This window comes from Vombatus ursinus, unplaced genomic scaffold, assembly GCF_900497805.2.
Source record: "Vombatus ursinus unplaced genomic scaffold, bare-nosed wombat genome assembly UNPS02014785.1, whole genome shotgun sequence".
Lineage (NCBI taxonomy): Eukaryota > Metazoa > Chordata > Mammalia > Diprotodontia > Vombatidae > Vombatus > Vombatus ursinus.
In genome coordinates this window covers 15346731-15418592 of record NW_020954563.1, presented here as the reverse complement: position 1 = coordinate 15418592, position 71862 = coordinate 15346731, and the positions used below count along the sequence as shown (strand labels likewise).

At 42.3% G+C, this 71862-nt stretch overlaps 2 protein-coding genes across 2 annotated transcripts; one reads left to right on the top strand and one right to left on the bottom strand.

Annotated features, from left to right (window-relative positions):
• The first annotated feature begins 21601 nt into the window (after positions 1-21601).
• On the top strand, positions 21602-60903 carry CDHR2 (cadherin related family member 2). Its single transcript, XM_027867209.1, has 32 exons — positions 21602-21637; positions 26011-26072; positions 26844-26915; positions 28238-28377; positions 30632-30685; positions 31425-31514; positions 33919-34008; positions 35580-35705; positions 35899-36030; positions 36137-36212; positions 36624-36739; positions 40132-40365; positions 40843-40998; positions 41277-41438; positions 42289-42350; positions 42503-42746; positions 43404-43643; positions 46340-46409; positions 47602-48213; positions 48375-48446; positions 48981-49030; positions 49364-49515; positions 50021-50129; positions 50285-50373; positions 50796-50867; positions 54530-54607; positions 54763-54823; positions 55035-55159; positions 55293-55406; positions 56545-56625; positions 56859-56937; positions 60552-60903. Exons 2-32 carry the CDS (start codon positions 26027-26029, stop codon positions 60684-60686), a joined length of 3939 nt encoding a protein of 1312 aa, XP_027723010.1. The 5' UTR covers positions 21602-21637; positions 26011-26026; the 3' UTR covers positions 60687-60903.
• Positions 60904-63015: 2112 nt separating this feature from the next.
• On the bottom strand, positions 63016-65870 carry GPRIN1 (G protein regulated inducer of neurite outgrowth 1). Its single transcript, XM_027867080.1, is given in 2 exon segments — positions 63016-63095; positions 63098-65870. Coding segments are annotated over 2 exon segments (2853 nt in total).
• Positions 65871-71862: the final 5992 nt, after the last annotated feature.

Sequence of the window (71862 nt, the reverse complement as noted above, 5' to 3'; positions counted from 1 at the left end):
CCTAACAGAGGAGACAACATATAAACAACTATGTACAACCAAGAGACATACAAGATAAATTGTAGTTAATCTTAGAGGGGAAAGAACCAGCATTAAGGAGTACTGAAAGAGGCTTCTTGCAGAGGGTAGGATTTGAGGTGGGACTTGAAGGAAACCAGGGAAGTCAGGAAGCAAAGGTGAGGAGAGACAGAATTACAGGTATGGTGGAGAGCTATGATGGAGTGTCTTGTTCCTGGGACAGCAAGGAGATCAATGTTGCTGGATCATAGAGTATATGGAAGAGAATAAGGCACAAGAAGACTGGAAAAGTAGAAAGGAGCCAGGTTATGCAGGGCTTTAAAAGTCAAACAAAGGATTCTGTTTTTGATCTCAGAAGTCATAGGGACCACTGCAGTTTACTGAATAGGGGAGTGACCTGGCTAGACTTAGGCTATGGGAAGTTCACTTTGATAGTTAAGTGGAGGATGGACTGGAATGAGGAGAGATTTGAGTCAAGGAGATCAGATAGAAGATTATTTCAATAGTCTGTGTATGAGTTTATGAGGGACTGAGCAGGGTAGGGTCAGGGATAAAGGAGAGAAGGAGGCATGTATGAGAAACATTGGGAAAATGGAATAGATAGGACTTGGCACTGGATTGGATATGGGGTGTGAGATAGGGCGAGAAGTAGAGGATGACATCTTGGTTGTCAGTATGGCTTCAGATGTGGTTCTGCTAAGTCCTTTTCTTACAATTTGTTTTCATTATTATCCTTGAGATTCTTGTTCTTTTGACCCCCTAAATAAATTTTGTTATTTTGTTCTATATAAAGTCACCCTTTGGGTTTTGTTTTTTCTCTTAAAATGGGGAGGAGGAGGTGGGAAGGAGACAAAATAGGGGGTTAGTGAACTGAAAAAAATACCCCCAAAAAAAGTAACCCTTGGGTAGTTTGACTGATATGACACTGAGTAAGTGAACTAATTTAGGTAGTATTGTAACTTTTATTATATTGTTATGGTATAGGCATGAGCAATCCTATCTCTCTAATTATTTAGGTTTTATTTCTGTAAAGAGTAGCTTATAGTTGTATTCATATAATTCATTTTGTGTATTATTAGGTGGACTCTCAAATATTTTTTAGTTATTTTGTATGGAATTTCTCTTTCTAGGTCTTCCAGATAGGGTTTTGTTTTTGTTTTTGTTTTTGTTTTTTTTTTGTAATATACAGAAATGCTGATGATTTATGTGGGCTTATTTTATATTCTGCTACTTGCTGAAGTAAACATTTGAATTAATTTTTAGTTGAATTTATAGGGTTCTCTAAATAGATCATCATATCATTTTCAAAAAGTGATAATTTTGTTTCTTCTTTATTCCCTTGATTTCCTTTTTCTTTGCTTTTTAAAATTAATTTATTTTAAACTTAAATACACAATAAGAAAAGAAAAAGAAACATATTATAAACTTAAATACAAAATAAAAAAAGAAAAAAAGCATTGCTATGTGTACAGCAGAATGTAAGAAAGGATTTAAAATATACAGCAATAAATTTCCATTTCAAGAAAGCCTATGTAACAAATACTATACATTGTGTTCCAAGCTGTCCATCTTTCATCTTTTCTTTGCTTCCTTGTGAGTTTTCTTTTGTTATCTGCTGCACACTTTTTACTTTGTTCTTCCCCATTTCTCCCCCCAGGAGGCTACAATTAAGTGTGGATACACACACACATATACACATACATACACACATATATACATACATACATACACATACATATACTTATATATGTATAATCATACTCATATATAGACATATACATTCATTTATGTAGGACCATACTATACTTGTTTCTCCGAGGGTAGATGACATTTTCCTTCATAAGTTCAAGTCTTTCCATATTTTTCTAAGTCCATCAACTCATCATTACATACACCATAGCAATATTCCAACCTTATACTATCTAGTTATTTTGAATAGTCCAAAACAATATTGATTAATATGGCTGACATATAGTATAGTTTCCCTATTTTTCTCTTTTGATTAAATCTATTTTAGCTTTAACTTAGCCTGAGATCACGATTACTGCTCCTGCTTTTTTTCCTAGTAATTTCTACTCCTGATCTTTATTTTATATTTGTGTGTATCTCTTATTTCCTATCCCTCCTCACTTCTCTACTTTACTTCTACCCACTACCTTGCCCTCCTATTAATTAGCCTACACCCCCTCCAAAGATCCCTCTCTTATCCTCTCCCCCCAGCCTTTTCCCTTACCGACTTGTTTCTATCTGAATTTAGAAGACTTTTATAGCCTTCCAAATATATGTTATTCCATCTTTATCCAATTCTCATTAATCTAGACACCCTTCTATACCCCTCCTTATCCTATTCACTCATCCTCTTATTTATATTATTCTCTCTTTAACCCAGATCTGATGTCTGTAGGGTTCCCTTTAAAAATCCTTTCCTTGTCCTCTCCTCCCTCCCTATCCCCTTAGCCTTTTATTTCTTTCTAAATTTACATTTATATACATATGTATATACATAAATATACATATACATATATACACTTATATTAATACATATGTATGTGTGTATATATATGCACACATATGTATGTATGTATGTATGTATCTTTAACCCTTTCCTGATGAGAGTAGGGTTCCAGAACCACCAGCCCTCCTCCCCCATCTAATTCCTTTGTGCCAGTTCTTCCTCTCACACCTCATTTGTGTAAGATAATTACTCTTTTTACCTTTTCCTAAACAGTATTACTTTTTAGAATCACATCATACTCAGGTCCACCCCAATCTTTCTTTCGAACTATCTAATTACTAATAACAATCTTAGACATACATTTTACATTTCCTCATATAAAAAGTAAACAGCCTGTCCTTATTGAATCCCTTGTAATTAGTCTTTGGTGTTTACCTTATATTTCTCTTGGATCTTCTAGGTCAAATTTTCTTTCTTTCTTTTTTTTTTTGGCTAGGCAATGGGGTTAAGTGACTTGCTCAGGGTCACACAGCTAGTAAGTGTTATTGTCTGAGGTCGGATTTGAACTCAGGTCCTCCTGAATCCAGGGTCAGTGCTCTATTCACTGCGTAGGTCAAATTTTCTATTAAGTTCTTGTTTTTTCTTTGATGGTTCTTTTTTAATTATTTAATTATTTATTTATTTTTTCAGCCAAAGACAAGGTTTATTAGAACATCCCTCATATTGGTCATACTCTTAAGGGTCTGAACATTAGTAAGCTATTGGCTAGATTATAAGAATCTGAGCAGTGGCTAGATTATAAGAATCTCAGCATCTTAATGGAGACAAGGTGGACCTTATACACAGAAAGACTGTGGGAGGGACCTAGGAGTGGCCAGTAAACTGGGGTGAACAGAACTCTTGGGACTTGTGCCTTGTGGCCAAGAGAGAATGGAGATTAAGGGTGGGAAATGGCCGGGTCAGTACATGGGGAGGTAAAACAAAGCAAGGGAGATTGGGTGTAGACACAATGAAAGGCCAGTGGATGGGATTATAGCCTCAGGCAAACCGCAGAGTTTTGGCCATGTGGGAAAGTCCAGGGTTTTTCCTTTCTGGGGCCCAGATCCCAACCCCATCATTCCCCCCTCAAACAAATGGGACCCAAATTCTTTTGGAGTAAGGGGCGAAGATCTCAGCTTCTGAAACTGCTTCCTGCTGGCAAGGGGCATAGAGCTGTCCCTGCCTTGAGGGGGTCCCAAAGAGGAGGTTGACTGGAACTGAGCACAGGCTGCATCCAGGGAATGATGTGGGGACATTGGCTGGTACTCACTCTTTGCTACGAACTGTAGGTGAACGGCCCATGGTCTGGAAGACATAAATCTGACAGAAAAAACTGCAGGGCCCAGATATAAAGCAGGGACTAGATTTAGGGCCCAACTTTGAGAGGATAAAACATCCTTAGCTCTGTTAGATTTCAGATAATTCAGTTTTCCAACCATGTGGTATCAAATCCATCTCATAGCCAGACTCAGAAATAGCCAGGTGGGTAACATTCCCTTTCAAAGGAACATAATGGGGAACCTGAGCCAGGAGGATCCCATCTTAGACTGAGGCTAAAATTGTCCTCTCAGTTTTTCCCAATGCTGACTTCCTACCAGTATCACCTTCTCTGAGTAGCTTGTGGCATTTCTCTCATCGATGGATTATGACCCATCAGACAACTCAAAATAAAATCCTATGAGCTTTTACCTCAAACAACAAGTTTTACTAATCACAGCTTAGGAAAAACTTTTCCAGGATTTACATCTCAAACTTTGTCCTGGTGTATAAAAGCCAATTGTTAGAGATTTCTATACACTTGCAAATTCTCAATGAGCAATACATAACCCAAACAAACTTTTTGGCTAATTTACACATTAAAACAATAACCAACAATAGCTAAATTATTTTAGCAGTAACCAAATTTCGAAAAGTTGCTTGACATAACTGATACAGAAAGTTCACCAATTTGAAACTTGGAAACAAACCCATTACCAGTCAGGTGACTTCACTTTTGTTAAATGCACTTCCAAATTAGTTTACACAGAGAATCAACATCTCATCATTAACAGTTAAAACTACAACTTTAAGAAGAGTGTGCTTACCCAAGTTCAGAGGCTGGCTTCATTACCTTGAGCAGGATGTGCTGAACCTGGGTGATGCTTCCAGGCAAAGGTTGTCCTAGGGCCCAAGCCATTGCCAGAGGGGCCCATACCGTAGCTGCTGCCCCTCCCCTTTCCTTCCTTTCCCAGGTGGGGGAGGACAAAATCAAACGTGAGGGGTAAAGGGTGAAACTCTTTTCTCCTATGAGAGGGGTTAACAGATACCCTCTTCACTCAAGGGAAGGGAGTGACCAGGGTTGTACAGGTGTTTCAGAACTCCTTAATGATCAATCACAAAACCTCCAGAATATGCCGATATTTTTAGCTGTTCTAACTTTCCCTGTAACCTCCATGAAGGAGATTTCAGAGGTGCAGAGGGAAGCCTCAACGAACCAAAAAGCAACTGCAGTTTTCCCCAATTCCCTAGCGCCAAGGGAATTAACAGAATTAAGCATACACTTCCAGATAGGGCGTCCATCTTTGTCCTTTATGCTATGGAAGGTGTACCCAGGTCCATGGCCTTGAACCGACCCAGTGGACTGAGAGCCTGAGAGCGTCAGGCCGAGTGTGAGACAGCCTTGTAACTGTCTGCCCAAAAAGCACCTCCAAGCCTTGGTGCTTGGAGAGCGACTCCAACTGCAGAGCAAGAAAGGAGTGGGGGAGGCTTATATACCTTACAGTCTTGGCTGGAGAAGAACTTGAGATTAGGCAGTTTCCCCATACAGGCCACCAAAATGATGCGGTTTATAGGTTCAGGGGTGCTGGGACCCCAAAACCACAACACACAGGTCCTGCCCAAAAGAATTTGACCCAAGCCTTCTTTCAGTCAAAGACAAGGTTTATTAGAACATCCCTCATATTGGGCATAGTCTTAAGGAGTTTGAACATTAGTAAGTTATTGGCTAGATTATAAGAATCTGAGCAATGGCTAGATTATAAGAATTTCAGCTGATGGTTCTTTTTTTAAAAATTTTTTTCTCAATCTCTCTCATTTGATCTTTAAATCCTTTTAAAGTTCTTCTGTGAATTCTTTTTGGGCAGGTGACCATTTGACATTACTCTTTGGGGTAGGAGAGGCTTTTTTTGATTCAGCATCCTCCTCTGAAGATGACCCCCAATCTTCTCTATTCCCATAGCAACTTTTTATAGTTGGGTTCTTTCTCCATTGTCTACTCATTTTTTTTTTATTTGTAGCTACTTATTGTTATAATTACTTTTAGTCCTGGAGTTTGGGAGGATGGTGCTTCTGGCCTCAGATCCTCCTTTAGTGCTCCCCTCTGGCCTGGAAATGAAACCAAGGACTCTGCCCTTTTGTAAGTCCCCATAGCCAGGGCATCCCGCCCCACTGCTTCTGCAGTCACAGGGTGTGTGCTGGTTCATTCTTGCCCAGGGCCAAGTCTTAGCAGTATAACTGGGGCTGGTGTCACTTTTCAGCAGAGATCCCCCCCCCCCCCTCCCCAGATGCCTGACTCCCCACACTGTCTGCAAGGTGAAAATTCCTGTGGCTGGGGCTGAGGCTAGCCCCAGGACTTGTGGCTTGCTGTTTCAGTGTAAGTAGCCTGGAGGACCAAACCTTGGTCCTGGGATTTTTCTTTGCATCTTCTCCAGTTGTCCCAGGAGGACCACTGTTCTGTCCCAATTCTTGTCTATTTTTATTGCTCTATGTTGGCCTTGAGGTACTTTGTCTTCTTTTTTAGAAGAAATCTGGAAAGGTTGGAATTTTCTGACCTACTCCTCCATCTTTTGAGAATCCTCTTGATTTCCTTTTTCTTAATACTATAGCAAGCATTTCTAAAACTCTGTCACATGGTAGTGATAATAATGGGTATTCTTGTTTTACCCCTGATTTCATTTGAAAGTCCTCTAGTGTTTTTTCATTACATATAATGTTGGTACAGTGAATAGAGTGCTGGGCCTGGAACCAGGAAGACTTACCTTCCTGAATTCAAATCTGGCCTTAGACACTCACATACTAATTGTGTGACCCTGGGCACAAGTCACATAACCCAGTTTACCTCAGTTTCCTCCTCTGTAAAATGAACTGGAAAAGAAAATGACAAACCAGTATCTCTGCCAAGTAAACCCCATATAGGGTCATGAAGAGTTGGACATGAATGAAAAATGATTGAACAAGAAAACTGCAAAACAAATTCTATTAAAGAAAGGTCCATATATTCTTGTGTTTTTTAATGTTTTCTTAAAACAGAAATGAATGTTACATTTTGTCAAAAGCTTTTTCTACATCTATTGATATGATTATGATTTATTGCTTTTGCTATTAATATGGTACATTATGATTATAATTTTCTTAATTTTAAGCCACCTCTGCATTTCTGATATAAATACAGCCTAGTAATAATAAATAATATTTTAAATATGTTGCTATAGACTCTTTGCTAATATTTCATTAAATATTTTGGTGTCAATATTTGTTAAGGATATTGTTCTATAATTTTCTTTCTCTGCTTTCTCCCTCTCTTGTGTAGAACATATAGAAAATATGGTCTTTAGACCATATTTGTATCACAGAGGGAAATTGGTAGGATTACTTCTTTTTCTTTGTTAAAAATAATTTGTATAATACAACTAATTATTCATTGAATTTTTAATGACATTTACTTTTTCTTTTCTTTTTTTTCTTTGAGAATTCATTTGTGGTTTGTTCAATTTCTTTTTCTATAGTTAAGTTATTTAAATTATTTTCCTTGTTCTGTTAATTGGGTATTTTATATTTTTCCAAGTATTTATTCATTTGATTTAAGTTATAATTTTTGTTGGCATATGGTTGGGCAAAATAGTTTCTAATAATCACCTTTATTTCCTCTTCATTTGTTGGGAATTATTTTTTATTTTTGATATTGATATGTTTTTTCTTTTTTTTTAATCAGATTATATACTAGCCTATATATTTTATTAGCTTAAAAAGAAATCCTAACTCCTGCTTTTACTTACCAATTCTTTTTTTTTTGCTTTCAATTTTGTTAATTTTTTATTTTTGGAATTTCTATTTTTCTGTTATTTGCTTTTTTTTAGTTGGTTTTTTTTTTCAGTTCCATGACACATTTATCTATTCTTTCTTTTGTTGATCAACGTGTTTAGAAATATGCTGTTTTGGCCAAGGATATTGTCTTATTCATCATTGTTTCCCCCACAAGGCTCAACATAATGCATTTCACACAGTAGTTTGTTAAATGAATGTGTGAATAAAAGAAGTGAATGATTGAATATAAAATAGGACTGTCCATTAGAAAAATTTCTCTGGCAACAAGTTCAAGATGGACTAATGCAGGGACACCAGTTTGTAGGCTGTTCTAATTGTCCAGATGTGGTATGTTGAAGGGCCAGCATAGGATAAAGACACTGAGAGTTTGAGAGGAGGGGACAGATGCAACAAATATTATGAAGGTAAAATCAACAGTACTTAGAAACTAATAGGATATTGGAGAGTGGGAAAGGCAAATCAGCCAATAAGCAGTTATTAAGCACCTACCATGTGCCAGGCACTGTGCTAAATTCTGGGGAAACAAAGAAAAGTAAAAGATAGTCTCTGCCCCCAAGGAGCTTACAATCTAATGGGGGAGATAACATTCAAACAAATTCAAACAAGCTATATATAGGACAAAAAGGAAATTACTAACAGAGGGAAGGCACTGGAATTAAAGGGTCAGGAAAGGCTTTGTGTAGAAGGTACAATTTTATTTTATTTTATTTTTTATAATTAATTTATTTTTAGTTTTCAACATTCACTTCCATAAGATTTTGAGTTTTTAATTTTCTCCCCTTCCCTCTCCTCCTCCCTCCCCACTTCCCAAGTGCAATCTGATATAGGGTCTACATAAACATTCATATTAAACACATTTTCACATTAGTCATGATGTAAAAAAGAATTAGGACTAATGGGAGGAACCACGAAAAAGAAGAAAAAAAACAAAACAGCAAAAGAAAAGGAGAGCAAATAGTATGCTTCAATCTGCATTCGGACTCCTAAGTTCTTTCCCTGGATGTGGATAGCTTTTTCCATCGTGAGTCTTTTGGAGTTGTCTTAGATCCTTGCATTGCTGAGAAGGGCTAAATCTATCAAAGTTGGTCATGGCACAATGTTGCTGTTAATGTGTATAATGTTCTCCTGGTTCTGCTCATTTCACCCTGCATCAGTTTATATAAGTGTTTCCAAGTTTTTCTGAAGTTCACTTGCTCATCATTTCTTATAGCACAATAGTATTCCATTACATTCATATATCACAACTTGTTCAGCCATTCCCCAGTTGATGGGCATCCCCTCAATTTCCAATTTTTGGCCACCACAAAAAGAGCTGCTATAAATATTTTTGTACATATGGGTCCTTTTCCAGTCTCTCTGCGATACAGACCTAGGAGTGGTATTGCTGGGTCAAAGGGTATGCATAGTTTTATAGCCCTTTGGGCATAGTCCCAAATTGCTCTCCAGAATGGCTGTATCAGTTCACAACTCCACCAACAGTGCATTAGTGTTCCAATTTTCCCACATTTTCTTCAACATTTATCATTTTCCTGTTTTGTCATGTTAGCTAATCTGATAGGTGTGAGGTAGTACCTCAGAGTTGTTTTGATTTTCATTTCTCTAATCAATAGTGATTTAGAGCATTTTTTCATATAACTATAGATAGCTTTAATTTCTTCATCTGAAAACTGCCTGTTCATATCCTTTGACCACTTATCAATTGGGGCATAACTTGTATTCTTATAAATTTGACTCAGTTCTCTATATATTTTAGAAATGTGGCCTTTATCAGAGATACTGGTTGTAAAGTTTTCTGCTTCCCTCCTAATCTTGGCTGCATTGGCTTTGTTTGTGCAAAAACTTTTCAATTTAATGTAATCAAAATTATCTATTTTGCATTTTATAATGTTCTCTATCTCTTGCTTGGTCATAAATTCTTCTGTTCTCCATAAATCTGACAGGTAGACTATTCTTTGCTCTCCCAGTTTGCTTATAGTTATCAGCCTTTATTTCTAAATCATGAACCTATTTTGACTTTATTTTGGTATACAGTGAGAGATGTATTCTTAACCAAAGAAGAGATAGAGGCAATTACAAAATATAAAAAAAGATGACTGATTACTTGAAACTGAAAAGCTTTTGCACTAACAACACAAATGCATCTAAGACAAGAAGAAAAGTGATTGAATGGGAAAAAAATCTTTGAATCAAATTTCTCTGATAAGGGTTTGATATCTGAGATATATTAACAATTAATAAATAAATATGACTAATAGCCATTCTCTAATAGATAAATTAGAATATGAAGAATATGAACAAATAGTTCTCAAAAGAACTATTTTCACAACCACATAAAATTGCTCTAAATCACTAATAATAAGAGAATTGCAAATCAAAACAATTCTGTTTTCCACATACCCTGAAAACCGACAAAAATTACAAAAAATAGGGGCAGCTAGGTGGCGCAGTGGATAGAGCACCGGCCCTGAAGTCAGGAGGACCTGAGTTCAAATCCGGTCAAACACTTGACATGTACTACCTGTGTGACCTTGGGCAAGTCACTTAATCCCGATTGCCTCACAAAAACAAAAAACAAAACAAAACAAAACAAAACAAAGCAAAACAAAAAAAATTACAAAAAATGGTAGGAGTCATTGTTGGAGGAGTTGTGGGAAGATAGGTACACTGATACATTGCTGGTGGAGCTGTGCAATGGTACACCATTTTAGAAAAAAAATTGTAATTTTTCAAATGAAGTGATTAAAATGTCCATACCCTTTGAACTTTGAACTTTGACTCCATGACTGGGTTTGTGCCCCCCAAAATCTATCAATAAAAATATACTCCAAAATATTTATAGCTGCACTTCTGTGATAGCTAAAAATTGGAAAAAAAGTAGATGTCCATTGATTGGGGAATGGTTAAACTAATTGTTGTGCGTGAATGTAATGGAGTACTATTGTACTATAAGAAATGAAACATATGATGAATACAGAGAAGCTTGGAAAGATTTATACGAATTGGTGCAGAGTGAAGTAAGCAGAACCAAGAAAAAAAATACACAGTAACTACAACAATGCAAATAGCAAGAATGACATGCCAAAAAATCAAAAGTAAATGTAACAAAATTATAAACATCAAGCAAGACTAAAATAATGATCTGTGAGAAGATACCCCCAACCTATCCTGTGGTGGAGGTGGGAGATCTACAAGTGTTACACATTGCACATGTTTTCAGACTTTCTTAATATATCAATCATTTATGCTGATTTTTTCCCTCTCTATTTGTCATATGAGATGATCCTCAGGGAGGGAGAGAAGGAGGGATACATGGGATGCTATGTTGATGTAAAGAATCAGGAAACATCAGTAAAAATTATTTTTAAAAGTATATTCCCAATTCCTTAAGTTGATTTGTGCATGGCGTTATTGCCAAACTTATCATCTTTGTCACCCTCCTCTCAATGTACTCCAGCTTGTCATCCAATAGGGCAATTAACTGGAAGACTGGATTTGGAAGGAAAGACAATGAGATCATTTTGGGCATGTTAAGTTTGTGTAAGATATTGACAGCAAAATCCATTGGATTTTAGCCCTTAGGCCTTTTAGAGAGATCATTTTCAGTGGAATGGTGGGGACAGAAGCCACATGTCAAAGGGATAAGTATTAGCTGGTTAGGAAATGAAAGCAAGTGCTTTAGACAACTCTTTAGAAAACAAACTTTTTAAAATAATTTAATTCTCTTTTTTTTCTCTTTTGGTTTTATTGATGCTTTTGTGCTTACAACTAAGTCATTTTCATATATATCATCCATTCTCCACTTCCTCCCCTGCCCAGTGACTCTTCCCATATGAAAAAGAAAAACAATTGAGTAAAACCAACTGACATAACAACTAGGAATACAGTCAGTCAACAAGCATGTATTAAGTGCTTACTATGCGCCAGGTGCTGTGCTAAGCACTGGTATTCTGGAATACAAATACAAGCAAAAAGAAAGAGAGTCTCTGCCCTCAAGGAGCTAACTTTCTTTTTTTTAGTGGTAATTTTTATTTATTTTTTTGTTTTCAACATTTACTTCCACAAGATTTTGAGTTCCAGATTTTCACCCCATCTCGCCCCTCCCCAAGATGGCATGCATTCTGAATACCCCTTCCCCTAGTCTGCCTTCCCTTCTATCTCTCCCCCCCTTCTCTTATCCCCTTCCCCTTCAATTTTCCTGTAGGGCAGGATGGATTTCTGTACCCCATTTCCTGTATTTCTTATTTCCCAGTTGCATGTGAAAACATTTTTTTAAACATGTGTTTTTAGGACTTTGGGTTCCAAATTTTCTCCCTTCCTCCCTCCCTACCCACCCTCATTGATAAGGCAAGCACCTCAATATAGGTTATATATGTGCAGTTATGCAAAACACTTCCATAGTAGACATGCTGTGAAAAACTAACTCTATTTCCTGTAATCCTATCCCGCCCCCCCATTTATTCTATTCTTTCTTTTGACCCTGTCCCTCCTCAGAAGTATTTGCTTCTGATTACCCCCTTTCCCAATCTGCCCTCCTCTCTATCATCCCCATACTCTCTTGTCCCCTTCCCCCACCATTTTCCTGTAGGGTAAGACAGATTTCCATACCCAATTGAGTGCGCATGTTATTCCCTCTTCAAGTCAAATCCTATGAGAAGAAGATTCACTCATTCCCTCTCACCTTCCCCCATTTCCCCTCCACTGTTAGAGCCTTTTCTTTTCTGTTTTTTTTTGTGAGATAATTTACCCCATTCTACCTCTCCCTTTCTCCTTCTCCTAGTATAATCCTCTCTCACCCCTTAATATTATTCTCCAGATATGACCCCTTCATTTTCAACTCACCCTGTGCCCTCTATCTATCTATCTATCAATCTATCTATCTATCTATCTATATCTATATGTACATACATATAATTTTTTCCCCTCCAACTACCCTAATACTGACAAAGGTCTCATGAGTTACAAATATCATCTTTCCTTACAGGAATGTAAACAGTTCAACCTTAATAAGTCTCTTATGATTTTCTCTTTCCTGTTTACCTCTTCATGTTCCACTTGAGTCTTGTATTTGACAATCAAATTTTCTATTCAGCTCTGGTCTTTTCATCAAGAATGCTTGAAAGTCCTCTATTTCACTAAATGACCATTTTTTCCCCTGCAGGATTATACTCAGTTTTGCTGGGTAGGTGATTGTTGGTTGTAATCCTATCTCCTTTGCCCTCCAGAATATTACATTCCTTGCCCTGCGGTCCCTTAATGTAGAAGCAGCTAAATCTTGTGTTATCCTGATTGTGTTTCCACAATACTTGAATTGTTTCCTTCTGGCTGCTTGCAATATTTTCTCCTTGACCTGGGGATTCTGGAATTTGGCTACAATATTCCTAGGAGTTTTCCTTTGGGGATCTCTTTCATGAGGTGATGGGTGGATTCTTTCCATTTCTATTTTGCCCTCTGGTTCTAAAATATCAGGGCAGTTTTCCTTGATAATTTCCTGAAAGATGATATCTAGGCTCTTTTTTTAATCATGGCTTTCAGATAGTCCAATAATTTTTAAATCCTCTCTCCTGGATCTATTTTCAAGGTCAGTTGTTTTTCCAGTGAGATATTTCACATTCTCTTCTATTTTTTCATTCCTTTTGATTAGTGTTACAGTGCCTTGATTTCTCAAATTGTCCCTATCTTCCAATTTCTCCATTCTAACATACCTTTCCTATCAACCATCCAGGCTGTCTTGGGCTGGAAATTTGTTTCACTGTCTTTTTGTGGGTTCTGCTGCTTTAGAATTTGTTTAGAGTCATTTTTATAGGTATTTTGAGGGGTTTGGGGGACAGCTCAAGCAAGTCACTGCTTTTACTCTGACATCTTGGCTTGCGACTTGACATTGAGACTTGCGGCTGAGACCTAGCTCTTCTCTCACCGAAGTCACAGACTTTTCCCACTGACCTTCCAAGTTGTCTTTGGCATTCGTGGGTTGAGAAGTCTGGAAACCACCACAGCTGCCCGCAATTCAGTCCCTTGAGGTCTGCTCCAGGGTTGCTGTGGCTTGCGCACCCACGCCAAACTGCACTCCTCTCCCCACCCGGCACGATATACCTTTCTAATCAACCATCCAGGCTGTCTCTGGCTGGAAATTTGTTTCACTCGGTCTTTTTGTGGGTTCTGCTGCTTCAGAATTTGTTTAGAGCCATTTTTTATAGGTATTTGGAGGGGTTTGGGGGGAGAACTCAAGCAAGTCACTGCTTTACCTCCGCCCAAGGAGCTAACTTTCTAATAAGGAAGATAACTCATAAAAGAAAATTGAAAAAAGGATAGGAGGATCAAGATGCCTGGTGTGTGTGGGGAGGAGGACATGGTAGAGAAGTCTGTAGCCTGGTGAGAATGAAGACATGGCTGGTGTGGGTGCTGTCCCTAGATGGAGGTTCTGGGAGGAGCCATGCAATCTGAGGGAGAGACAGAAGGGTCCTTTGAGGTATGAATTCCAGAGCTACAGTGATCTTAATTAATTAAACTAAGAGGTTTCCAGGGGAATACATGTGCAGATCAGGCAATTGATGCCTCCAGTATTGCAGGATCCCAATATCTTTTCCCTTCTTTTGATGTTCTTGTGCCCCCTGAGCACAATGTCTCTTCTGGGCAGGTTGTTCAGCTAGACTCCTGGGCTTTCTCTTTTCTATGGCTTAACTCCCAACTACCAGAGCTAATTCTTCATTGAATCCATACCTGCTTTTTCATTGCTAGGAGTCATTTTCCTTGGAATTGCTTCCCTTGACTGTGAGTCCCTACTGGATGTGTCTTCTCATAGAGGATGAGTAGTTCTGATGCAATATTGGGGGAGGGAAAGAAGAAATTCCCTTCTTCTGCTCATCTGGTAGAAGACCAATATAAAAAGCTAAAAGTGATCTCTCAAGAGTTGGGTTCTTCTTTAGCTGATTCTCCTCTAGACTGGAGAAGGTCGTATTCTTTGAAGGTGGACCAACTCCAAAGATGGCAAGCTAGCTTTTCATAGACTACCCTACCCTTGGCCAGTCCAATTCCATTAAATAGCACTTGACATTCATACCCTATTGTCTCTCTTACTGCTGCCTATCAGAGTATCCTAAAGGAGAGACTGTTTTGTTTCTGTGTTTGTGTTCTTAGGACCTAGCACAGTGCTGGCCACTCAGTAGGCCCTTAATAAATGCTTATTGAATGAATGAATGAAAGAAAAGTCTTCTAATGTTTCTCAGAATTCTTCACATTTGTCATTTCTTGTGTTGCCATGATACTGCATTTCATTCATGTACCACAATTTATTCATTCTGCAATCAATGAATACTCCTTTGTTTCTTGTTCTTTTTTTTTTTTTACCAAAAATATACTACTATGAATATTTCTGTATGCACAGGATCTTTCTTTTTGTTCTTGAACTCCTTGGGGTATGTGCTTGGGAGTGAGATCTTTGGGTCAAAGGTTACAAACAACTTAGTCACTTTTCTCAAAAAGTTCCAGATTGTTTTTCAGAATGATTGAATCAATCTATAGCCCCACCTACTGTGTTTTAACTATCCTGTCTTCGTATAATCCCTCCAATATTAATCTCATCTTTTGTTATCTTTACCAATTTGCCAATTTAAGTTAAAACCTCAGCTATTATAATTTGCATTTTTCTTATTATTAGTAATTTGAAGCATGTTTTTGAATAATCGTGATAATTTAAAATTCTTCTTTTGAAAACTGTTTTTGCATTTTTTGATGGCTTATTTGTTAGCAATGGCTTTGTCTTATATTATTCCAATATCTACATATTTTGGACATCAGACTTTTTTCAGAGATATTTGGTGTGAAGATTTTTCCTGATTGATAATTTCTCTTCTTATCATAGTTGTACTGATTTTGTTACTGCAATTCTCTTTAGTTTTATGTAATAGAAGTTGTCTTTTTTCTCTTTTTTTCATTAGCCCGATCCATTGTTTAGTTCAAAATTTTCCCCCTGCTGATAATTGTGAAAGATATCTCCTTCCATTTCTCTTCAATGTTTAAAAAATTATAAGACCTTTTATATTTAAGTTGAGCATGGGTATTTGGAATTTATTGTGGTATATCATGCAAGATATTAGTTTAGACTCCCCCTCCAAAAAAAAAACTGCTTCCCAGTTTTCCTACCAGTTTTTGTCAACTTTCCACATGCAAGTAGATTTATCAAATGGGAGACTACTGATTATGATTCCTTCTGATTATGGTTTATCTAGTTTGTTCGATAGATCTGCTTTTTTTCTTTTTTAAGCAGTGCTAAAATAGCTTACTAATTACTGCTTTATAATATAGTTTGAAGCCTAGGAGTGCTGTTCCCTTGTCATTCCTGCTATAGAAGTATATTTTTTAAAAACCTTATTTTTAGTTTCTCTAGAAATATTAATATTTCTTCAAGACCCTTTCCAAAATCCTTGGAAAAGCCCCTAGGAAAGGAAAGTGATAGCTCCAGAGAAAAGAATAAAAAAAATTTCTTAGGAAAATAGATTATATAAACAAATTTAGCTATTGCCTTTGCTTTGTTTGCACCTTTATCTTCCCTACCCCTGAAATGATTTGGTAATTGACTCATTTAAGGGCAATTGCCCCTTTACTACTTAGTAAACTTCAGCTGACCTCCAGTTTTTTTTTTCTTTTTTTTTTCCAGGCGATTGGGGTTAAGTGACTTGCCTAGGGTCACACAGCTAGTAAGTGTCAAGTGTTTGGTCTGAGACTGGATTTGAACTCAGGTCCTCCTGACTTCAGGTCCAGTGCAGTATCCACTGTGCCACCAAGCTGCCCCCATGACCTCTAGTTTTTCATCTCCACTTGCTTTTCAGAGATCTCAAACTGGATGTCCAGTACACATCTTAAATGCAGTATGTCCCAAACCAAACTCGTTATCTCTCCCCCAAACCCTCTCCTCCTACTTTCCCTAATGTATATATATATATATATATATAATTATTATTATTGTATGTTAGAAAGTAACATCATCCTCACAATTTCTCAGGCTCAAAACCTAGGAGCCATCCTGGACTCCTCAGTATCTTTCCCCTCCCCCTCCCCCAAATAGAACCTGTTGCCAAAGCCTATTGATTTTACCTTTGCAAAATTTCTTGATTACCATGTATGGGGGCCCCACCCTATTCTCTCCTGTAACACTGCCATCACTCTAGTGCTGGCCCTCATCACCTCACATTTGGACTATTGTAATAGCCTGCTGGTGGGTCTGCCTGCCTCATGTTTCTCCCTGATCCATTCCATCCTCCATTCAGCCGTGAAAGTAATTTTCCTAAAGCATAGGTCAACCATGGCATCCACCTACTCAGTAAACTCCAAATAAAAATAAAATAAGTGGCTCCCCATTGCCTCCAGGATCAAATGCAAAGCGCTCTGTTTGGCATTCAAAGCTCTTCACAACCTAGCCCCCTCCCACCTTTCCAGTCTTCTTACAGCTTACTCCCTCACATGTTACTTTTTGAGCCTGTGATATTGGCTGTTCCACAAACAAGATACTCCATCTCTTGGCATTTTTTCTATGCATGTCTCCCATGCCTAGAACACTCTACCTCCTGCCTACTGACCTTTCTAGCTTCCTTTAAATCCCAACTAAAATCTCTTCTTTTACTGGAAGTCTTCCCCAACCCCTCTTAATTCTAGTGCCTTCCCTTTGTAATTATTTCCTATTTATCCTGTATTTTACTTGCTTTGTATGTGTTTTGTGTTGTCTTCCTTGTAAGCTCCTCGAGGGCTGGGATTATTTTATGTTTCTTTTTGTGTTCTCAGCACTTAGCACAGTGCCTGATACATAGTAGGCACTTAATAAATGTTTATTGATTAATTGATGATAATTTAATTTATATATGTTTTGAGTATAACTTGGTAGATTGACTTCTAGACATGTTACCCATTCAAAGTTATTTTTAGTAGAATTTCTTTTTATCATTTCCTCCTGATTTTAGTCATTACTATTTAGAAATGCCAATGGTTTTGTGGATTTCTTTTGTATCTTGATATATTATTGATACTATTATCTCAATATTTTTGCTGACTCTCTAGGGTCTTTTAAGTAAACCATCATATCTGCAAATAGGATAATGTTGTCTCTCTTTTGCCAATATTTTTCTTTAATTTCTTTCTTTTACTTATACCACTAGCATTTCTGGAATTAAGTCAAATCGTAGTGAAGAGAGACGTGTTTGCTTTGCTATATAACTTTTCAGAATTTTGGCAGTAAAGGTGAAGGAGGGCCTAGGGAAAGGTTTTTTTTTTGGGGGGGTGATTAGAGAGATATGACTACATCTGTAGGCAGGGGGGAAGGAACCAATATATATATAGAGAGATTAAAGGTGTAATAGAGAGACGGATGATGAATGGATTAAGGTCCAGGTAAAGGTAAGAAGGTATAGGATCCAGGGGCATTATTGGAAGGGTTAGCTTTGGCTCAGAGGAGGAAAGGGGTCTCCCTCATCCTTTGACATTGAAAAAAAGGCTAGTGATACCTTCAAAAGGGATAGGAAATCTTTCTTGGAATTCTTTGGAATTCCTTGGAAGGAACCATGTGTTCTGTCTTAGACACCTGAGAAAGCATCTCGTTGTTGAACACTTCCCTTAGCTTTCATGACTTGGTTTATCTTTCTTGGTTGTCCTACTCAACTGATCACTATTTCTCAGTCTCCTTTGCTGAATCATCATTTGTCTCCTGCCACTTTAACAGGTGCCTTATGCTCTGTCCAGGGCCATCTCCTTTATCTATACTCTCTTCCTTGGGGGAAAGGGTGGAGGAGAGGCATTGTGATGTTATAAATTCAATTCTGGACTTGAAGTGGAGAAGACTTGAGTTCAAATCTCACCTGATATTTTCTCCTCTAAGTCTCAGTTTCCTCATCAGTAAAATGGAAATAATAGTAACTGTAGTACTTATCTCACAGGATTATTGTGAGGATCAAATAAGATACTATAAGTAACATTTTGAAAACTTGAGAGCACTATTTAAACTTCAGTCTCTGAAGATAGACTTTATTTTTGTTTTGTCTTTGTATCTATAGTGCCTAAAAGAGCACACAATAGGTACTTAATAGTCAGCCAATACGCATTTTTTTAAGTGCCTACTGTGGACCCGGCACTGTGCTAAGTCCTTGGGATGTAAAGAAAGTTAAACATCAGTTCTGTTCTCAAGGAACTCATGATCTAATGGTAGAGACAATAAGCAAACAAATATGTAGGATTAAGCAGGATAAATAGGAAATAACCAACAGAGGAAAAGAACTAGAATTAAGGGTGATTGTCAGAGGCTTCCTGTAGAAGGTGAAACTTGAAGGAAGCCAGAGAAGCCAGGAAGTGGACATAAGGAGGGAGAGAATTCCAGGCATGCGGACTAGTCAGAGAAAATGCCTGGAGCTAAGAGATGGAGTATCTTGTTTGGAGTATCCAGCAAGGAGGCTGGAGTCCCTTGCATCTAAGTACATGGAGGGGTATGAGATATAAGAAGACTGGAAAGGTGTGTGTAGGAGGAGCTAGGTTATAAGGGGCTTTGAATAGCAAATAGAGGATTCTGTATTTGATCCTGATGCTGATAGGGAGCCACTAAAGTTTATTGAGTATAGAGGTGACATGTCTGGGCATACATTTTAGGAAAATCACTTTGGTGGCTGAATAGAGGTTGAACTGAAGTGGATAGAGACTTGTGGTAGGCATACCAACTAGCAAACTATTGCAGTAGTCCAGGTATGTGATGATGAGAGCCTGTACTAGGGTGGTGACAATATCGGAGTAGAGAAGAGGGTATATTCAATCGATGTTGCAAAGGTCAAGTTAACAGGCCTTAGCAACAGATTACATATGAGGGGTGACAGATCGTGAGGAGGTGATAAGTCTGGACAACTGGGGGGATGGTGGTGTTCTTATAGTAATAGTGAAGTTTTTTTTAAGGGTAGAGGGTTTAGGGAGAAGGAGAATGAGTTTGGTTTTGGATATGTTGAGTGTTTTTTTTTTGGGGGGTGGGGCAATTGGAGTTAAGTGACTTTCCCACAGTCACACAGCTAGTGTCAGGTGTCTGAGACCAGATTTGAACTTAGGTCCTCCTGACTCCAGGGCTGGTGCTCTATCCACTGTACCACCTAACTGCCTCTACATATGCTGAATTTAATATGTCTATTGGACATCCAGTTAAAGATCTTTCAAAGGCAGTTGGTGAGGTGAGATTGGAAGTCAGCAGAGAGGCTAATAAATGCTTGTTGAATAAATTAATGAATGAATGAATTTCATCTGCTTCCATGGGTTCAATTATCTGCCTTGGGTTCTAATCTCACTTCTGAACTTCAGTCTTGCATCTTTCACTATTGGACATCTCCACCTTGATGTTTTATTTCAACAGTGTAACTCATTATCTTCCCTTCTAAATTCATCATTTCCAAACTTCCCTATTTATATTGGGAGTGCCCTTGTCCTTCTAGTCATCATGGACCTAACCTCAGGATCACCTTTGACTCTTCTCTCTCCCATATTCAGTCATTTGTCAAGTCCTGTAGATTTGTCCTCCATAACATCTTGCATCCATTTTCTTCTCTCTACCAACATAACTACCATCCTAGTTCAGGGCCTCGTTACCTTTCGTTGGCCAGGTCCAATTCAAGTTTGTCCAGTGGCCCAGGTTTGGGATTGGAACAAAATGAAACACTCCTAGACCATGTAACATTAAACAAAAAATTTATGTTGTATTATGAACTAGAAAAGTATCTATGAACATCAATACTTCCATATACAAAGGCTAGAAAATTAGAATATTATAAAACTGTGAATCAATAAATATATATTTTGTTTAAAATATATTATTTAAAATATTTTAATAATGTACATTACATTTAATATATTTTAAAGGTAGCGTGGTATAGTGAGTGGAGAGAGAGCTGGCCTAAGAACCAGGAAGACCTGAGTTCAAATCATCTCTAACACATACTGGCTGTGTGATCCAGGGCAGATCATTTTAACCTCTCAGTGCTCTAGAACACTCTGAGATTACAAGTTGCACAAAAGGTGCTGACCTAAATTGTGAGAGGGAGTTTCCTTATCTGAGACTTCCCTATACTAGTGAATCTCAGGTTTAGGTCCTAACCTTAACACTGTATTAAATTTAACGTGACAGTGCCAGCATGGTCCTGCTTGTCTGTCTCCTGCTATTCCTTTTGTTCTCTTCTGTGTATATTAAAAATATGTTTTTGATGATCTTTTATTCCTCCTCCTCCTCCTCCTTCTCCTTCTCCTTCTTCCTTATGTGTGTATTATATACGCATACACAATACACATAACATGTATGTATATAGACGTGTATATGCATATATGTGTGTATGTGTATATATGTTTATATGAAGGAAAGGAAACAAGCATTTATTAAGCACCTATTATATTGCAGGAACATTGCTAAGTACTTTACAATTTATTATCTCATTTAATCCTCACAACAACCATGGGAGGTAAGTACTGTTTTAATCTCCACTTTACAGTTGAAGAAACTAAGGCAAACAGGTGAAGTGACTTGCCCAGAGACACACACTTAGTAAGCATTTGAGACTAGACTTGAACTTAGGTCTTCCTGACTCTAGGTCTAATGTTCTATCCACTGTGCCACCAAATTCCTCCTTGAGAACAGAGATTGTTTCATTTTTCTGTCTTTGCATTCCCAGTACCTATTAGTAGGCAAATAAGTGCTAATTTAAAAAAGAATTTATTTTTAGTTACAGATTATCTCCCTCCATCCACATCTTCCCCCACCCATTGAGATGATAAGAGATATGATACCCATTATACCTATGAAATCATGCAAAATATTTCTGCATTATCTGTGTTCCAAGAAAGCAAGAAAAATAAAGAAAGGAAAAACATGTTTCAATCTACATTCTAAGCCCATCAACTGTTGATCTAGTGTTGTTTGGAGTTCTAGTGGCTCATTACATTGATCAGTTATTAAGTCTTTCACATTTGTTTATCTTTACAATATGGCTGTCACTGTGAAGATTGTTCTTCTGGTTCTGCTCACTTCACTTCACATCAGTTCATGTAAGTCTTCCCAGGTTTTTCTGAAACTATTTCCTTATCATTTCTCATAGCACAATAGTATTCCATCACAATCATATACCATAACTTGTTCAGCCATTCCCCAATTGATGGGCATCCCCTCAGTTTCCAATTCTTTGCCACTGCTAAAAGAGCTACTATATATATTTTTGTACGTAGGGGTCCTTTTCCTTTGATCTTCTTAGGGTATATACCTAATAGTGGGACTGCTGGATCAAAGTTTATGCACAGTTTTATAGACCTTTGGGCACAGTTCCAAACTGTTCTCCAGAATAGCTGGTTTAGTTCACAGCTCCACCAGCAATGCCTTAGGGTACCTATTTTACCCACATCCCCTTTAGCACTTGTCATTTTCCTTTTCTGTCATCTTAGCCAATCTGATGAGTGTAAGATGGTACCTCAGAGTTGTTGTAATTTGCATTTCTCTAGTCATTAGTGATTTAGAGAATTTTTTCATATGATTATTGATAGCTTTGATTTCTTCCTTTCAAAACTGCCTCTTCATATCCTTTGAGCATTTAGGAATTGGAGATTGGCTCTTTTTTTTTTTAATAAATTTGTGTCAGTTCTCATATATTTGAGAAATGAGACCTTTATCAGAGAAACCCAGTAAACCCTCCCTTCCCCCCAGTTTCCTAATTTTCTTTTAATTTTGACTTCATTGTTTTTGTCTGTACAACTTTTTATTTATTTATTTTTTTACTGGAAAACTTGTTATTGTGAGTGGAGTGGGATAGTTGGACACAGCTTAGATGATTCCAATTTTATTGGCAACATCTAAAGCATCATAGTCTGGAAGAAGTCAGACATAGGCCTTCTCTTCATCAGGCCAGATCAGTGTGTTGACTTTGGCCACACTGGTGTTATATAGCTCCTTTCCCGCCTGCTTGATCCGATGCTTGTTGGCCTTGATGTCCACCATGAAGACAGGAGTGTTGCTGTCCTCACTCTTCTTAATATCAGACTCAGTGGTGAAGGAAAACTTAATGATGGCATGGTGATTAAGCTTGTTTCTCCAAGAGACACTTTTCCAAGGGTATTTGGGCTGCCGTTAAAGTCTTAGTATTTTGGTTTGCTGGAAGGTGGGGGACAGTTGGATCTTCTTTTTGTTGCTATGACCACCCTTCAATGCTGCCTTCTTGGCCTTCAAGGCCTTGGACTTGGCTTCTGTCTTGGGGGGGACAACTGCTTCCTTCTTCACCTTCAGTGCCATCTTGGAGGAAAGGGTGTGCACCTTTTTTTTTTTTAAACCTCCCATGAACCCTTCTTATCTTTTGTTGGTAATGAAGTCCTCCCCTATTCATAGCTCTGCTTGCTCTTGGCTTTAAGATATGTACTATTTAGAATTTTTTAAAAAGTTCAATCATTTCTTATGCTTTCTAGTGTTTTTAACAGGAGTGGGTTGAATTTTGTCAAAAAGCTTTTTATGCATCTATTGATATAATCACATGATTTTTTTATTACTATTATGGTCAGTTTTGCTTATAGTTTTCGATACTGAACCAGCGTTGTATTTCTGGTATAAATCCAACCTGTCCATAGTATAAAATCTTTGTGATATGTTGTAATCTCTTTGCTATTATTTTATTTGAACATTTTGCATCAATATTCATTAAGGAAATTAGTCTTCAGTTTTCTTTCTCTGTTTTTGCTCTCCCTTATTTGGGTATTAAAACCATATTTGTATCATAGAAGGAATTTGATAGGACTCCCTTTTTACCTATTTTTTTCAAATAATTTATATAGAATTGGAATTAATTGATCTTTAAATGTTTAGTAGAATTCTCTTATAAATCCATCTTGACCTTTTAAAAAAATTAGGGAGCTCATTTATGGTTTGTTCAATTTCTTTTTTCCAAGATAGGGTTATTTATGTCTTCTATTTTCTGTTCTGTTAACCTTGGCAATTTATATTTTATAAATATTCATCTGTTTCAATTAGATTGTCAGTTTTATTAGAATATAGTTTGTCAAAATAGTTCCTAATAATTTTTTTTAATCTTCATGGGTGGTACATTCAGCCTTTTCATTTCTTTCTTTTTTTAAATTAATTTATTTTGATTTATCAATAATCACTTCCATATGTTTTTGAGTTTAAAATTTTTCTCCCCCTTCCTCCCCACCACCCTCCCCAAGACAGCGTACAATCTAATATAGGCTATACATTTACATTCATATTAAACATATTTTCACATTAGTGGTGTTGTAAGTAGAAATTAAAACCAATAGGAGGAACCATCAGAAAGAGGCAATAAAACTCAACAGAAGAGAAAAAAATGACAGTTCGGCTTCCATAGTTCTTTCTTTGGGTGTGGATATCATTTTCCATCACAAGGCCTCTGGAGATATCTTAGATCCTTGTATTGCCAGGAAGGGTTAAGTTATCAATATTAGTCATCACACAATATAGCCTTTTCATTTCTGATACTGGTATTTTGGTTTTCTTCTTTCTTTTGTAAGAAATGAATTTAACTAATGGTTTAATCTATTTTATTTTTTTCTCATAAAACCAGCTCCTTGTTTTATTTATTTATTCAATTTTTAAAAACTTTTAATTTTATTAATTTCTCTTTTGATTTTTAGGATTTCTAGTTAATAAAAATTTAGTTGTGGATTTTTAATTTGATATTTTTCTAGTTTTTTTTTTTTAGTTGCATGCCCAACTAGTTGATCTTTTTCTCTCTTTTGTCAGTGTAAGCATTTAGAGATATAAATTTTCCCCTAACTACTGCTTTGGCTGCATCTCACAAATTTTGATATATTGTCTCATTATTGTCATTATCTTTAATGAAATTATTGTTTCTATGATTTGTTCTTTGACCTATTCATTCTTTAAGATTAAGTTACTTAGTTTGTAATTAATTTTTAATCTGTGCTTCAAAGGTCATTTAACACATGTAATTTTATCGTATTATGCTCCAAAATATTATTTCTTGATGTCTCATGGAGTCGTTAGCTTCCACTTGACTGATTCTAATTTTTAAGGAGTTATTTTCTCTAATATTTTTGCGCCTCTTTTTCCAAGCTGTTAATTTTCTTTTCATAGTTTTCTTATATCACTCTTACTTCTTTTCCCAGTTTTTCTTCCACCACTCTTATTTGATTTTTAAAATACTTTTTCCCCCCTCTTTTAAAAATATTTCTTTAGCTCTTCTAGGAATCCTTGTTGGGCTTGTGTTCAATCTGCATTTTTCTTTGAGGTTTTACTGGTAGATGTTTTCAATTCATTGTTTTCTTCTGAGCTTGTGTTTTGAGCTTCCCTATCACTATATTAGTTTTTTATGCCCAAGTTCTTTTTTTTGGGGGGGAGAGGGGTGTCTATTTTTCCAAACTATTTTTTTACTTTGGACTTTATGCTATGGACTCTGCTCACCTTTGATGGTGGTGATGAGGAGGATGACTGGCCTGGTCTTTGTGATGACCTATGTCCTTCTGCTGTTTTCACAGCTACATCTAGGGACTTGTAAGTTTTTGGTGCTTTGATAGTGATTTGATCTGAGAAGAGGTCGTATTGCTGCCCTCCTGGTCTACATTCTGGTCCTTACCAAGATAGGGCCTCTGCTTCTTCAAAATGGCAACACTCTTCTCCATCCTGGAATTGTGACCTAGAACTGGGTACGGGCAACAGGACTGACAGATGATGCCTGATCCTGTACTCAGTGCTAGTACAGGGGTCGCCTGGAATCTCTTCCTGGCTAGGTATTCAATCCCCCTACCATCCCAGGGAGCTCCAGATGTTCCCCCTTTGCTGCTGTCACCTCCAAGGCCTATAGCCAGTGCTGCTTCCACTGAGCTAGCCAGCCAGCCCTCACTCTGTAGACTTCTCTTTCTGTGTTTCTAAGTTGCCCAGACTGGGAAAATGTCTTATTGTGACTTTTTGTTGTTATTGGGTTTTTTTTTCTGCTGAGAATTCAGTTAAATGCATTTTTCAAAGTAGTTATAGAGGAGTGTGTTGAGAGAACTTGGCAAGAATAGCGGTCTTATTCTGCCATGTTAACTCCACCCTATTTCCAGAATGTGTTAAATTGATATTTAATTGAATTGAAGAGATGAGCAAGGATTTCCCCTGACTTTATAGTGGAACTCATTTAACAAAAGAAACTTACTTAACAATGTCATGGGAAAGATGCAGCAAAGATACAGTGTTGTTTCAGTTGGGTGCAGATCTCCTCCTTCCTCGAGGTAATGAGGTTTCTGGGATATGGGAGACGCTATGATCAAAATTGAATGAATGTGTCTTTGAGGGATGGGGTGAGCCTATCAAGCCTAGGACATTCTGTTTTCAGTGGTCCAACTGGGATCAAAAGAAGAAATTCTATCTGGGTGACTTTAGAGAAGCCTTTTCTTTTTTATAGGTAGCCCTGGGACAGGATGGCCTGGAGCCTGCTGGTCCTTCTGCCCTGTCTCTTGGTCTCTGGTAGGAATTTCCTTCCTGTCCCCCTCTTCTTTCTCCTTCTTTGTGGCTGATGGCATACTGATGTCTGAAGACATCGTGCTCCCACTGGTGTTCCCTTTGTGGTCCAGTGGAGCCCCTGAGAGTCATTGGCCAAACTGGGACAGTTTAGCTGAAAGGTCTGGAATCACTAGTGCCCAACCCTCTAAGGCCTTCTGGGAGGGGCCCTGACATCATCTTGGTCTTGGGAGTCCCCCCCTAGGTCTTGGACTTCATCCTAGAGCCTCCACGTTCAAATAAATAGTGGCTGTAGGCCCAGTCCTATGCCCAGACTGTGGAGCTTATAGGAGAAGGTGATGTCTGTGCCCATGAGAGGGGAATGGGTCAGAGCTAGGGCTGGGAGGATCATGGCTGGAAAATGGTGCTTGGGGAGTTATGAGTTAGGGGAAGATGGGATTCAGGTCAGGATTACAATAAGAGTTGGGGGATAGGATTTGAGGAGTCATGAAAAGTCATAGACTCAGGGAGCAAGGCTGGTGAGAGGTCAGGATTATGATCAGGACTGAAGTTTGGGATTTGTGGAGGCTGGGAATAAGGGTGGGGTACTGAGACTGGGAGTGGCCAGGGCCCAGAATTCAGGGCAGGTAGGATACCAGGATAAGAGTCAGGGATTTGAGCATTCTGAGACTTAGGCTTAGAGCTCAGAGCCAGGGGTCAGGGCTCTGCATGGGAGATTGGGTCTCAGGAATCAAGGTCTCGGGTCTCAGGGCTCAGGGGTCAGTATTGCCTTTGCAGTACATGGGAACTCAGCTCCAAGATTCACCGATAACATGACTGTAGTTCATCTGCCTGAGGACATGACTAAGGGTGAGTACCTATTGTGTCAAGGTGGGTGGGTTGGCCTAGGGTGCAGTCCTACAATGAGGGACTGAAATTATCCCAGAACAGAAGGGACAGTGCTATGGGCGCATGTCCATTTGTGCTTGAGCTGATGACTCCAAATCATCTCTACTTCTTAGACACTAAACAGTAGACTTTTATGTCTCAAAATACCTTAAAAATTATCTGGCTCAACTGTCATTTTACAGATCAGGAAACAGAGGCCTAGAGAGGGAAAGAACTTGCCCAAGATCCTGGGCTTGAAGCCATGTCCTCTGACCACCCATCTCCCCAGCTCTTCCTTGTGCTATCATGCTATTGTTATGTTTTTCAGTTTGGGAATTTCTAAAGATCATTTCCAAATGTGTCCCTCCAGGTAACTGTCCCTGAAACCTTTTCATGAGTGGGCTCCCATAGAAGAGCATAGCTAGGGGCTTGAGTTAACTAAGAGCTTTACTATTGGTCTCTGCCCTGTTCCTCTCTGTACCCATAAAGGAGTCAAGATGGGTCAGTGGAAAGAATGCCAGAATAAAAAACAGATGACCTATGTTTGAGTTTTTGCTATACTACTATCCTGCCTGGCCAATCTCCAGTTGTCCTGATCTATATCTGGCCACTGGACCCAGATGGCTCTGGAGGAGAAAGTGAGGCTGGTAACTTTGCACAGCCCTCCCTCACTTAAATCCAATTCACTTGCAAGTCATGGCATTGTCTTTCTGATGACATGGTCCTCTTCAAGAAGGAAGGACAAACCAAAAAAAAAAAACCCAACAAAAAACAAAACAAAGCAAAAAACCCCCCAAAAACCAACAACCAAAAAACCACTGTCCTGCTAACCATGCTTTGCTATACTGCTATAAACTCACTGTGTCATTTTGGGTAAGTTGTCTCCCTTCTTAAGGCTTCATTTTCCTGATCTGTAAAATTAGGAGGTTGGACCCAAATCTGGGGCACTAGATGATGCCTAAAGCACTTTCCACCTCTGACATTCTATATCCTAGAGTCTCTTCTGACTCTACCAGCCTATGTTATTTATTCTAACATTGTATCAAACCATCAACCAACACACACTTAATAAGTGTCTATTCTCAAACTGTACCTAGCTCTACTATTCTAGAATCCGTTGACCTCCAAGGTTCTTTTTAACCGTAATAAGCCATAAATGTATGTCTACAAGACACGGGTACTCCCAGAAGCTCTTATAGGGCTATGCCCTGTCTCCCACACAGGCCCAGGAGTCAACTATAAGGGAAATTCTGTGTGTGTGTGTGTGTGTGTATCTCAGATCTCTCTTCTCTCTCCACCCTCAGGGACTGTAGCTTTCTGGATTACAGCCACAGACCAAGATAATGATACTCTGGTCTACCGGATGAGTGGTCGTTATGCGTATTTCTTTGAAGTCGACAAGTCCACAGGGGAGACTATTCTGAGCAGTCCTTTGGACTATGAGGTAAAAGCTTGGGAATAAGATGGAAGCGGGTCATCATTGGCTAAAACTGGAAGGAGGAGTAGAGGGAGTCCTTTGGAAAGGCAGCACATAAAACGTTAAGGTCTAGGGACTGTATTGGCTCAGAGCAGGACACTGTACCGTGAGAGGCAGCATGTATTTGGAGTCGGGTTCAAATGCAGCCTTAGGCACTTTTTAAAAGTATTATTTATTTTTAATTTTCATCTTTTTAAAATTTTAAGTTCTGAATTCTCTCTCTCCCTCCTACCTCCCCCCACCCATTGAGAAGGCAAGAAATGTGGCATCAATTATAATGTGAAATCATGCAAAACGTATTTCCATATTTTCCATGTTACCAAAAAAAGCAAGGAAAATAAAGTGAAAAAATTATGCTTCAATCTGCATTTAGACTCCATCAGTTCTTTCTCTGGAGGTAGATAGCATTTTTCATCATAAGGCCTTTGGAATTGTCTTGGATCATTGCATTGATCTGAATAGCTGAGCCATTCACAGCAGACCATTGTACAATATTGTATAATATTTCAATTACTGTGCATTTTGTTTTCCTGGTTCTGCTCACTTCACTTTGCCTCAGTTAATGTAAGTCTTCCCAGGTTTTTCTGAAAGCATCCTGCTCATCATTTCTTATAGCACAATAGTATTCCATTACAAATATATACTACAGCTTGTCCAGCCATTCCCCAATAGATAGACATCTCCTCAGTTCCTAGTTCTTTGCCACCACAAAAAGAGTAACTATAAATATTTTTGTACATATAGTTCCTTTTCCTTTTCCTTTTCCTTTGATTTTTTTGAGATATAGACCTAGAAGTGGTATTGCTGGATCAAAGTTTATTTACAGTTTTGTAGCCTTTTGGGCATAATTCTAGATTGCTCTCCAGAATGATTGGATCAGTTCACAACTCCACCAACAGTGCGTTAGTGTCCCAGTTTTCCCACATCCTTTCCAACATTTATCATTTTCCTTTTCTGTCATACTAACAATCTGATAGATGTGAGGTGGTAGCTTAATTTGCATTTCTCTAATCAATAGTGATTTAGAACATTTTTTCATGTTACTATAAATAGTTTTGATTTCTTCATCTGAAAACTTTCTGTTCATATGCTTTGACCATTTGTCAGTTAAAGAATGACTCATATTCTTATATATTTGATTCAGTTCCTTATATATATTCCCTATACATGAGGCCTTTATCAGAGATAAAGTAAAAAGTAAAAATACCTCAGACACTTATTAGATGTGTGACCGTAGGCATTTAACCTCTCTGGACCTCAGTTTTCTCACTTTTAAGATGATGGCATTAGACTAGATGATCTCTAAGGTCCCTTCTGGCTCTAAATCAATACTTTTAAAAAATGTTTTAATTAATTTATTTTGATTTATCGACAATCACTTGCATAAGCTTTTGAGTTTTAAATTTTTCTCCCCCTCTCTCCCCCTTCCCTCCCCAAGATGGCATGCAATCTGATATAGGCTATACAAATACATCCCTGTTAAATATATTTTCATATTAGTCATGTTGTAAGGAAGAATTAGAACCAATAGGAAGAACCACCAGAAAGAAGAAACAAAACAAAACAGAAGAAAAAAAAGAGCAAATAGTATGCTTCAATCTGCATTTAAACTCCATAGTTCTCTCTTTGGATGTGTATAGCATTTTCCATCATGAGACCTTTGGAGATATCTTAGATCCTTGCGTTGTTGAGAAGGGCTAAATCTATCAAAGTTAGTCATTGCACAGTGTGGCTGTTACTGTGTACAACATTCTTCTGGTTCTGCTCACTTGACTCAGCATCAGACCATGCAAGTCTTTCTAAATCAATACTTCTAAGACAGGAATAGTCCTTACTCTGGAAGTGAATATGGGTGGGAAGATGACAAATTTGGACATAGGGTTCAGGAAATCTGTAGAGAGTGGTCTGGGCAGAGGATATAGATCAGGGGATCTGGGAGATGACATGGACTGGGAGATCTGGGTCAGAAGGCACAGAGTAGGGGATTCTGGGAGAAGGGACAGGTTGGGAGAATATGGATAGATCTGGGAGGGAATGAGCCACATTTGGTAACTTGAAGAGCTCAAGCTGGAGGAAAGAACTAAGGATATAGCATTGACAGGAGTGTGGGCAGTGGATAGGTGACCCTTTATAGTTCAACCCCCTGAAGTTTGTGGTTCATGCTCAATGGATCCATGTTGGGTCAGCTTTGCATCACCCCTCCCTTCCTGCTTTTCCACAGACACTGTTCCATTTTGATGTCACCATCTCTGTGTGGGATAATGTAAATCCAGAGGTATGTTGGGGGAATGCCTAGGCTTGGAAAGTTGAGGTAGAGATTAGGGTTAGGAACCCCAGAGAACTAGTTTAGGACATAGGCAACTCCTGGGTTCATGATGTTCTATTTTTCCCTTAGGTGGGGCCAGCAGATAATCATAACCTGAGACAAACCTCAGGGTAAAGAAAGGGGAATGGGAGGTGAGCAAGAATAAAACAAAAGCCAGGCTGGATTGGTACCAGGGTACCTGAGGATCACTGAGATTCAAGCACCTGGGTCTGAGACAAGATGGAAGATGAGTTGCTTGAAAAGAGACTTGGGATGAGAAGTCATTTGACATACATATAGAATGTCAAAGCAAAACTGTAGGGATTGCCAGATCACTTGTCTAGCTTGATCTTTCTCCTAAAATCCCAGGCTTTTTCTGACAACGACTGGCATTTTCTGCTTCTTTTCTTACCTCCAGAACCAGGATGATCAGGAATGGGCTTAGCTATGTCCCTTCCTCACTCAGCTAGACCTATCAAATTGTGGCTCATGCATAGGGAGCCTAGCTGTACTGAACCTTAAGAAAGTTCTGTGATGTAGTTAGGCAGCTCTGAGAATTGAATAAATTCAATTCGTCCAATATTTATTAAGTACCTACTATGTACAAACTATCATATTCTGGGATTATCTCTATGTTATATAGATATGACATCGTCTTTACCTCTAGGGATCATACAGTCTAATACTGGCCTCCTCTTCCCTCATAAAGGTGCAGAAGCAGTTGCAAATTATTGTGACTGACTGTAATGACAATGAACCAGTCTTCCTGAACACACCCTATTCTACTAGTATCAATGAGGTAGAGTATACTATGAGCTCAGGAGTCTTGGATGGAGGGCAGTGGGATATTTGTAGTGTAAAGGTCGGGATCAAGGAAATTGGGATTTGGGATTAGAACCAAGGAGAGAGGACCAGAGTCAGCACCAGAAGGGGTATAAATCTAGGGGTCAGGACCAAGGAGAGAGGGTCCTGGGTCAGGCTGAGTAGGGCAGGGGTCTGAAGTCAGGACCAAGAGCAGAGCTCCACATTGGGTTTCTGCTATTTGTGGACTTAGTGAGAGTAATGGTACTGGTGGTGTTGAGATGGAGAAGAATAAAATATCATTCTTGCCAGGATTTTCAATTCTGTCCCTTCCTTGGGGCATCATATGTAAAATAATTCTATAGTGATTTAAAATTTGCAAAGTGCTTCGTGAGAGAGACTCCAGGTAAGTATTATTATCTCCATTTTCCTGACGGGAAAAACAAGTCAGAAAGATGAAATGACTTGCCTACAGTCATACAATTTGTCAGTGGCAGAGTCTAGATTCCAAGTTAGGGCTCTTGATTCCACATCTAATGAAAGTCTACAGGCAGGATTACCAGTTAGGAGACATTGCAGTAATCCAGGTGAGAAGTGCTAAGACTTGAACTAGGCTGGAACGGTAGGTATTATGGGGTAAAGGAAAGTGCACTAGGTCAAAACTTAGGCCTAGAGTCTAGTCCCTGCCACTAATTCAATATAACCTTGGGCAAGGCAGTTTCCATTTGTGGGCCTCAGTTTTTCCATCTGTAAAATATGAAGTTTGGATTCATTGTCCTCTGATGCTCTTTCCAACTCTACCAGTGTGAGTCAATGAATCCAAGAGAAGATGGAATGAATGAGAGATACAGTGGAGGTAGAGCCTGAAAAACTCAGTGACTGATTAGATATAAGGAATAAAGGAAAGAAAAAGACTTTTCTTGCCCAAGTGATGAGGAGGATGGTGGAAATAGTAATAGGGAAGTCAGAAAAGGGGGCAGGTTTTGAAGGGAAAATGATGATGCTAATGTTGAACATATTGACATCCAGGAGTGACATCCAGGCTCAGATATCTAGCAGGCAGTTGGAGATAAAAGACGGATCTTCAGAGAGATGTCAGGGTTAGAGATATAGATTGAGTAGTTAGTTATCAACACAGAAGTGAACATTGAAATCAAACAAGTAAATGAGATTTTCAAGGAATGGAGAAAGAAGAGAAATGGACTAAGCATTGACACTTTGGAAAGGTCTATTCTAAGGACATAGGAGGAAGTATTATTTTTAGAGACAGGTGGGACCATACGGGAGATGGGAGGAGAACCAGGAGAGGGCAATATTATAAAAGACAAGGGAAGAGAGAACATCCAGGAAGGGGTGGTTGTGAGTCAGATGCTTTGGAGAGGAGAATGAGGACTGAGAAGATTGGATTTGATGACTAGAAGGTCCCTGGTCACATTGGAGAGAGAAGTTTCAGTTAACTGGTAAGGCTCGAAGCTAGATTGCAGGGGCTGAAGACAGTGGGTGGAGAGTATGTGAGACAGGGTACGTGAACCATTGTTTCTAAGAGACTGTCAATGATGGGGAGGAGAGAGATGGTTCAGTAGCTTAAGAAGGTTGTAGGATACAGAAAAGACTTTTTTTCTTTTTTAGGATTAAGGGGGATGGAATATGTTTATGGGCTGAAGGGAAAGAGCCAGATGAGGAGAACTTGAAGAAGCAGGAGAAAGAAAGGAATGATTAATAGACTAAGGTTCTAGAGGAAATAGGAGGGAATGGGATTAGGGGGCCAGGAGGAGAGGTTAATCTTAGTGAAGAGGGGTGACACATCTGAAACTTGAAGGAAGGAGGAGAGAACAGGTGAATGTATGTTTGTAGATGGTGAAGAAGATGAGGGGATCTAAATCTAATAAATTTGCTTTCAGTGAAGTAAGAAACAAGATCATCTACTAGGAGTGAAGGGATGAGGGTCAGAAGGAAAAGTGACAGAGGCTTGAAGACAAGAGAAAGAGAGAGAGAGAGAGAGAGAGAGAGGGAGAGGTTTAAAATAACCTATGGAGAATGGAAGAGAAGGTGGCAGTAATGAGGAAATCTCTCTCTCTACCCTCTCCTCCTTCCATGAGTTTAGTTCCTAAAACTTCCCTTTGGGCTTATGCCAGTCCTACAGACCTGGATAGAGGACTTAAAAACTGGAGTCCCTAGGCAAGAAAGGAGAAACTTCTGGATTCAGTCACTGAGTATCAGGATGCTCTAGAGGGAGGTCTTCCAGGTCTTGGAAGCTGAGGAGGCCCGAGTCCCTGCCCACTCCTTCTCCTAAGCCAGGAGGGTGGCTCAGGTCCCCAGACTGGGGTTTGAGCTGATCCAGAAGTGGGGGTGGTGTGTACAGCCTCTAAAACTTCCTGATCCGTCTCTTCTCTATGTTACAGACCCTACCTGTGGGCTCCCAGGTTTACACAGTGAGAGCAGAAGACCGGGACACGGGGTTAGGTGGCGTAGTGAACTACACCATTCTTGAGGTGAGTCAGACAGGGAGCGAAGGTGTTCTGAGATCACCTGGGGTGGAGGGTCATTCATGGGCTATGGATCCATGTGACAACAGGAATCTTCAGAACCTTACCTGATCTAGAGGCTTGGGTCTGTCCTAGGAACTAGAAAGCTGGATTGCTCCTTGTGAGACCACAAGAGGGCAGTGTCTTCCCACACAATTAGGTGGCATCAACCCTGGGGTGTGGAAGGAGAAGAGGCACTGAGAGATGTCCCTTCCCCCTACGTTGGACAGCTTCAGGGCTATGAGTGGGCAGGGAAGAAGGAGGGCTATCTGGTGGGTGAAACAGAACAGCTCAAGGGAATGGACTCCAGCACCATCTCTGCCACTCACTCCCAGTAACTAATCAAGCTGACTCTTGTGAGCTTTGGTTTTTCCATCTGTATAATGAGGGAGTTGGATTAAAATGGTCTTTAAGGTCCATCTCCAGTCTGACATTCCAGCTTTATGTTCTAAGGACTCTGATACCTCTCACATGCCATAATTCCATCTTTGTCCTCTGAGGGGAAGGTCCCTCAAAAAAAATCACAGAATCATCTACTGTCAGAGTAGAAAGAACCTTAGAGAGTAGCTAATCTAATTACGTGATTTACTCAGAGTTAGAGCTTAGATTTTAATATCTCAGAGTTTAAACTGGAAAGGACCCTGGAGACCTTGGACCTCTTTATTCTACAAATGAAGAAACTGAGGCAAAGGAAAGGGAAGGGACTGGCCAGTCATGTGACAAGTCATTGGCAGAACCTGAACTATGCTCAAACCTACCTATTCCCAGCCCAGGGTCAGAGAAGAGAGACTAAACTGGGTACTAGGACCAGAGCCATAGGAATTCTTGTGTGTGTCTGTGTAGGTGACAAATTCAGTAGTGAAGGGTGGCAGGGATGGGGGTAGGGCTCGAGGGCAAAATCCAGTTTCAAGTGTGTCCTTGCCAGGAGAGGGGACATCTTGTCCCCTTGTCCCTTCCCCCACCATGATTGTGAGGACAGGCCCCAGGAAAGAGGCCCCACTGAAATGGGACTGAGACAGTTGCACTCTGAGTCAGTTCAGACAAGCAGAGGTGCCAAGGTGAAATTTGGGAAAAAGACCAATGCTGGGGAGAAAAGAACCATTGCCCCCAGCATTAGTTCCCTAGGTCCAAGACCCAGTTAGGTTGGCTGGTTAGTTATGACTCTAACCAGGACTCCTGTGTTCTTGTCTCAGTTCTAGCTGGAGGTCGTATGGGCTTTCAACATTTCCCTAATAACTTGGGTTCAGTGGGGAGGGGGGCAATGAGAGTGGTTGCCAATTGGAGGAGGAGAGGAATTGACTATGGCTCACTGCTCAACTTCAGAGGTTCCTAAGACCTGGATGGAAGAGATGGAGGGCAGTGTGTTGGGTGGGGGCAGAACTAGAGAAAGGCAGGCCAGGATCCTTGAGTAGCCTTAGAGCTGGCTCAGCCGGGCCCAGGCCTACTCTCCCTCAGGGCCCAGAACAGTGGCCTGCCCTCGCCCCATGGTAACTGGGCTAAACTCTCTCATTTGATCTCTATTACCACCCCTATGTCAGGTCATCCCCTACACTCTGGAAAACCAGAAGCTCTTCTCCATCCTGCCCAATGGAACCATCATCCTTGAAGGTCCTCTCAGCTACAACAACAAAAGCATATTCTACCAACTGAAACTGCAGTCCTGTGTGAGAGAAGACTCTGGTCTGGGGGAAGGGAAACTTTTTGGGGTAGAGGGGCAAGAGAGGATTTCCTGTCGGGGAGAAAGGAGCCTTCCTAGGGCCTGATTGGAGTGTTCTGGTTGGAAAGCTAGGGAGAAAGGAGGAAGGGGGTAGAATGAAGGAGGTCTCACAAACAAGCCCGTCCTGCCATTCTTTGCAGGACCAAGACCCGGTTAAACCATTGTGTTCCCAATCAGCCTTCCTGACAATCACAGTGATGGACCTTCCAGATCTGGACCCACAGTTTCTCCAGGAGCCTTACATAGCTTCAGTAGGAGAGGATGCAGCCGTGGTGAGGCAGGGGCTGGGAGTGGGTGGGTGGGTGGACCTTGGGATGGGGTGGTCTAGGTCTTCCTTGGGATCCCCCTTCTGATTAGGCTGGTGGCCTCTCCTTCCAGGGCACCTCAGTGTTGACCTTGAAGACTATGGATGGAGACAAAGGCATCAACGATCTGGTCAAATTCTCTATTTCTAGTGAGAAGACAGTGGTTCTGCTGGGTCTTCCTTTTCTTCCCTCCTCTTTCCTTTATACCTTCTCCTTTACCTATTTCGTCCTCCTCTCTTCCCTTTTCCTCCCCTTACCCTCTCTTCCTCCATAGACTAGAGTTGGAGGGAAGTGGAATGGAAAAGGGATAGCATTGAGGTCACCATATTGGGATCATAGATTCAGGATCCCTGAGATTTAGAGAAAAGAAATGGGAAGAGAAATGACAGAGGGCTAGTAAACAGCAGGGTATCTTCCCCACATGCCCAGGATCCTGAACTTGGCTTCAGGATGCATGCCCATAGTCCCTCCCTCTCTTGGGCAATCTGCTTGGTTTGGGGATGGAGATTGGGCCCTCAGCCTTCCAGCCCCTATCCCCTCACCTCAGTCTTCCTGCTCAGATTCTACAAGGCCTTGGTTCAGCATCGGGGAGCAGGATGGGGTCATCGAGGTGAGCCACCCTTTGGATCGGGAACTACTGCTGGATGAAGATGAAGAGGTGCTCTTGGAGGTCACGGTGAGCTCAAAGATGAAGAAGGGACACAGGTCCCACCCAGTCCCAGCTAGAGTTGTCTATTTTGCTGGCTACTGGAACCCTTTTCTCTTTTCTCCCCTCCCCTTTTCTCCTTTTTCCTCATCCCTCTTCACATCTGTTTGTATCTGTGAAGAAGTGGGCATTGTCTGTGGATATTATTATAGATAGGGAGATAGATAGATACATACATAGAGCATTTATTAAGTGCTTACTATATGCTAGGTACTCTGCTAAGAATTGAGAATACTAATAAGAGCAAGATAGTCCTTGCCCTCAACGAGCTTGCATTCTAATGGGGGGAGGGAAGACAACACATAAAGGGGAGCTGCACAGGGGTGGGGGTGGTGGATGAACACCTGGTGGCCTAGCATAGAAATGGATGCTCTGGGCAAGATAAAGCAAAAGCAATCAGAGCCAGGGTGTCAGGAGTGGAGTCCAAGGTTCTGAGAAAGAGGGTCAACTTCACTGTCTCCAGGGAAATGTTGTAAAAAGAACATTGTCTGCTTGTGGGATGCTTGGAGAATATTTCTTTGGAGGTGAGATTTGAGTTATGTGTCTCTGAGGTAGTGATAGGCTTGCAAACGTGGAAGACCGGCCACATACTTGGGTGGGTGGAGTCAGCTGTAACCTCACTTCCTTCTGTCCCCCTCTGCTCTTTGGACAGGAAGAAGAACCTTAGAGTTGGAAGTGGTGGCACTAGAGGGCAGTGTTATACGCCCAGGCCAAGCTTAGTGCCTATTAGCTATGGGCGGGGCTCCACAGCCCAAGAAAGTAGACTGGCCAAATTGAGGAATCCTGGGATAAGGTCTTGGGGCTGTGTAATTCAGCACTTCGGTGATCTCTAGGCTTTCTGTAGTATAAAGCCCACCTTTTGTATCTGGATGTCTAATCAGAAGGAAGTGGCTTTTCAGACCAGGCTAGTTATGGACTGCTGGTGAGTTGGAGACAGATACTTTCACTTACTCACTCACTCACTCACTCACTCATTCATTCATTCATTCATTCATTCATCCAGTCAACATTTATTAAGAGTGTGTGTCCACAGAGGGGTACTTAAAAAGAAATTCCAACAGCATTCTCCCTAAACATCATAATCAACAATTCAAATAAATAAACATTTAATAAGCAACTGCTTTGTGTGGACCCCTGTGCTGAGGGCTAGGGATGATTTAGATGAGACATGGTCTCAGTGTTTTTTTTAAATTATTTTTTCCTAATGAACAAAAAGCTATTTTCTCTCCCTGCTATCTTCCCCCCTCCCTATCAGAAAAAGAGAGGAGGAAAACGAAATCCTTATGACAAATATTCATAATTAAGCAAACAAATTACCACACTGTCCATGAACAGAAAATACACACGTTTCAATCTGCACCCTGACTCCATCATCTCTCTGTCAGGAAAAGAGTAGCAAACTTCATCACTGGTCCTCTGGAGTTGTGATTGGTCATTGTTCTTAATTAAGTCTTTCCTAGTTGTTCGTCTTTACAATGTAGTTATTGCATACTCTACTCCCGGTTCCATTTACTTCGTTTTATATCACTTCATACAAATCTTTCCAGGTCTCTCTGGAACCATCATTTTCGTCATTTCTTATAGCACAGTAATATTCCATTGGATTCATATGCCATAATCTGTTTATGTATTCCTCAATTGATGTTCATCCCTCAGTTTCCCACTTTATCACCACTTCAAAAAGCACTACTACAAACATTTATTGTGTATTTAGATCCTTTTTCTCTTGTTCTCTTTAGGGTATAGGCCTAGTAGCAGTTTTGTTGGGTCAAAGGGTACGCATAGTTTAATAATTTTCTGGGCAAATTGCTTTTCGGAATGGCCGAATCCTGTTTTTCTGCAGCTCCTCTACCACTTGTCATTTTTTCTTTTTGGGAGTCAACTTTGCCAGTCTTGTGGATGTGAAATGGAAACTCAGATCTGTTTTAATTTGCATTTTTAAAATTTATTAGTGATATGGAACATTTTTTCACATAGCTATTGATAGCTTTAATTTCTTCCTTAAAAGACTGTCTATTCATGTCCTTTGACCGTGTATCAATAGGGAAATAACTCTTATTCTTTTTTTTTTTTTTTGAGGCAATCAGGGTTAAGTGACTTGCCCAGAGTCACCCAGCTAGTAAGTGTCTGAGGTCAGATTTGAACTTAGGTCCTCCTGACACCAAGGGCTGTTGCTCTATCTGCTGCGTCACCTAGCTGCCTCAATAAGGCTAATTCTTATAAATTTGAATCAATTCCATATGCATCTTAGAAATGAGACCCTTATTGGAGAAAATTGCGGCAAAGATTTTTTTCCTCCCTTTACCAGTTTTCCTTCTAATTTTAACTGTATTGGTTTTGTGTATGCAAAACATTTAAAATTTTAGATAATTAAAATTGTCTATTTTTATCTTCTTCTACCCTTTCCATCTTTGTTTGGGGTCCCTGTCCTCTTGAAGCAGGGAGATAGAACACAAATAGATAACCGTAATATACAAGATCACATGCTAAGTGTACTGGAATGAATAGGAATTCAACAGACGAAGAAGGGGGAGGGAGGGCATCCTAGGTACAGAGAATGGCATGAGCAAAGGCATGGAGTTGGGAAGAAACAACACTCTCTTTCCTTTAAAAAAAAATGATTGATATCTTTGGTTTTTACATCACCTTTATTTCTGAACATATCCCTCCTTTCTCCCCTCCCCCACCATGAAATCATAACTTGCAACAAAAAAAAAAGAAAGCAAAAAGCAGTTCAACGGAATCTAACAACATATGCCCAATTCTGCATCCATCTTTCCCCACCTCTGCAAAGAAGGGAGGAAAGTTCATTTTCTCATTTCTTCTTAGGATACAGGCTTGCTCATTGTAATTACACAGCGTTCAGGCTTTGTGGTTGTGGTTCTTTCTGATTACATTGTTGGCCTCATTGATTATATTGTTTTCTTGGATCTTTGTACTTTACTCTGCATCAGTTCCCATAATTCTTCCCACTGCAACCCATAGTTCTCATGTGAAGTTGATAATGAAAATATTCTTTAGTACATCAGAAGACCTAACACTATGTAGTGGATCGTGTGCTGCAGCCAGAAAGACCTGGGTTCAGATTCTGCTCCAGTCACTTAGTAGCTATGTGCTACTGAGCAAGGCACTTAACTTCTGGTTTCCTTGTTTGTAAAATGAGGGAGCTGAACTAAATGCCTTCTAAGGTCTCTTCCAGCTCTGAATCTATGAGCCGTAATTCCATTGGTATGGGAACCTTATTTCATTGACACAAGTCTCTCTGTACCTTAGTGAGTGAGTGGGGGAGTACCATCTTGTGGTCAACCTTCTCTTCCTCCTGCTCTGCCCTCTGTAAGCCTCTTCCCACTTTTTATCTGCAGGCCACAGAGATCCATCTCAACATCTATGGGCAAGAGGCAAAGGCCAAGACCTGGGTCACCATAAGAGTGACAGATGTTAACGATCACTCCCCCCAATTCTACAACTGCATCTTGCCGGACTGTGATTTCTCTGATGATAAGGTGGTATCTACTTTTAGTGGCTATGTGACTGAACACTCCTTCACCCGAGTGCCCATTAGTAACCTGTCCATGGTGGCTTATGATCCAGACAAGGTAGGCACTGTTGCTATGCTGCCAGCTAAACTGTATTAATGCTTCCCTCTGTTTCCTCCTTGAGTTCTCTTTCCTGGAGCTCCCTACCCCTCCCTTGACTGCTAACCACTCCCTTCATGTGAGACCATGCAGCAAGTTAGGAGAGGGGTAGGATCTTTGGGAACCAGCTGGAAGCTCCCTGATGAGATAGATGGTGATGGGTAGAAATAGATGGAGGTTTTATAGGGATAAATGAAAGTGGATAAATACAGATAATGGTAAATGGTGTTGGGTGGGAGTTGGATGGAATAGATGTAGATAATGGTGAATGGTGGTGGCTAGGATATGGGGGTGAATGAGAGTGTATGGATAGAAATAAATGCTCATTTAATTGAATTGGATAAAAGTGAGATTCATTACTATTATTGTTAAATAAGTATAGACTGGCTGCAGGAAGGGAACCCTAACTAACAGAACCTGTATCTTTCTTATTTCCAGGGCCTCAATGGTACTTTCCTGCTATCCCTGTCTGGCCCTGATCACATGGCTTTTGCTGTGTCCCCTGAAAAGGTAGTGAACACAGGAGAGGTACAAGTGTTGGTCTGGCAGCCTAACCTTGTGGATTTTGAGCGGAAGCAGATAATGGAAGTAGAGGTGAGACATGGTGGGACTGCTTAGTGGGCAGTGAGCCACCTAACACCATAGAATCATGGGTTTTAGAGCTGAAAGAGACCTTAGAGATCACTTAGTCCACGCCCCCCTTTCTACAAAGGGGGCGATTTATGCCAAGAAAGGGGGAGTGACTTTCCCAAGGTCTCATAGCTAAGTAAGTAACAGAGTTTGGATTAGGATTCAGGTCTTTCTGACTACAAATGTACTGCTCTTTCTCATTCACTGTGCTAATTCCTTAATACTTGTATCCCCTGAGGAAGGTCATAGCCAATGACTCTGGCAACGGCGTGGTCTCCACTGCTAAGGTAACCATCCATGTGGAAGATATTAATGACCACGCACCTCAGTTCAACAAGAGCCAGTACATTCTATATGTATATGAGCACTGCCCAGATGGCACCGTGGTTACCAACGACATCAAGGTGAGGAATGGAAAAGGAGAACCAGGGGCTTCCTGGGGTGGAGGGTGGATATGAGGAAAGGACTCCCCCAACTCCTAGGGCTGGCCTGGGCTAGCATTCCCAGTTATGGAAAGAATTAGCATTTCTCAGAGTGTCTATGCTTGAGAAACATGGAGCAGTGTGTAGTGAGCGTCAGCAAAAGCCAGGAGAAAGAGCATGTGTATGTGTGTGTGTGTGTGTGTGTGTGTGTGTGTGTGTGTCTGTCTGTCTGTCTGTCTGTCTGTCCATGTCTCAATAAATGAATGAAAGTGACAGACAGAAAGGCAACAGGGAGATAGAGACAAGAAAAGACAGGCAGATTCAGAAAGGAAGATAGAATCCCTGAATATCAGCTTTGAAGGGGCCTCAGAGGACATGTAGATGAAGTCCTACCTGAGCAGAAATCCCATCTATAGCATTTCTAACAGATGGTCATGCAGCCATCACTTGAAGACCTAAAGGGATGGGAAAATCACTATCTCTTGAAGCAGTCCATTCTACTTTGGGACAGCTCTAGTTCTTAGGAAATGTTTTCTTGTTAAGAAGAGAGATCTGTCTCTGATCTCTGATGCCAAGCAAAATAAGTGCAGATTTTCCAATATGTGAAAACCACCATTATGTCCCTCTTGCTCTGAGTCTTCTCTTCTCCAGGCTACACAGCTGAGTTCCTTCAGCTAACTATGTATGACATGATCTCCAATCTTTTCATTAAGCTGGTCACCCTTTCCTGGACATACTCTTAACTCTCCAGGAGTAGAGGGTGGGAGTCACTGGGCAATAATGTGTGGGAGATTTGGCTAATTGATAGTACCCTTGGGTTATATTTATCTAGGCCACAGACCCTGATACTGACTTCCGAGGACGCATCACCTACCAACTTATCTCAGGGAACAGGTATGTACCTGCCTAGCGTCATGGAGCTAGTGGGCTTGGGGCTTGAGTGGAGACCGGCCCTTCAAGCCAATAGCAGTCCTATTGAGTGAGCATAGGTAGGCCTACCTATTCCCAGCAATTTTCCTCCTTCCCCTCTAATCTGGCCGCCATAGTGCGGATATCTTTCAGGTCAACTCCAGCTCTGGAGAGATAACAGTGAAAAATGGCACCCTACTGGACCGGGAACTGCAATCTGTCTACTACCTCACACTGCTGGCCACAGATGGAGGTGACCTGACGGGCTCCACCCTCCTGCAGATCATCGTGCTGGACATCAATGACAAGGCCCCTGTTGTCACTGGTTCCTACAACATCTTTGTCAAAGAGATGATGGACAATGTCTCAGTGACCATCCAGGTGAGGGCTGGGAGTGGAGAACTGGAATGGTCTCAGCAGTGGATACTGGGGCAGAGAAAGATCCACTGTGGGAAGAAGGAAGTGAACCCTGGGACTGGGCCTTAATCACATTGAGAAGAATTTAGATTAAACGTTTGGAGGAACCATGGAATTCTCTGAATTCCCTCAAGCTCTTTACAGAAGAGTAAATTGAGGTTATGCAGCATGGTGCTTCAGTAGACCAATGCTCTAGCATTAGACCTGGGAGTCAGAAGACCTGGGTTCAAATCTGTCATTCTGGCTATGTAACCCTGGGGAAGTCTGCCTCAGTTTCTTCATCTGTAACATGAAGGTAATAATAATACTTGCCTCCTAGGGTTATTGTGAGGATCAAATAAGTAAATATTTGTAAAGTACTGTGTAAACTTTTAAATGCTTCAGAAATATAGTCTATTAAACTGAGGTATAGTGAGTCCAAGAAACTTGTCCATTGCCATTTGGCTGCTGAGCCAGGATTCTGACCACTGACCAGTGTTTGCATTATTACTGGATGGGCTTTGAAGTGCTGTCATTCACATGAGACAACTACCAGGGGGTGACATGGGGCAGAATCAGGCACAGCAGCGGTTATGGGTCCTGACCTCTCCTTTCTTCCTTTTCTCTTCCCCCACCTTGAAGGCCTATGACAATGATGAACCTGGCACTAATAACAGTGAGATCCGTTTTAAGCTCCTGCCTGGGCCATATAGTAACAACTTCACCTTGGACTCAGTCAGTGGATTACTGAAGAACCAGGGGCCCCTGGACCGTGAAGCCATTGACCCCGACCTGTCGGGAAAGATCGTACTGATGGTGTTTGTCTATGATCTAGGAGTTCCCTCGCTCAACACCACAGTCAATGTTACCATCAACGTAGAGGTAACAAGGCCAAGGGAAAGAAGCACTCCTCCTTCTACTGGTTTTAGGCTCCTGTAGCCTTCCTTAGGCTCACTGCCTTCCATTCTCTACCTATAATTTAGAGTTTCCTGGGAGGAGGTCAGGGAGAGGTCTTAACTGCTTTGACCTTAAAGTGTCCTAGATATAGAAGGTCCCGTTTTTTAGAGGCTGTGAATTCTGGGTCAGGAAAAGACATCTTGGGTCGGCCCTTGCCCACTCTCAATTTCTTCTGTAACTCCCTTCCCAAAACTCACTGAGCTCTTGTCAACTCTGCCACAATCCTCATGCGAGACAGGATATCCATCTCTGCCAATGAGGAGAGAGTCCCATACCAGTGGGCTTTGGAACTAGGGTTACACTTCCAGTTAATTAAACAACAAATCAATAAACTCAACCCATTTATTAATTTTATTTATTAATCACTTAGCATATGTAATATCTTGTGCTAGACACTAGGAATACACAGACCACAGTAAAGCCATACCTTGTCCTCAAGGGGCTTGCATTTTGCTGAGGGAAAGCTTGCTGATCAGTGTACATGAGGATACGTGATATTACAGAGGTAATTTTAAAAACAAGAGGACTCTGACAGCTGTGTGAGTGGGTGGGTGTCAGGGAAGGCTTCACAGAAGAAATGGCACCTCAGCTGAGCCTCCAAGGAAGATCTAAGATTTTGAAGGTCAGAGATAAGTAGGGAGAGCATTGCTGCCTGTGTGAATGTATGGGGGGGGGCGGTCTCATGTCAGGTTTGGAGAATAATTAGCATTCCAATTTGGGAGGGACATGCCGTGCATAGAGTGGAGCAGTGTGCAATGAGGCTAGAAAGGAGGCTATATCCAGATTGTAGAGGACTATAAATGCCTCCCTGAAGAGTTTGCATTGTATCCTAGAGGCAAATAGATAGTCATCTGAAGGTTTTTGACCAAGGGAAGTGACATGGTCAGACTGGCACTTTGGGAAGATTATTTTGGCAACTGTGTGGAGTATGGATTAGACAGAGACGGCATGGGAAGCTGGAGGACAGGAGGCTAATATAATAGTCAGTATGACAAAAGGCCTGAAGTGTGTCAGTGCCCACGTGAGACAGAAGAGAAGGAGATGTGACATTTACTGAGGGGGCAGTTTGGAGGTGCAGTAAGTGAGAGCATTAGACTTAGAGCCAGGAAGACCTGAGTTCAAATCCCATCTCAGACACTTATTAGTTGTGTGAGAATGGGCAAGTCACTAAATCCCTCTCTCAGCCTCAGTTTCCAGTTCTCTAAAGTGGAGATGACCAGCACCTTCCTCACAGAGCTTTTGTGAGAATCCAATGAGATAACATTTGTACTGTGATTAATAGACCATAGAGTGCTTTGTAAATGATAGTTATTTTATCCGGGTTAGTGGGAAGAGATTTATTTTTAAAAATATTTTATTTTTTTCCAATTACATGTACAAACATTCTTTTTTCAAATTTTGAGTTCCAAATTTTCTCCTCCCCTTCCCTCCCTTCCCTCATTGAGAAGGCAAGCAATTTGACATAGGTTATACATGTATAGTCATGCAAAATACATTTAATGGGAAGATATTTTTATTCTCAACAGAAATTGGGAAGTTAGGAAGAAGGATGGGTTTTAGGAGAAGACAATCCATTTTGAGCATGTTGAATTTAAGATATTTACAAGATATCCTGTAGAGAATATCTAGTGGACAGTTGATGATTTGAGATGAGAGTTTAAGAGAGATTATGATTGAAGAGAGAGATTTGGAAGGCACTTGAAGAGATGATTAGTGAACACATGGGAACAGCTGAGAACATCAAAAGAAAATGTAGAGTGAGAAGAGAGCCCATGACAGAGCCTTGGGGAACACCCACACATGGGAGGCAGATGATGGATGATGGGACAGCAAAAGAGTCTAAGAAGTAGTGGTCATGGAGGTAGGAGGAGAGCTGAGAGAGGGCACTATCTCAGAAGCCATAGGAGGAGTGAATGTTTGAAAGGAGGGACCTCTGGACAGATGATGCCAATTCTCTTAGTAAATGCATCAGTGCTCACTGTGTGCAGATCATACATGATCCTTGCCCTCACACAGCTAATGGTATAGAAGAGAATTAAGATGTAATCACAATCAACTATAATATACTCTGTCTGTTACATGTGTGCTCCTAGACAAGCTACTCATTTTTTCTAGGTCACGGATTTTTCTAGATCATGTCGATCTAGATCTTAATTTTTCTAGCTCATCTACAAAATGAGAGGATGGAGCTAGATGATTTTTTAAAGTCTCTTCTAGCGTTGGCATTCTATTTTCTAATTTCCAACACTAAGAGCTATATTAAATGCATCGTAGAAGTCTCAGGGGGAAGGTTGGGGAATAAGAAAGTGGTCATTGAGGAGGTACATATTCTTTTCTTCCTTTCCCCAGTTCTGAGATCCATTCTAATCTCCCTGTCTCTAATCCTGGTTCCTTTTTGGTTTTCCTAGAAGTATGGAATACATGCAGTTGGTGGGAATTTTAGGTCATTGGCTGACAGCCAAGAGGAAACAAGTCTGTTGGAAATGGGAGAGGTTGGATCCCAACCTCACCTCATATTCAGTGCACACCCCATATTTGGTCCACAGCCTCTTTTATATGTTTCTGCTTTGTTAAATTTAACCTTTATCTGCCAGTTACCCCCAAACATTCTCTATCTGCAGGACATCAATGACAACATGCCTGCGTTTGTTCAAAATACTTATGAATTCTATGTAAAGGAAAGACTGAAGGGTGAGTATTACCCTGCCCCCCCTTCCAGAATGAAGCACATGTAAGTATGTGTGTATGAGAGCGATGGGGGGGGGAGGGGTGGCATAGGCAGTGTTGTGTAGTACAAAGAGCCTCTGGATTTAGAGTCCATGCCTTGGATCCAGAAGTGATTTGCCCGGAGTCACACAGCCAGTATGTGTCAGAGGCAGGACAGGGTTTGAGTACCTCTTCTGCTATTTATTAGCTGTGTGATCTTGAGGAAGTTATTCCCCCTCTCTGAGCTTAGGTTCTCTTATTTGTGAAATGAGGATGGTAACAATTGCATTACCTATCTCAGTAGGGAGTAGTAGGCAATTCACTTTGTAAGCCTTAAATGTCTCTCGATATGAGAGACATTCTTGTTGTTCAGTCGTTTCAGTCATGTCTGACTGTTTGTCACCCCATTTGACATTTTCTTGGCAAAGATACTGGAGTGGTTTGCTATTTCCTTCTCCAGCTCATTTGACAGGCGAAGAAACTGAGGCAAACTGGGTTAAGTGACTTGCTCAGAGTCACACAGCTAGTAAGTGTATGAGGCCAGATTTGACTCCAGGCTTGGTGTTCTATCCACTGCACCACCTGGCTGAGAGACATAGTAATGTATATAGAATAATGGCTGAAGAACCAGCCTAGAAGCCAGGAAGTCCTGTATTGAAGTCCTGCCTCTGACACATCCTGGCTGAGTGACCCTGGGCAAATCACTTAATCACTCTGTGCTCTAAGTAACTAAGTTACAAAGAAGGTATGGACCTGCATTGGTAGAAGAAGCTTCCTTTACCTATAACATTGGAGTCACAGGGCCAGTCCCTATCCTTAGCAATATAATAAATAGGAAAACTAAGTCTCAGCTTTCTAAGTCCCTAGGAGTTCAGATATCTGCCATCTTGCCAACATCCCCATTCCAGCACACCTGGGCTCATTACATACTTGAAGAGTTGAATTGCCTTGAAATCCCCAAGATTGGGGTGGGGGGAGGCAATGACTTAATTCTTGGGCCAGGGACCTTCTCCTAGTGCCTCAGGTTTGGGTTCAGAAAGTGCCTCCCAGTTGCCTCCAATGAAATCTATCCCAAAGGACCAGACTCCAAATCAGAGGGTGTGTCCCAATGACCAGGCTGGCAGCTGAAGGTCTTTGGAGAGAGATAGAGGCTCAATTTCCTTCTTGGGCCTGACAGGTGCATACTTGGGCTTTGTGGAGACCTGGGATGCCGACCAGACAGATGTCAACAGCCGCGTCACCTTCACTCTGACTGGGGATGGAGCCAGCAACTTTGAGATCCGTTCCACGTTCCGGGGCTCAGGCTGGAGTCGTGGGAATGTGTTCCTGGTCCCAGATGTGAGTCTAGACTACGAGAGGCCACCCAGCAACTTCACATTGCTTATGCTGGCACAGAACATGGCTGAATCGGAAGGGATAGGGTCTGCCACAGTGCTGGTGATTACGGAGGATGTGAATGATGAGGCCCCGACCATCTTAGCATCCTCTTTGGAGGAGGTCAAAGTGTTTGAGCACCAAGGCAAAAAGGATGAGCTTGTGACCTGGGTTGTGGCCCAAGATCCTGACACGAACGCCTCACTGGAAATCCGCCTTCAGGACATAGGCTGCTTCAAGAGGGAGGTTAACATGGGTACTGTGTGCCAAGATTGGTTTAGCTTGGTCCCCAACGGTAGTGTCTATATCAACGACAGCTTGGCCATCGATTATGAAGTCTGTGACCTCGTCAGATTACTCCTACAGGCCTGGGATCTCCATACAGCTGAGGGTTTCCCTGCCAGCAGCCCTAATGGTGAGAGCTCTGCTCAGGCAGGCAGGGGGAGAATGGTGAAGGGGGGAAGCTAATGGTTAAGTAAAGCCAGTGGGAGGAGAGGAGAGAATGATAGGGAGCTCTAGAGATACCAGATTTAGCCTCTTTCTGTAGGACTGAGTCTCTGACTTCTGCTTTTGCAGAGACTCTACCCATTGCCATCTTGGATGTGAATGACCATCCACCCCAATTCCTGCCTTTGAATGAGACATTTGGTGAGGAATAATCACTTTTTCTCTGTGCTGGGGGTCTCTCTATATCTGGATCCTCTTGCTTCTCCCTGGTGTGGCCTCAACCTGATTGGTCCAACACCAGGGAATTGTGGTGAGGAGGCAAATTTGAGGACCTTCCTTACCCCTTGGACCAATCTTGTAAGTCAGGGTGACCTATATTTAAGACCTACCTCTGACATACACAGGCTGTGTGACCCTGGAGAAGACACTTAACCTCTCAGCTCTCTAGGTAATTCTCTAAATTGTAGAGAAGGCAGGGACCTGCATTAATAGAAGGTGTTTCCTTAACCTAGGGTTCCCCATATTAATGAAATCACAAGTCCAGTCTCTCTCCGTACCACTATCCTCCCACCATCACCCCCTTGCTCTCCTAATGGCATGCCCCTTGCATCTTGTCCCCAAGACCTGGCATCTGCTGAGTCTATTAATCTTATCTCTTCTCTGGGCATGCCCCTTGCATCTTGTCCCCAAGACCTGGCATCTGCTGAGTCTATTAATCTTATCTCTTCTCTGTAGTGATCATACCAGAAATTCTTTCTCCGAATCAGCAGGTGGCTTCTGTGAAGGTAAGAGTCCACTCCTTGGGACCTCTCGGTTCAGCCATTTGAGTCTCTAAGAAATAACATGATGGTTGCATTGGAAAGAATTTTAGCTTGGGAGTCAAAAGATCTGGGTTCTTGCTCTCCTATTCCATTGATTCTCCATGTGATCTTAGATAAATCATTTCCCTTGTTAAAAAAAAAAAAGGATTGGACTTGATGATCTTTAGGTTCTCTTTCAGTTCTGGGGGAACCATGAAACTCTGATTATCTGGCCGTTGTCCTCCCCATCCCCAGTGTTTCCAGGTCTCAGACTAGAAAGCCCCAGAGCAGGCTACCTTATGTTGCTCTTTTCCCCAGGCCAAAGATGAGGATGATGGGGTCAATGCGGTCCTTTCCTTCTTCATTGACTGGGTGGAATTCATCTCTAAGGATGGCTCCAGAATCCCCTCTGAAGGCCTATTCCGGATCAAGTCTTCATCTGAAGGCGACATATACACAGGCAGCATAGAGTAACCTGGGGAAGGGGGTCTCAGAGATGGGAACTGAAGAGGGGCAAGTGGCCTTGTTGTGGGGAAGGGATAATCAGAGCTTTTCAACAGTGGAATGAAGGGCTGGTAATCGGTCATTGAAGAGGCCTTCAGGTGAAGGCTGGGTGACCGCTTTTAGGGGAATATTTTAGAGGGGATTCCCATATAGGTATGGGTTGGCCTAGATTGCCCCTGTGTTCTCTTCCAAATCTGACATTCTTTGGTTCTGGGTTGCTTTGGGAGGTAGTGAGGTCCCTGCAAACACCCAAATAGAAGCTAGGCATTGAGGATACCATAAAGGGTTTTCCTGCATTGGATAGGACACTGGACTAGGCCACTTCTGAGGTCCCCTCTAGCTTTAAGAGACTATCATTCTAGGTGGGCAGAGTACAGGGGAGGAGGAGGGGACTAATTGTGAAAAGGGGGGGTTTCTGAGCATGGTGGAGGGGAACCCTTGGCCCTAATCCTGACCTGGGACTTTCCCCAGGGTGGTGACTTCCCTTGACAGTTCCCTCCAGGGAACCTACCAGCTAACAATCAGGGCCCAGGATAACCCGATTGAGAACTCCCCTCTGACAGTGAATACCTCCCTGAATGTGAGTATATGAACCCTCAGTCTCTCTTGCCTTACTTCCCTCCCAAGACCTTTGGCCCGCTAACTCTTTGGCCTCACCCCAAGTACCATCCTTCTGAGTGGTCAGCCCCCACAAGCCTTCAGTCTCATGGTCTTCTCTTTCCTGATCCTTGTTAGCTCTTCACTGTGGACCAGAGCCATCGTCTACGGCTTCAGTTCTCATCAGGAGCAGCAGAAGTGGGAAGCAATGCTAATATGATCAGAGCGTATGGTCTGGGGCTTTAATCTCAGGGACCCTTGGGAGGAAAGGGCACCAGGGAGGGAAATGGGACCCTTCCTCAGTGTGTCCAACCTTGAACGGGCCTGAATATACCCATGTCTCTGTCCTTCCCTTTACTTCTGTGCCTCCTTCTTTGCCCCATCTCTCTTCCTCATCCTGCCCGTGTCTCTGTTGATTCCTTGCCCCAGTCCTGCCCTTCCTTCAGTGTCCGCCCCCCGTCTTGGCCCTGTCTGTGTCTCTGTGCCTGTCCCTGAGCCTGGTACTGCCAGGATCAGGAGGTGGCTCAGGCCATTCAGGGCCCAGTTAAGGTGGCTCCCAGGCTGTGAGCTGGGACCAGGGCTAGCCCTGGAGGGATGAAGGGGGCACAAGCTGCTTTTGTCTCTCCATTGGTCTCTGCTTGGCTTGCAGTGCCCTGATGGAAGCGACGAGGACCACGGTCTACATTGTGAGCATTAAGGACACTGAAGTCTCAACCGCCAGGTGGGTGCTTCAAGCACAGAACGGGGTGGTGCTTCATATGGGGGTAGGGTATGAGAAAGGCACACAAGGGAGGCAGTCACCTGGAGGTCATAGGTGACGGATAGAGATGGAGACAGGGTGGGGAGGGCCAGACAGTAAACTTCAACCTTAGACTGGGCCATTCAGTAGTAATGCCAAGCACTGCTTCCCATCCTCTCGGGGCTTCCTCAAGGTCTCTGAGGTCTCCATGGGGAAGTGTGGCCCTTCCTACCTTTCAGTAATTCACTGGGAGGGCAAGATTCATTCCCCATAATTTGGGTTCTAGCTTGCTTCCAAGCTGGCCATTGTGGCCTGGGCTAACCACTGCAGATTCAGAAGTTTTCCCAAGAGCCTTCTTCTCTAGATATAGGGGATACAGAGTCACAGCATCTCAGAGCTAGAGGCAACCCAGAAGGGGACCTCGTCCAACCTGGACAGGAGCAAAAATTCCCCTCCACAGCATTCCAGAAAAGTGACCAGCTGCCCTCTGCTTAAAGATTTCCAGGGATGGAGAACTCACTTACTCCTGAAGGGGGATGGTTTTCATTGTCAGGAAGTTCTTCCTTGTATTGAGCCTAAAGGTCTCTCCCTGTAACTTCCACTATGTAAGATTCAGAGTCAGAAGGTCTAGATACAAATCGTAGCTCTATTGCTTACTACCTGGGTGTGGCCTTGGCTAAATTATTTCATATCTCTGGGCCTCCATTTCTTTTCCAATACAATGAGGGAATTGGACTAGAATTATGAGATCATAGATTTGAAGCTAGCCGTCAAGGTCCCTTCTAGCTCTAAATCCCGTTAATAACTATAATAACAAGATCTAACACTTATATAGCACTTACTATGTGTCAGGCACTGTGCTAAGCACTTTGTAATTATTATTACAATTATTATCTCATTTGATCCTTATAACAATTCTGCAAGAGAGGTCCCATTATGATCCACATTTTACAACTGAGGTAACTGAGGCAAACAGAGGTTAAAGTGACTTGCTCAGGACCACACAGCTAGTAAGTTTCAGGGCATAGTTTTGACCTTAGGTCTTCCTGATTCCATGTCAGGCGAGCTATCCTCTGTGCCACCTAGTAATCCCATGGTCTTTTATTTCAAAGTATCATGTTTGTCATTTAGTTGTTTTTCAGTCGTATCTGACTCTTTGTGACCCCTTTAGGAGTTTTCTTGACAAAGATACTGGAGTGGTTTGCCATTTCCTTCTCTAGTCTATTTAACAGAGGAGGAAACTGAGGCAAACAGAGTTAAGTAACTTGCCTAGGGTCACACAGCTAGTGAATGTCTGAGGCTGGATTTGAACTTAGGTCTTCCTGACTCTAGCCTGGTGCTCTGTCCACTGTGTCACCAAAATGTCATAGAACCTCAGAATTGGGAGTTTGTTTAGCCCAGCCTATGCTTTGAAAAGAATCCTCTCTGTATTTTTGACAAGTGGACTCCAAAGTCTGTTTGAAGATCTCCAGAGAAATGGCTAGTTCCAGAGGTTATCTGTTCTTGTCTTAGTCCTAATCATAAGAAAGTTTTACTAAAGCACACTGAGCTGATATCAGCTACTGGGCCACTTCTGCACATTGTTCTGCCTCTGCCCTCTCTGGCTTAGTAGCAGAACAAATTTTATCTTTCCCATGTGAGCTATTTGAATATCATTCAAACACAGTTTTTTGATTCCCAATTCTCCAGTGGAGCTGTGACCTCATCGATGTGGGCATCCCCTCCGACCATTCTATATCCCCCACTCGCAGGTTTTCTGTAGGTCTCCTCTTCTATAAGCTCAACCTTTCTAGTCCTTTCTGCTAATCTGTATATATGAGGTGGTCTCTAGCCCCATCTCCATGCTGATGGCCATCCTCTGCACACCTTTCAGCTTGTCAATGGCCTTCCTCAAGTGTGATGCCCAGAACTTTAGCTAGGATCCTCCAGAAGTAGCCTGACTAAGGTCAGAGAACAGCAAGGCTCTCACTTCCCACTTGCTGGACAAGATCTCTTTATTAAAGTAGTATAAAATACATCCATTCAGCAAATGTTGATTGAACACGCTACTGATTAAATGAGCTCCAGAAGCTTACAATCCACTAGATGGGACAGGTCATGTACAAAGATGAATATGACAGAAGGTGGGGTGGGGTAGGGAAGAAAGGAAGGCAGGAAACAAGCATTTAACATATTTAAACAAAGTGTTTAAGCACCTTCTCTGTGCTAGGCAGTAGGTTAAACACTTTACAAATATTATCTCATTTGATCCTCACAACAGCCAAGGGAAGCACTATTATTATCCCCATTTTGCCTATGAAGAAAATGGGACAGACAGAGGTTAAGTGACTTGTCCAGGGTCATACAGCTAGTAAGTGTCTGAGGTCTGATTTGACCTAGGTTTATCCTGACTTCAGACCCAGTGTGCTATCCACTGTATCACATAGCTGCCTCTAGGGGGCAAAGGAGAGATCCAGGCACAGTTCTCTAGGGAAACTTGAGAAAAAATTTCTTGGTTACCACTTCACACTGGTGACTCACCTTGAACTTGGAATCCACTAAAACCTTGAATTCCTTTTCCCATGAACCAAAGGCTAGCCAAGGTGCTCCTCTCATCCAGCATCAGCTGTCCTTCGTTTCCCAAAGGCCATGAGTGTTATAGGATCCTGCTTGAAGAGTCTCCCAGAGAGAGAATTTACCTTCCTGAGCTCAGTTCTTCCACCTGATGGAGAGGTCCTGGATCTCACATGCTACCTCCTGGATCCTCTGTGATTCCAATACCTATCTTAGGCACTTAATCAGCTGCTCTGTTCCCTGAAGACCTTCAAGAGTCTTTATATATCTCGCTAGGGTCCTAGGGTCCTAATCTAGCCCTGGTACCAAGACTCAGTTCCTTACAGGTCTTACTACTAATATTGTTAAACAGTCTCTGCCCTCAGGATGCTCTTGGTCCAGTAGTAAAGATAAAGCATAGGCATAAATAACTAGCATCAGGCAGAACAGGGAGGTGTGACTTGGTAACTGTCTATGTGAAAAAGACCTGGTTGGGAAAAGAGTCTTGCTGGACTTCAAGTTCCATGAGTCCCCACAGTGTAATGTGATATGCAAAAGGAAAAAAAAATGAATTTGATCTTAGGATAGATTAATAGAGGTGTCCTGTCCAGAATGAGAGAGCCTGTAATGCTGATATTCTCTGCCTTGGCCAGAATATATCTGAATTGTCTTCAGTTCTGGGTTTTTCATTTTAAGAAGGACATGGACAAATTGGAGCATGTACAATCAGAATGGTGAGAGGAATAGAGACTAGGCAAGCATTGGTTGAAGGAAGTGGGGAGGTTAAACTTGGAGAAGACTGGGATGGGGGTTGGGGTGTGACAGCTGTGAACAGCTGCAGTGAGGGAAAAAGATTCAATTAGTCCTGTTTGGCTTCTCAGGCCAGAGCAAGGAACAACAGGGAAAAGAGAGTAGTTTAAAGCTAGAGAGAAGGAAGAACTTCCTCACGAAGAAGATAGGAATGGGCAGTCTTGGAACGTAGTGAGCTTTTTTTCACTGGAATTTCTCTAGCAGAGCCCTATGACCTCTGAGGTTCTTTTCCACCCTTAGATTTTAGAACCCTCTGACACCCTCCCCATATTTTAACCTCATTCTGTCTATGTTTCTCTCAGAGCTAAGGGCTTATCTTATATGGATGCCTACTTTGTATACCCCAATGGAACAGCCTTGAACCTCAATGAACTCAACCTGTGAGTTGCATGGGTGACTGAGGGCCGTGGGTGATGGTGTATTTGTGGAGGGGTGAGGCAACAGGCTTCTAGGATGAGATCCAGCTTCCTGCCTTAGGGACAAGCAGAGTCTCCAGTCCCTTGAGCAGGAGCCTAAGTGATCTTCTCTTGGCTAGATTAATCCGTGGTGACCAGGAGGTGTTAGCGATACTGCTACAACTTGGGCTGGTGGTGATTGTGAGTACCTTTAGTCAAGGAGAGAGGAGGGAGAGGTTGGAAGATAGGAGCTGGAGGAGCTAGAGGGAGAGCAAGGGGGTAGGAGATGGGAAATGGGGAGTAGAGGAGAGTTGTCAGGGATTGGAGCTGGTGGGAGAGAGTGGACGGGATGAGAGCTGGAGGGAGATGGGGAATGGGGGATGGGGCTAACAAAGTCCTTCTGACCTTCCAGGGCTCTGGGGAGGAGGTAAAGCAGGACAAGGAGACAGAACTCCTCAACATCATTGCTGGCCTAGGGTGTGCCTTGGTACTTTTGATCATCATCATGACCGTGTCATTGGTGTGCACCAAGAAGAGGTACCCTGGGGCCAGCAGCCTTGGGAGCCCTAGGTTGCCCCTGTTTCCCATCTCTGCAGACAGATACCCTGCTCCCCTTTCCCACCACCACACCTCCACCTGTGACCCAACTCCCTTCTCTCCTGCTCCTCAGCTACAAAAGGAAACTTAGAGCCGTGAAGGCTGCTAAAGAGGCTAAGAAGACAAGCCCTGGATTCAACCTGCAGGGTCCTGTAATCCCTGGGACAAACCTGTTTAATTCAGAGAAGTAAGCAGCATCCTTGGACCGACTGGGTGATGGTGATGATAGGATTGAGGGTAGGGGTGGAAGATTGCTTGAAGTATTCCCTCTCGTGGCCCTGGGAAAGTGACTAGAGGAAGGGTTAATGAGGATTGGCGACTAGGTGGCTTAGTGGATAGAATGCTGGACTTGGAATCAGGAAGACCCAAGTTCCGAGGCACTTACTTAGCTGTGAGGCTCTGGGCATTCTCAGTTTCCTTATCCAGAAAATGGGGATAATGATAGCAGCTCTATCTCTCTCTTTCTCTCTCTTATAGTGAGGAACAGAAGAGATGTCATGTAAAGGAGATGACTTTTTAAAACCTTATCTGGGTATATAAATGCTGGTTATTGTAATTGTTATTATTATGAGCATTGAGAATAGGCAAAGAGAAACTTCAGTTCTGGGAACCAATATCCTGAGGCATAATAATAACAGACATTTGTATAGCATTTCAATGTTCACAAAATGCTTTACAAACATTATCTCAATTCTCACTACAACCCTGGAAGGTGGGTGCTATTATTATCCTTACTTTACAGATGAAGACACTGAAGGTCAAAGAAGTCAAATGACTTGCCCACAGTCACACAGCTAGGAATAGTCAGAGGCAGCAGGATTCCAATCCATCGCTTCCTTGCTCCAAGTCCAGCATGTTATCCATTGGGCAACAAGGTGGAAAGATCCCCTTTCTTTGAATTGGGGACCCTGGATTTTAGTCCTGGGTCCAAATGGAATCATAAAATTATGGAGTTTAGAGCTAGAAGGGACATTAATGCCATCTAGTCCAGCCTGGGTTTGAACCTGGACCCTCTGATTCCAGAACCAAGTGTTCTTTTCACTGTTGCATGCTGTGGCAATGGAGAAATGTATTAGATAGTTTCCTTCCAGCTCTAATACTCAATGGTTCTATGGCCGTTGTCATGTGAGGAATTCACTCACAAGGTAGTAAGTTGCCTGTTATTGGAGATACTTAAGCAGAAAGGCTGGATGGTTATCTGTCAAGGCGATTCTTGCATTAGGGGGAGACTGTAGTAAGATCATAGCTTTAACACTGGGAAGAACCTTAGGGGTAGTTAGCCACAGAGGTCCTTCCAAGCTCTCAGATTCTCTGATTTCCTCCAGAGCCAACCCCATGCTCAATCTCTCTTCGATGGATCTGGGCTTTGAATCTCTTTCCTCCCATAATGAAGATGATGTTGCCAGGTAAGCAACCCCTCTTCTTGTCTTTCTTGCCTGAACAGATCATTTTATGCCTGACCTGATCCTCCTGAGGGACTCTTGAGTGTCTTTAGAGATAATCTGCCCCTGTAAAGGGCTGGGCTTAAGGAGATATCAGCCCTGGGGGATCCCTGGGGTCCTGTTCATCAGGGAGAGTCCTTTTACCCCAGGCTAAGGGTCTTTGTCTGCCTCCCTTTGAGCTCAGCCTTCCTTTCCAGCATCAACTCCCTGGATGAGAACAAGGTGGATACAGATGTGGACATGATCATCGACAATGACCTAGGGAAGAAGCACAAGGTGAGAAAGGGAGGGAGGTGAGAACATTCCTAGTCGTTGAGATTCCATGTAGCCCTGGCCTCCTAGGAGCTCAGGGAGGAAAGTCACAAGGAGTTTCTTCACTCAGGGCTGGCTCAGTGACAAATTCTTCAGGGGTTCGGCAGGCACTTTTAGAGCCAGTCATTAAAACTATCATGGACAAAACCTTCTTCACCATCGTCACCCTCAATTACTACTATCACTATCATTATTCAATTCAATTCAACAAGGATTTATTAAATGTCTACTATGAGAAAGACCCTGTGCTTATCCCTGGGGGAAACAAAAAGGGAGGAATAACTCACAGTTCTTCCTATGGGAGAACTTTTGATCCAGTAAACGGTTGAGCCCCCCATCCACAAATAACAGCAATACAAGATAGTGTCTCAGTTTTCTCATCTGTCAAGTGAAAGTTTGAACTAAATGAACTCTGAGGTCCCTTCCAACTCTGAAATGCTGGTTTATATGTTGCAATATAATTGTCCCTGGAACTGATACCCTGTGTTCTATGGAAAGACCCTTCCAGCCGTGACAATCTATTCTAAGGTTCTCCTACCTTGATCATTTACATTCTAAGGACTCTGCAAGTTCTTGACATTCATAAGCCTGTTACAAGTCCAACTTCTTACTCCTCCATGATAACACTGTAATTCCTTTCGTGCTCTCAGCTACATTGTACTTGTCTTTTTTTTTTTTTTTAGGCAGTTGGGGTTAAGTGACTTGCCCAGAGTCTCACAGCTAGTAAGTGTTGTGTCTGAGGCTGGATTTGAACTCAGGTCCTCCTGACTCCAGGGCCAGTGCTCTATCCACTGTGCCAGGTAGCTGCCCCTACACTGTACTTATCAACAAAGAGATTAGCATGTAGTCAGCCCATCCTCTACACCTCTGTTTTCCTACCTATTTGGCCCAGAGGCAGTAACCTTTTTTCTACCATCATCCTTAATACCTCACATTTTTATAGAACTTTAGTGTTTGTAAAGAACATATCCCACAGAATTCCTGAGAGGTATAGTTAGAATAAACTAAAAATCAATATCCCTACTCTCATTTTAGAAATAGGGAAATGTATGGGAACCCAGATCTTATTTTAACTCCAAGTCCTTTAGAGGAGCTGAGACAAGAGTGCTGTTTTTAAAAGAAAACTTTGACTGAGAAACAAAGGAAGGGACAAAACAATTTCAAAGATATTTCTACAACCCAGGTTTCTGCTCCTGGGTGGGCTTGACCTGGGAAATAGGCTTCTCAGCTTAAATTCTCAGGCTTAATATCCTGGATTTAAAATCAAAGGACCTGGGGCAGCTGGGTGGTACAGTGGATAGAGCTCTGGCCTTGGAGTCAGGAGGACCTGAGTTCAAATCCTGCCTCAGACACTTGATACTTACTAGCTGTGTGACCCTGGGCAAGTCACTTAACCCCAATTTCCTGAGTTCAAATCCAACCTCAGACACTTAGCGCTTACTAGCTGTGTGACCTTGGGCAAGTCACTTAACCCCAATTGCCTCACCAAAAAAATAAAATAAAATAAAATAAAATCAAAGGAAATGAGGTGAAATTCTGACTGCTGCTTAGCCTAGCTGCATGGCTTGTACCAAATCACCAGTCTTCTCTAGGCCTCAGTTTCCTGATCTATAAAATAAGAGGAGCTTCCTTAAGGTCTCCTCCTGTTCTAAATTTTATTATCCCCATGGAAGCTCTAGCCCCAGACCAGGGCTCTTTTCATTGTACTCCACCAGACTCCCCAGCATCTCCCTATGGACCTTATTCCTCAGGCCCAGAGCTCCTTCTCCAGGGTACTGGACTGGGTTGGGCTAGGGAAGGGACCCCTCAGGATCTCTGTGGCATTGGAGGTAGAGAATACCTTGAGCAAGTCTCTTGCCTGCTTTGGGCCTCAGTTTACTCCTCTGTTAAATGATCGTTTTGGGTTGAGTGGTCTCTAAAGTTTCTTCTGACTCTGACAATCTATGTTTAGGATGGGGACGGTTGCAGCTGGGGAGAAGCCAAGGGAATTCTGTGCAAGGTTTTAGCCTTTGGGCTCCTCATGGGGCCTTCAAATGTTCCACTGTTTATCAGGGAATGGAAAAGTCTCAGTCAGGAAAGAGTCCAGTAGTAGTCTGGGGAGAAAGAGAGGGAGAAGGCAGAAGCAATGAGGGAGGACGAAGGAGAGAGGGGTAGAGAGAGAGGGAGGGAAGGAGAAAAAGAGAGAGAATGGGAGAGAGAGAGAGAGAGAGGGAGGTCATGCTATGTCTGTGTATATGTGAGGGCATGTTTGTGTGCCATAGTGTATTACATGTGTAGCAATTGTGTGTGATAATGTGGGTGTATGTGGTGATGCCTGTGGGATGAATATGATGTCTGATGGATGTGTGATGGTTTTTGTGGGGCTGGAAGGAGAGAGAGAGAGAGTGAGAGAGAGAGAGTGAGAGAGAGAGAGCGCATGCGTGCAAATAAGGTGTCACTCCTGGAAGGCCAGGGGCCCTGAGACATTGAAAAGTTCCAGGAAAGGGACTGAACCACTCTGATGTTGCCTCCAAGCAGGGTGGCAATACCTCAGGTCACCCCAACCACCTCAAGGGTAGTCCTGATATTTTCAGATGAGAAAACCATGGACACGTACAAGCTTCATTTTAAGAATATTTTTATTTTCAAAACAGAGAATTGACAAAACATAAAATTTTACTTTTCAGAAGACCTCACTACAGTCTTCCTTTAAGTATCAAGCTTCACTTGTACATTTAAAATGGAATTTGAGTTACAAACACTTGATTCACATAAGTAAATACTATATTTTTTGCTTAGAGCAAGGTGTGCCTGCACATGTTCTTCCCCATCCCTTCCTGCCTTTACTCTATGCCTACAATGCCCCATTTGGATCTGCTGAAATCTTCCTCTTCTTATCCTCCAAGGCTCAGTTTAAATGCTTCCTCCTTCAGTAAGCCTTCTTTGATAGCCCTGCCCATCTCTGACTTTATGTTTACACTTCTTTTTATATTTATTCCTTCCTACCCTGTAACATAGCTATTTGCATTCCATGACATATCCCCTCTACTAGATCATGAGCTCTCTAAGGGCAGGCATCACTCTCTTCTTTATTATCTTCATTATTCATTATTCTTCATCCTCCTCACCCCATCTCCTCTTGGCTCCTACTTAGCATAGAGTACAGGGTCTTGTGCATAATCTGATTCAAGAATCATTTGCTGATTGAGTTCCTGACTGAACACCCTGGGTTAGGAGTGATGGGGGTAGGAGTGATGGGAGAAGGGCATTCAGGCCATTCTCACAAGCCTTGGTCCTTGGGGGTGGGCCAGGGTGTGGCAATTCACTAGGACTCATTTCTTGGTTTCCAGGGGGTCCCCTATCCCTTTCCATGTGCATCATTCCCAGCCATCACTGGAATCCTCAGATCTGTCCTTCCTGGTCCTAAAGCACTGCCTAAGCAAGGGACTAGGTTTTGTGGGTCTAAATGTCCTCCTGTACCCCCACCGTCCAATTCTGCTACTGCCATGGAGATTTTAGCCTATCCCCTCATTGGGCAGGTCAGGGGAGTGGGAACCTTTTCCTCACCCTTCATTGGCAATTGGCCTCTGTCTCCCTAGGAGAAACCAGAGTTGACAGCTGGTGAGCCGCTGACCATGGTGCTGAAGGAAGGAAAGGGCAAAAATCAAGAAAAGGACAAGAGGGTGCTGAAATTGGGCGAATTCAACATGGCTCTGGATACCACTGACATCTGATCCTGCCTACACCAAATGCCACCCTCCTACCCCACTCCTGAGGTCACCCCCTCTCTCATTCCTCCTCTCAGAACACATAGCATGAGCCCTGACCTGTTGATGATGTATGTGACAATCTGTGAGTCCTGACCCATCTGCTTTTGGGATGAGACTCAGTGCTTCACTGCTATGTCTCTCATTCATCTCACCTGCATGTGCTTCAGGCCTGGTGGCTGGCCTCAGCCTGTGATATATAATAAATTAATTCTCTTGTATGCATAGTATAGTTTCTTTTCCTTCCTCTTCTCCTCAACCCCCACCCCCAGTTCAATCAATCAGGCCTTAGGTTTGGGGAAATGTTTTATTACCAATGCACAGGTTGACAAATTGTACCCCAAAACAATGGGCAGGGGGAGCTGGGATAGGACAGTTGTCAGGCATTGGAATGAGGAGTTACGGTTTGGTCACTACAGATGGTAGGGCGAGCTCACACCAGATCCAGCAGACAGGAGATGACAAGCCAGGGGTGGGGGGAAAGGAGACAGGCTCAGAGAACCTAGGGTGGGGAGTGGTTTTATTGAGGGGGTGTGGGATGCTTTTAAAGGGATAGCTGCCTTTGCTCAGGACTTAGGGGTTTTATCTGTAATCTCCCCTAGCCTGTCAGGGTTTGAATTCTGACCTGTTTATTCCCTGACTAATTTGTTATCTTACTCTGACCCCTGACCAGCCTCATTCCCTGATCCATGAATCCTTTCCTGTCTGTAAACCCCAACCTGCTGGTAGCTCTAGACTGTCTAAAAGCTCGTAATTCATCTGTGACCCTTTATAAGCTTGTAAAATACTTAACATATTCCTCTCACTGTCTGTGACCGCTGGCTTGTGACTCCTTATCCAGTTTATAATCCCTGGCACCTGTCTGTAAACCCCTGACTATCGAGGAGCCCCGACATGGTCTGTGAGCCTCCTCCTCAGTTGCCTTGGGCACAGCAACCAGGAGGTAATCAGGCTGTCTTAATAGCAGCTCCTTTTAGATGTCCTAGGCATTTAGAAATAAATTTTAATTGGGGAAATCAGGGGAAGGCTTGGGGAGTTTCCCTGCCTCTCTAACCAGGAGGAAATAGAGGCCAGGAGAAATATCTGATGTCCCCCAGCCCAACCTTTGTAGCATAGACTAAGGAGAGGTAAGGGGTCATTTTAAGCCCTACCTGCCCCTTCAGGGGTCCTGCCATCAGCTTCTACATCCCATTCTCTGAATAAGCCAGACATGGCCAGGCTGCTGAGTGATTCAGAAATGGGAACACATGGGCCATTTGAGAAATACTGGTAGCTTTGAGGCAGTGCACTTGGGGCTTGCACTCAGAACCTCACACACTTGAGACCTTACATACTCACTTGAGGTCTTCCTTCATGGATCCACATGCATACAGACCTTGCTACCAAATTGTTCATATTTCTCATGCATTGCCCTCTCTAGGGCCGTGTGGGAGAGGCAGTGTGGTACTGGGCTTGGGATCAGGAGAGATCTGAATTCAAATCCTGCCTCAGACACTTCCTAGCTGTGAGACTGAAAGCAAGTTACTTAGCTCTCTGAGCTTGTTATCTCAAGTGTAAAATGGAGATGATAATACCTGTGGTCCCTCCTACCTCATGGGGCCATTGTGAGGGCCAAGGGAGATAACAGATGTACAATACTTTGCCAACTTTAGAGCACAAGAGAACGAATGTCAGCTATTATCAGGGTTTTGTAGTCCCAGGGTAGCAACCCCTCCTCTCATCACCACCCTCTCCTCTCCCCTCCCTACCTCAGGGGCTCAGTCAAGGAGGTTTGGGGAGGGGGCAACCCAGGGATCCAAAGGACTGACTGGATCCAAGGCCACCTCCAAGGTCTGGGGTTGGGGTGAGATGGGGAGGGCTATCTGGGCCTTGGGATCAGAGACACACCAGGTACAGTTGCTGGGGCTTGTGCCTTCAAAAGGGCAGTGGGGCCCAGGCTGGGGGGTGGGGTTGAGCAGGTTCCCAGTGGCCCTGGGCAATGTTGAGTTCCTTGATGAACCCATTCCTCCAGGACTGAGGGAGGCAAAAGGGAGAAACCCAAGCACATTGGGCAGGGATGACTTTAGGCTGGCCAGAGGACCTGGCCTGGGTGCTTTGGGATCATTCTGCCTCTGACCCCTAGTGTGGTCCTGTGAAAGTGAGTGATTCACTCTTCAGAGGCTTCAGCAGGAGGTGGGAATTAGGGAGGAGGATGTGGGAGGTGAGGTGCTGCCTGAGAAACCACAAGACACTGATGTAGATTTATAAAAAGGAGAGGGGAGGACCTAGGGCCAGGGTAGGGTGAAGGGTGGCTCACTCAGCTGCGGGGCCGGCCCGGGAGCAGCACCGGGGCCTCCGTATACTCTGCAACAGGGCCCTGAACAAGCTGGGGGGGCGTTTGGCTTCCCCAGGCCGGGGGCCACCTCTGAGAGAGCCAGCCCGAGTGCTAGGTAGCTGTGGCCCAGACGGTCCCCCTTGCCGCCCATGCTCCTCGATCTGCTTTTCCAGATGCTTCTGGATGGCCATGCCTAGCACCTCTACCTCCATGGAGGCCCCGTACACCTCCCATGTCATGCCCTTCTCATCCCAGCTGACCTCCCGTACAGGCTCAGGACCTTCCTCAGCTGCTCGCACCTGTACTTCTGGATATGAGGACTGGGGTGATGTGGTCACTGGGGTCATGGGGCCAGTGGCTACTGACCGGGTCTCCACACTCATAGACACCTGCATCTCCACGTCCTTCTTGGATAGCAGTAGGCCAGGACTCCGGGAAGCTGTAGCATTCTGAGCACTGGGTTGGAAGCTGAAGGTTGTGGGGCCTGAGCCATCCTGGGGAGTCATGGGGCTCACTGCCACAGACACGCAGACAGCACGTGTATCTGCCTGGGTGCCAGCATCCTGTTGTGGAGTGCTCACATCCCAGGATGGTACCTTGGTGAAATTATCCCTAGTCCTGACTTCCCTGACTGCAATTGGGCCCACTCCTTTCTGTGGGGCTCCAGGAAGCTCCTGGATCCTCTCTGGGGTCAGTGGCATTTCCTCTGCTTCAGCCTTGGCAGGGTCAGCTGGGTTCATCTTCTGTAGGGCTGATTGTGAAGAGTGCCCTGATGACCATCCTTGGCTTGGGGATGCAGATGTTGTTTTTTGAGATTCCTCTGTGGTTGCTTGGGTCCCAGGAACCTTCACTGAGGAGGTTCCAGGTCCAGTGGCGAGGAGAGCTGCTGCTGCCTTGTGGCTGAAGTCAGGCTGGGTATCTTGGGGTACTCCACAAATAGCCATTTCTTTGTTCAATCTCTGGGAGTCAGAGAAAGGCATTGTCTCTGGTTTAGGGCAGGCTGAGCCCTGACTCGAGTTTTCTGGGAGAAGTTCTTTTGAGGCTGGAGACTTCTTAGAGGACACTGGGTCTGCTTTTCCCAAAGACATAGCATCCAGTTCCTCCATGGACATAGGATTTACCTTCCCCAAAGGCTTGGGATCCACCTTATTCAAGGGCAGGGGATCCAATTTCTCTGAAGACACAGAGTCTCCCTTCCTCGAGGACGTGAGTTCTGCCTTCTCCAAGGGTACAGGATCAACCTTTTCCAAGCATCTAGAATCTGTTTTCCCTGGGGACACTGGATCTACCTTCCCCAAGGACATAGGATCTACCTTGTCTGAGGGAACATGATCCACCTTCCCTAAGGAGACAGAATCTGTCTTCCCCAAAGACATAGGCTCCACCTTGTCCAAGGAAACATGATCCACCTTCCCCAAGGGGACAGAATCTGAATTCCCTAAAGACATGGGATCTTCCTTCCTTAGGGACATGGGATCTATCTTCCCCAAAGGGATGGGATCTGTCTTTCCTGACAGCATAAGCTCTATCTTTCCCGAGGGAATGGCTTTTGCTTTCTCTGAGAAAATAGGATCTGCCTTCCCTGAGGAAATAGGATCCATATTTCTCAAGGGCACAGAATCCACTTTCTCTGGAGAAATGGAAGTTGCCTTTCCCAAGGATGCTAGATTGACTTTTCCTAACGATGTGAGATCTACCTCCACAGAGGACATGGGATCTGCCTTCCCTAAAGGCGCGGGATCCACTTTCCCCAGAGACGTGGAATCTGCCTTCCCTAAGGATGCAGGATGTACTTTCCCTGCAGACATGGGATCTGCCTTTCCTGAGGCAATGACATCTTCCTTCCCCAAGCGCCCAGGGGCCACTTTCCCCTGGGACATGGAATTTGCCTTCCCTGAGGCCACAGAATCTACTTTTCCTGAAGGCAAAGACTCTGTCTTTCCTGAGGCAATGACAACTTCCTTCCCCAAGCACAGAGAATCCACTTTCCCTAAGAACATAGGATCTGTCTTCTCAGAAGGTATAGAGTTTGCCTTCTGTGAGAATGAAGGATCTGCTTTCCCTAGGGAAATGGGATCCAGCCTTCCCATGGACACAGGATTTGCTTTCCCCTGGGGCAAGAGATCTGTTTTCCCTGAGGATACAGGATCTACCTTCTCCAGTGACACAGGACCATCCTTCTTCAGTGATGCAGGGTCTGATCTTCCTGAGGACAAGGAATCCTTCATCCCCATGGAGGTGGAATAATTTTTTTCTGAGGACATGGGATCCATGCTCTCCAAAGTGACAGAATTTATTTTCCCCGAGGGTGTAGGATCCTTTTTCTCACAGGACACAGGATCTGGCTTCCCTGAGGTTGAAGCTTGCAGCAGGCCTGAGGTTGCTATTATAGCCTCTATTTGGGGTGGTTCTTCTGGTAGCCCCAAAGTGGCCTCTTTCTCTGACTCCTCCTTTCCCCTGGTGGCCCAAGTTGAAGAGGGGCTGGAGCACTTGGAATCAGAGGAGCAAATCAGGGAGCTCCCACTAGGATCCAGTTCTTTTGGACTCAGTGGTAATTGTTTCTCTGATCCAGATGCCAATTCTGCAGGCCCACAGGGGTGGCTAGGTCCCAGACTCACCTCCGAGGCCTCCTTCTTGGGATGAGCTTGGGGCTCAGAGCTGGCTGCTTCACTAGGGAGGCCCAGCTCACTCACACAGCAGTTCCTCATGGCCAGGTCTGTCGTTTGGCAGCTCCTAACCTGATCACACAGAGAGGCAGACTGAGCTACCTGTGGCAAGTGGAGCCCAGGTTCTTGATGTAACAACTGCAGGCTGGCTGTCTCTTTAGTGCTGCCCATCTTCCCATAAGCCCTTGGCCATAGCCTATCCAACGGCTGTCCAATGGTTCTGAAACAGAGGGCAGAGGAGGCTATTCAGACTTAGAATCCTGAGTAGTGAAAGAATCATCCAAATACTACCTCTTCCTTCAAGGCCCACCTCTTAGTTGAAGGCTTTCCATCTTCTAGTCCACACAGATTTATTCCTTTTCTGACCTCCCACCTAGCTCAACCCCATACCACTTAATTTGTCCATTGATTATTAAAGTAATGGTGGGGCAGCTAGGTGGCACAGTGGATAGAGTGCTGGGCTTAGAATCAGGAAAACTCATCCTTGTGAGTTCAAATCTGGCCTCAGATACTTATTAGCTGTGTGATCTGGGGTAAGTCACTTGTCTCATTTTCCTCATCTGTAAAATGAACTGGAGAAGGAAATGGAAAACCACTTTAGTATCTTTGCCAAGAAAACCTCAAGTGGGATTTAAGACAAACCCACAAAAAGCTGGACGTGACTGAAATGACTGAACAACAAATAAAATAATGGCAGCTAGGTGGAGCACTGGGTAGAATGCTGGACCTGGAGTCAAGGAGACTTGAGTTCAAAACCAGCCTCAGACATTTACTAGCTGTGTGACCTTGGGCAAGTCACTTTATCTCTGTTTGTCTCAGTTTCCTCAGCTGTAAAATGGCCATAATGGCAGCATCTTTTTCACAGGGTTGTTGCGAGGATCAAATAAGATAATATTTTTTATAACATTATTAAATAATATTTATAAAGTACTTAACAGTCATACATACAAGCAGTAGATCCTGACTACTAACTTCGATCTGGCCAGTTATATTACCTATAATAACAGATCACATTTCTATAGTACTTTGCAGACATTATCTCATTGGACTCTCACATAAAACCTGAGAGGGAGGTAGTGTAAAAGTATGATTGCTCCCATGCTATAGATCATAGAATCATAAGATTTTGAACTGGAAAGAATCTGAGAGATCAGGGGTTCTTAACCTGGGGTTCATGAACTTAAATAAATATTTTGATAACCATATTTCATATAATTGGTTTTTATATATGTATTATATATATTGTGCAACCCTATTTATTATATATACTTAAAGGCATTAATTTCTGACCCAGTTCAACCTTCGCAATGAACAAACACAGAAAGTAAGGTTCAGAGAGGGGGAAAGATCTTGTCTAAGGTCACACAGGTGGTCAGCTGTGGGTAAATGAGGTCTTATTACCCTAAGTTCAATGTTCTTTCTCTTGGGGTGTGTGTGTGTGTGTGTGTGTGTGTGTGTGTGTGTAGGGAGTTGTAATAGATATATGTGTAATATATCCACTTTGCTGCCTCTTTGTATCCTATATTGATACACACCTGAGTTCAAATTCAGTCCCAGATACTTCCTAGCTGTGTGATCCTGGCCAAATTACCTAGCTGCTATCTGCCTCAGTTTCCTCATCTGTAACATTGGGATAATAATAGCACCTACTTGCTAAGGTTGTTATAAAGACCAAATGAGGTAATATTTATAAAGTGCTTTGTATGCCTTAAAGCACTATATGAATGCTAGCTATTATTATTATTATTATGTTTATCTATCATCATCCAATTCATTTAATAGAGGAAGAAATGTGATGTAGTGGAATGAACACTGGCTTTAGGGGACCTGGGTTTGAATCTTAGCTCTGTCACTGTATAATACTGGGCAAATCACTTAACCCTTTTGGGTCTCAGTTTTCTCATCTGTAAATGAAAAGATTAGACTAGCTGGAGCCCTAATAAACAATTCTAGTACCTTGGGGGCAAGCAGTGGGAAAGTTACCTTCATATAAACTTTTAAGTCAAATTAAGTTGTAGGGGGAGGGGAAGACAGAGACCTCACACCTCAGGGCACTAGGCACTATAGAGATGGGAGTGGGAATAGACGATGGCTGAGGGGAGAAGGCCAGAGAAGGATGTAGAATGAGGGTCTGGGAAAGCAAGCACTATCTATCAGCTTTCTATTTTAGCTATTATTTTTAACCAGGTTCTAAGCTCAGTTATTCTCCCTTTTGAAGAAGGGAGGCTTGTCAGCACTCTAAATTTTGGTTCCCTGGCAAAAAGCCCTCACTCAAAGCTATACTTAATTGCCTTGGGAGTAGCTGATCCCAAAGGTCCCTTCCTAAATCCTATAATCCTAAACATTTACTGAAGCCAGCATGTACATGGGTTGTCCCATGCACGAGCCATGCATGACCCTCTCTTGCTCAGATATTTTGAGTCAAAGTGCTGAGTTTCGGGAGGATTAGTCTGGCCACTGTAACCAGTCTGTGAGCTCTGATGCAGTTAATGAAGCAGTAAATGATCACACCCTCTACTAAAGGATTCCTTGTGTTGTATCACTGCAGGTCTGATCATGTTGCTCTGCTATTCAATAAACTCCAATGGCTCCCTGTTGCTTCTAGGATCAAACATAAACTCTGGCTTTTAAAGACCTTCGTAACTTGGCTCCAACCCACCTTTCCAACTTCATTAAACATTATCCCTCTTCCAACATTCTAAGGTCCAGATAAACTGGCCGCCTTCTCGTTCCTCCAAGATAACACTCCATCTCTTATCTTTGCACTGGTCAGCCGCCACTGCAATGCTTTCCAACTCCTTCACTTTCAACTCTTAGAATCCTTTATTTTCTTCAAAACTCTTAAGTTCCTCCCCAACCCACTCACATGAAGCCTCTCCTGCTGCCCCCAGCTGCTACTGCCCTTTAACTTATGTATTCTTTATACAGTACATGCTGCCTTTACAATAGAATATAAAGTCCTTGAAAACAGGACTGCTCCTAACACAGTGCCTGGCACAGAGTAGGCACTTAATCAATGCTTGTTGATTAAGTGATTGGCTAGTCATCTTGGCACTAAAGGCTCTGATAGCAGAGTTGGGACTGGCAAATCTTACTGAGATGGAAAGGCAAGATGTCTGGGGTAAGATCTGTGTATCTGTCGCCTGAGGCTTAGCTAAGTGCAAAGAGGCTCATCTCCAGAGTGTTGGCCCCAGGCACTTACCAAGAACTGTCTGCTAAGGCAAGGAGGTGTTGAGATCTGCTTCTGGATGAGGAGGACCAACACCAGTGGAGGACCAACAGGTCTTTCACAGTACTGAGGTAGTAATCATTGGGAGACTATGTAGACCCATCACTAAAGTCCAAGGATGGGAAACTTCTGGGTTAGAGGGGTCAGATGTTGGGAAGTTTTTCCTGAATAAACAATAGCTAGCTTTGATATAGCACTTTTGTGTGTACTACATCTCCTATAAACAGATAAATGGGTCAAACAAAGGGAGCCAGAAGTTGGAAGAAGCTAATATTGAACTAGAACAATGATTTTCTATTCTGAAATGGGAGTTTTGAGGGAAAGAGACCCAACTAGGGCTTTCCTGAGGCCTGTACTGAACTAGGCTGGCATCCATACCACATGGTGCCAACTGCCTGGTGGAGGTGGAGAAAGAGGACACTCTGATAGATAAGGACCTGTAAAGTGAAATCTTGCAAGAGTGCTTTCTGTGCACAAAGAAACCTTGTTTCTTTTAATTTTATTTATAAATTTATTCTTGCCCTAGTAACTATTTGTCTCCATGTCTCTAGTCTTTTCTCTTCTTCAATCTGGTCCTCTATTACTGCCAATGAATATTCCTAAAACATAGATTCCCATCCTCAAAATCTTCAACATTTTCTATTGCAGCTGTCAAATTCTAATCCCAGCCTTTTACAGCCCCTTGTCCCCCAGTGTGACTCTAACCCACGTGTCCTATTTTATTTCATATTACTCCCTTTCACACATTTTCCATTCTAGTCAAACTAGCTTGCTAGCTGTTCCCTGGAGATGATATACAATCTCTCTCCTCTGTATGTTTGAACATATGATCCTCCATATCTGCACTCTTTCACCTCTACCTGGCTGAATCCCTAGTTTTCTACAAAGCCCAGCTCAGTCACCTTCTCTCTTCCTGCCCCCTTACTTTGTATTACTGCGTATATACTTTATATTTCTTACTTACACACATTTTATATACCCCCAGTAGAATTTAAGTTTTTTGAGGACAGGTATAGTTCATTTTTATTTTCATATCTTCAGTTTCTAGTACATAGAGCCTCCTACTAGCACCTAGTAACTTGTACTAAGTATGCTACTTTTGCACATAATCGATACTTCACAACTGATTATTGACTTGATCTGAATAATAACTCCAATGTCTACAGCCCTTTACAGTTTGCAAAGCACTTTCCTCACAAGTGGTGAATGAAGTAGGCAGTGCAAGTATTATAATGCCACTTTACAGATGAGAAAACTGAGGCTCAGCAGTCAAGTGATCTGCCTGGGGTCACATGGTTAGTAATTATAGGAACTGGGATTGTAGCACAGCACTGAGGTTAGCATTCCTTCTACTACATCTCCTTCTGCCTCTAAGAATTATTTTAAAAGACTGCAATGTCTTTGATGTGACCACTCCTTTTGCTGATACAGATTGCATCTCCTGCATGCCTGAATAGATGCTTGCATGATTTGCTGAGGCCAAAAATAATTCATCCCCTGTGGCTTCCCTTCTGGGGACAAACCTTTCCATGATTAACTAAGGTCCTAAGATGACCAACACATAGATGCTCAAAAAAAATTCCTGTAAATAAATATCCTCCCAAGACACACAAGGGCTCATGAGGTCATGTAAGTGTATGCATGCGAGTGTGTATGTGCATGTGTATTCATGTATACATGTGTGCGTGTATGGTTTGTAAGAGAGACAGAGAGCTCCAGAAAGAAAGAGAAAGATAGACACCTCTTTCAGTGAATGGGTGGTGATTGTTGCTAAATGATAAGGTGGGAAACCTCTTAGGTATGAAAAATGGCTGGACCCAGGAAATTAAATGAACCTAGTCATGTAGAAATATGTATATGACCAAGCAGGCTCCATAGCTGTTACTGACAGGTTTTGGCATAGTCAGGGTGCTTATCTCCAGTCATGAAAAGGCAGAGGGAATCTCCAGAAACTCTCTATTTATTAAAAACTTGTGAATTAGAATTATATAGGATGTCAGAGTTGGGAGAGAACTTAGAATATGGAAAGTCAGAATATAGAAAGGACTTTGAATCAAAAAACACAGAATATCAGAGCTGGCAAAGTGGGGAGGGAGCTTAGAACATAGAATGTCAAAGCTAGAAGGAGTCTTGGACCCTAAACACAGAATGTTACGGTTGGGAAGGACCTTAGAATGTTGACTATAAAATGTCAGAGCTGGAAGGAAAGTTAAAAACTAGAACATAAAAATGTTATATTGTTTCCTTTTTGTCTTTTTTTCCTAGCCCATTGCCTTCACATAGTGCTTATTAACAGAACATAGAACGACTGAGCTGAATGAGATCTTAGGACATAGAATGTTAGAGCTGGAAGAGAGCTTTGAACATAAAATGTCAAACCTACAATGAACTTTAGAACATTATCATAGCTTGTGTTATAATAATCCATTTATATAGTGCTTTGTTCTTGTTCAGTCATTTTCAGTTGTATCTGACTCTTTATGACCCCATTTGGGATTTTCTTTCTTTTTAAAAAATCTTATTTAATATTTTATTTGTTCCCAATTATATATAAAAATAATTTTATCATTCTTTTAAAAAATTTTTGAGTTCCAAATTTAAAATTTTTAAATTTTGAGTTCCAAATTCTTTCCCTTCTGCCCCTCCCCCCTTATTGAGAAGGCAAGCAATTTGACATAGATTATACATGTGTATTCATGTGTATCATCCATGTAAGTCATTCTATGAAAAAAAACACAGACAAAAAACGTCAAGAAAAATAAAGAAAATAAAGAAAAAGTATCTTTGATCTGCACACAGGATCTACCAGTTCTTTCTCTGGAGATGGAAGCACCTTTCATTATAAATCTTACAGAATTGTCTTGGATCATTGTATTACCAAGAATAGCTAAGTTATTCATAGTAGATCATCATACAATATTGCTGTTACTGTGT

Coding starts and splice junctions, on each gene's coding strand:
- CDHR2 (XM_027867209.1), top strand. CDS start 26,027: ATGGCCTGGAGCCTGCTGGTCCTTCTGCCCTGTCTCTTGGTCTCTG. Junction 54,824..55,034: donor AACTTGGGCTGGTGGTGATT/GTGAGTACCTTT, acceptor CTGACCTTCCAG/GGCTCTGGGGAGGAGGTAAA. Junction 56,626..56,858: donor AATGAAGATGATGTTGCCAG/GTAAGCAACCCC, acceptor CTTCCTTTCCAG/CATCAACTCCCTGGATGAGA.